The sequence below is a fragment of the Eubalaena glacialis genome, chromosome 19 (genome assembly GCF_028564815.1).
Source record: "Eubalaena glacialis isolate mEubGla1 chromosome 19, mEubGla1.1.hap2.+ XY, whole genome shotgun sequence".
Classification (NCBI taxonomy): Eukaryota; Metazoa; Chordata; class Mammalia; order Artiodactyla; family Balaenidae; genus Eubalaena; species Eubalaena glacialis.
In genome coordinates this window covers 1,178,397-1,241,351 of record NC_083734.1, presented here as the reverse complement: position 1 = coordinate 1,241,351, position 62,955 = coordinate 1,178,397, and the positions used below count along the sequence as shown (strand labels likewise).

General features: G+C 59.8%; 1 protein-coding gene across 1 annotated transcript; it reads left to right on the top strand.

Annotated features, from left to right (window-relative positions):
• The first annotated feature begins 52,049 nt into the window (after positions 1-52,049).
• KCNJ12 (potassium inwardly rectifying channel subfamily J member 12) lies at positions 52,050-53,404 on the top strand. The gene has a single exon (XM_061175498.1). It carries the CDS (start codon positions 52,050-52,052, stop codon positions 53,331-53,333), a length of 1,284 nt encoding a protein of 427 aa, XP_061031481.1. The 3' UTR covers positions 53,334-53,404.
• Positions 53,405-62,955: the final 9,551 nt, after the last annotated feature.

Below are 62,955 nucleotides of genomic sequence, written 5' to 3'. Positions count from 1 at the left end.
GCTCGCTCCTCCCATTTGACGGGGGAACTGGGGGACCTCAGGTGCTGTGCGACAGCCGCAGATCACACGGGGTGTCAAGAGCGAGAGACGAAGCTGGCGCTGTCCCCAGCCGTCACCGCTTTTCCCAGGCTCTGTGTGCCCAGCAAGCTCCCTCTGGGAGGGTCCCGCTCCAGGGCTGCTCCCTCATTCGTTCCATAAACGCCCCCAAAGTTCTCCTCTGTGCCAGCCCTGTGCCGGCTGGCCACTGAGGCCACGGAGAGGGGCAGCTCTGGGGCACTGCTGGGGGCCGCACAACGTCCCACCCCATCTGCTCGCCACAATTGGTGAAATCCCAGAACCTCAGGGATCCTGGCCGAGCTCCCTCTAAGGACCAACTAGCTCCAGGCTCAGAGAGGGAGGAAATCCACCCAAGGTCACACAGCATGGCGCTAGCAGGGAGGGGAGAGAGCACATGCAATCTGTTCTTACTCTGTGCCCATGGTGTTGAGGCCACACGGCTGCCTGAACCTTGGTCGATCCTCACAGCAACCCCGGAGATCTCAGGGGCGAGCCTGAGCCACCGCCAGAGCAGGGCACCCAGCCCTCCCAGCCTGGGGCTGAGGGGCCGGAAGAAGCAAAGAGACAAACGTACGTGCACTTGCTGCCACTTGGAGATGCCGTGAGCGGGCGGAACAGCGGGAGCCACAGAGCTGGCTGCATTGCTGGGGCCACAGGCTTCCCGCAGCGGGTCCCCCGGCTCCCAGGGCGGCCGGGGCAGTTACTGCACACCCGCCGTGGGCGCACCACATTCCCACATGGCTGAGGGAACATCGGGAGCGCTCCCCCAGTGAGGTCCAGGGCCGAGACAGCCCCTGAGGTCCCTCGGCTCAAGGGCTCTGTCTCATCTGGGCAACTCAGGAGGCCAGTAAGGCTGGAGCCAAGTGGATAGCAGATGAGGGGTGGCAGCGAGGTGGCCAGAGGGCTTGGGGCTGGCTCGTCAGGGTCTTGTCACCACACGTACGCCAGCTCCTGAGTGAGCCCAGGCAGAGGACAGGCAGGGTCCACCCCGCACCGACCCCGGTGTGCCTGGCCTGGGGCGTCAGCCAGCACCCTGTGTTCTGCTTCTTTCCTTCCCGGCCCTGAGCACGCCTAAGCCGTCCCATTTTTCATGGCCACACTGGCATGTTTATGTCTCGTCTTCCCTGGGGAGTGTTGCTTCCAGGACGACAGGGACGTTGTCTGATGTGCTCACCCCTCTGTGCCCAGAGCAGTGCCTGGCACATGGTAGGCGCTGGATAAACGCTGTCGAATGAAGGAATTGGATGAATGAATGATTGCCAGTTCTGTGCTCACTGACTTCTGCCCCCCAAACCCATTCCCTGTCAGTCTTCCCGAGTCTGTGACACTTACTGGGCACCTATGGTGTGCCAGTCCCTGTGCAAGGGGCTAGGCACCAAGTGGTGACAGAACAACAGCCCCGCCCTCGTGGAGTTGACATTCAAGTTGGGGATTAATAAATATCAGGAGGAGACAGTGCCTTGAAAAGAAAAAGGCAGGAGAGGGGGGCCCATACTGCTGGGGTGGAGGGACTGCAGGTTAAAATCAAGCAGTCTGGGAAGGCCTCCCTGAGCAGGTCACAGCTGAGCAAAGACTAACAGGCGAAGGACTGAAGGAGAATCCATCTGGGGAAGAGCATTCCTGGCAGCGGGAACAGCAGGTGCAAAGGCCCTGAGGTGGGATTTCACCGCTTGCTTCCGCTCGCCCCATGCCCCGCCCCTCAGGAAACCCCGCAGTTCCACCTGCTAAATTCCAATCCTCCTGCCACCGTCGCTTGACTGGATGTGGCCAGTGGCTGCCTCGTGGCCTCCCTGGGCCACACTTGTCCGCTAACCTCCTCTTTGCATGGCAACTGGGCACATGACCAGTGTCTGGGAAATGTTGGGGTAAACAGGGGCTATTTCCTGTCCTTAGGCCTCCGTCCCTGAGGAGAGATCACGGCGCCCAGGGCTCATGTCTGGGTGGAGACTGTTTCAAACACAAGACCAAGGGTCTGTGGGAGCCCAGATGAGGTGCTGAGCCAACCCTGAAGGACTTCCTGGAGGAGGAGAGGGTGAGTGGTGCAGGTTCTGGAAAGGGTGTCCCCTGAAGAAGAAACCACCGAGCATGGCCCTGGAGGTGGGGAAATGGAGACCTGAAGGCTGAGCCAGGCTGGAGGGAGGTGGGGAAGAAAACAGGGCCCCCAGTGAGTCATCAGGCCTTCCTCTGGGGCCCCATTATGACTTTTAAGCACCCCAGGCACTTTTGCCTTCATGAGCCCCTTCCTCCATGAAAAACAATGAAAATTATATTCTATGACTGAATGGGTATAAAGGTGAATATTAATCTGTTCATTGTCTACTCACCTATTCATCCCTCCTTCCCTCCCTCCCTCTCTCTTGACCCACCTGCTCACCCCATCCAGTTGTCCATCCTTCCCTTACATACACTCACCTATCTGTTCGCTCATCCGTCCACATGTCCATCTGTTTTATCTCTCCATCATTTACTGCGTCAGTCTCTACATTCCTCTCTCGTCTCTAGAGATTTTTCCAGCATCCGACCCCAACCTTCCCAGCACAAACCCCCTCTTCACCTCCTACTGCCGACAGATCCAACCCAGACTTCAAGCTTAGCTGGGCTTCAAGGCCCTGCCAAGTTACCTCTTCTCTTCTCTCACCGCTCCCACCGTTGGTCCTAGAAGCTTGTGGGCCCGAGGCACCGCAGCTACTGTGCCCAACGGGTAAGTTGTCCTCAGGTGTCCCCCTCTGGCCTGGGTTGGAAGCTGTTCCTGAGGGTCTGTGGCTGGGCTCCTGCAGCCCAGAGAGGAGGGGTGAGCCACGATCACAGGGGCTGGAGGGGAGGGGATGAATGGAAACAGGTTCGTGCACCGGGCCTCGGGTGTCTCACTTGTAATGAGGGGGAGGAGGGCAGTGTCATCCCCCCACATTCTAAGCTGGTTTCTAGACTCCCTAGGCTGCCTGAGTACCAGGGTGGTGGAGGAGGGGGGGCTTGCTCTTCCCTTTCCTTTCTGCCACTTATCCACTTAACAGCCCAGGAGGGGAAGGCCTGCTTCTGGAGGGGGCATCTCAGCCCCATTAACACTGTTAACAGCCCCTGGGGAAGCAGCGGCCACCAGGTCGCAGTTGCTTGGCCATTAGCCCCATCCCAACCCTCACTCCAGCCTTAGGACCTGCACTTCCTGGCAGAGCTTCTGGCCCCTCACACCAACCCCTGCAGGCCTCAGAGGCCCGCACCTCTGGTCAAGGACCGGTCGGCCTGTACAGGGCTGTGGAGGACAAAGGCAAGGGAGAGCCTGGCAGGTGTGAGCCGGTGGCTGGACCCACGGAGCAGGTGGTGATGGCAGGTAGAGAGGTGTGGGTCGCGGGGCCAGCAACTCAGCACGAAGTCCCCTCTGTCCCTTTGCCAAGTAGGAGTTGTACGCTGTTCTCTGCTTTCTCCCCTCCAGCATATGTGAAGTGCCTTTTATCCAGGAGTAGCTGTGCCAGGTCAGGCAGTCAGTCAACAAACGCCCATTGAGCTAACAGCCAACAAAGTTCTATCACGCCCTGCATGCGAGGACAAGACTTAGGCTCCCCTAATTACAGAATTCATTCATTCACCAACACATATTTATTGAGCACCCACTGTATGCCAGGCCCTGAGCACAGCAGTGAAAGAGACAAATATTCTGGGCCTGGGGGATGAAAAATGAACATGTGAAGGAACAAACGGGATAATTTTTGAAAGGAAAGTGCCATGCAGAATATAAAACGTGGTTTCACGTGAGACAAAGACGGGTGGCTTCTGTGGTCTGAGGACTCGCGGGGAGGCTCTTGAGGAGGACACCTTGGAGCTGAGGCCTGGATGGTGTGGAGCCTGGTGAGCGGAGAGCTAGGGGAAGAGTGCTACAGTCAGCAGCAACAGCAAGTGCAAAGGTCCTGAGGTGGGGACGGAAACGAGGAAGCCAGTGAGAGGGAGAGAGAGAGGTGGGAGAGGGCACGGGGAGGACTGAGGGGACCCAGGAGTCTGGCTTCCTGTCACGCACAGGACAGCTGCTGGCCAGCTCAGAGCACAGGGGACACGATCCAGCTCGGGTTTCCTGGGACCCGTCTGGCTGTACGTGGCTGGAAAGGGGCCAGCAGGGAGGCTGAGGGGTGGCTTCTGCCTGTGTCTTGGTGAGCCTCACGGGCTCCAGCCAGCAGGGAGAGCGGAGGGTGGGGATTGCTTGGACTTGCTTGGACTCCCAGTCATCAGGAATTAGAAGCCTCAGGAATCTTAGAATTAGACTCTCCCAGTTAGGGCTAGAACGGGAAGCCTCGCAGCATCTTGGCCTTAGACGCTGGCAGGAAGCTCAGGGAGACCTGGTCCCTTGCCTTGTGGCCTCAGCCCCCTGGGCCCACCCCGACCAGCATCCCTCATGGCGGGGGACGGGGGGGGCGGCCCGTGGACCCGTGTCCCTCACGGCGGGGGGGCGGCCCGTGACCAGCGTCCCTCGTGGGAGGGCGGCCAGTGGCCCAGGCTGCCCGCGCTGAGCGCTTCGTTAATATTCCTTTAGTGGCTCCTCGTGAGGTCCTGGCGAGGTGCGGGCCGCTCTCCTGCCGGCTTCGTGGAGGAAGGAGCCGAGGCTCAGCGAGGGTCCGGATCTGGCCTCCGCCTGCCCGGCCGACCTCAGGGGACAGGCGGCAGAGCAGCGTGAGTGGGCTCGGCGGGAGGGTGGCCGCGTGCCTGCCCTGCCTCCGGGGTTGCGGGGGGCGGCAAGACGGTCTTGAAGGGAGGAGGAACGTCAAGTGGTGTCTAATTGGGATGCTCGAGGAGAAAAACTGTGACAAGTGCTCAATTATTTCACACCGAGCCCGCCGGTGCGAGCAGAGAGCCCCGGACGTTGGCAAAGCTGATGTGTGTGTGTGTGTGTGTGTGTGGGGGGGGGGCACACTGGTGTTGGGGGCGGGAGGGATGGAGGTCCTTCCTTCTGGTTGCGAAGCCAGGAGGGTCTTCCTGCCCCACAGTTCACTCCCTCATGAGCCTCTGATGGAGGAATTTCAGGCGTCATGGGGGACACTTTGGTGAGGATTCCAGACCCCTCTCTCCTTGATGGCGCTGGGTGGAAAGGGGGGCACCCTGTGGAGGACAGACCCCCGTTTATCTCTGTCTGGGTCACTACCAGCTTAACACCTTCCATGGCCCCCCAGCGCCCTCCTGATAAGGTCGCAGCTCCACCGGCCTGGGTGGTCCTTGGCAGCCTGCCTCACAGCCTCCCTCAGGCCCTGCCCACTCCCTGCTCTGAGCCACTCTGATGCTTAACCAGGCCTGGGAGGTTCCTGCTGCCTGGACCTCCACCTTCCTTTTGTTCATAGCTGGAGAACTTGACGTCTTCTTTCCTGGCTTGGTTCAACTTTTCTCCTCAGTAAACCGTCTTGTGTATTTCACCTGCTGGCAGGAGTCCCTGGTATGTCCTTGGGTAAATCAGCCCCTGCCAGGGCCTCACTTACCTCATCTATTCAACTGGGGTGGGGGTTGGACTGAAAATTCGGAATACTGAAGTGCCTGTGCTGGGAAAGACGGGATCTCCAACCCACAGGCCCCGAGAAGGTTTCCACAGCGGTTGGCCAGAGATCAGGCACCCTCAGGGGCTCTGCCCCCAACAGAGCCTGGCCCTTGGCAGGTGGTCAGGATGAGTGAGGCAAAGCTGAACATTATGGTTTCCATTTTACAATTAAATTTTAAATTTCAAACTAAGTTTTTAAAACATGATTTTGCCTTCACAAATATGTCTGGGAATGGAACAGTGGCTGGGAAATGGGAACCTGATGGAGAATCATTGCTGGGGGCTCTCTGGAGCCAGCCCCAGGGACCTCCACTTCTCCATCTGTGAAATGGGAACACCGATTGTCTCCTTAGTCCTGGGGCCAAGATGAGGCCTCCAGGGACCGCCGAGCTCTATTAAAGAGGCTCAGTGCTTCTGACAGTAGCTGTAACGGTCCGGGGGCAGAATGCGTGAACAGCCCTGTGCCTCAGAGGCAGGGGTGGGGGCTCCTGGAGTCCTTCCTAATATCCCTCCCTGGTCCATGATCAGCAGCCTGGGTGCAGCTGCTGGAGCAGCAGGAAAGGGGCGGGAGCAGGGTGCTGCTGGAGGAAAGCACACGCCCCCAGGGGCCCATGCAAGCTAACGGCTGCAGTGTGAGGCTGCCAGGGGCCCCGAGACCTGCAGCCCTGGGTGGGGGCATTGTGCCATGTTACAGGTGAGCAGTGGGGACCTCCGCTCTCAGGGAAGAGGAGGAGGGCAAGGAGGAAGAGCAGAGACCTTTATGCTCTCCCTTCCCTCCTTCCCTCCTTCCCTCCCTCCCTCCCTCCCTCCCTCCTTCCTTCCTTCCTTCCCTCCTTCCCTCCTTCCTTCCCTCCTTCCCTCCCTCCCTCCCTCCTTCCTTCCTTCCCTCCCTCCCTCCCTCCCTCCTTCCTTCCTTCCCTCCTTCCTTCCCTCCTTCCCTCCTTCCTTCCCTCCTCCCTCCTTCCCTCCCTCCCTCCTTCCTTCCTTCCCTCCTTCCCTCCCTCCCTCCTTCCTTCCCTCCTTCCCTCCCTCCCTCCTTCCTTCCTTCCCTCCTTCCCTCCCTCCCTCCCTCCCTCCTTCCTTCCCTCCCTCCTTCCTTCCTTCCTTCCCTCCTTCCCTCCTTCCCTCCTTCCCTCCCTCCCTCCCTCCTTCCCTCCTTCCCTCCTTCCCTCCTTCCTTCCTTCCCTCCTTCCTTCCTTCCTTCCTTCCTTCCTTCCTTCCCGCCTTCCCTCCTTCCTTCCCTCCCTCGCTCCCTCCCTCCCTCCTTCCTTCCTTCCTTCCTTTCTTGTCTTGTTCACATCACCCCTTCTTCCCTCCCTTCTTTATTTCAGTAAATGTTCCCCAGCTCCTACTGTGTACCAGACAGCTTGCTGAGTGTTGGGGACAACTGGACAGACACAGGCTCTGCCCTTAGGGCCCTGCAGCTGGGTGGGGGGGGGGGGAATGGGGAGAGGCAGATTCTCAAGCGCCTTCCAGGAACTGTGGATGATAATCCACAGTTACAGCCACCAGCCCCCTTGAGCGTCCTGGGGGGAGGAGCCAAGGGGCCTTGTCTGTCAGGCTCACTTGTTTGCTCCAGAGGCTTCTCCTGACGCCCTTTTGGAACCTAAGTCAGCTCAGGTCACCCCTCAGCTCAAAACCTTCCCGTAGCTCCGCCTCCCTCGGAGACAAAGGCAAAGGTTTCTCGAGGCTCCAGAGGAGCCCCTCCCGAGCCTCCGCCCCTCTTGGCCCCTCTGCTCAGCCCCTGGGCTTCTGGAGCTCGCCTGGCGGGTCCCACCTCAGGGCCTTTGAACATGCTGCTCTCTCTCCAGTTATCCTCATGGCCCCTCCCTCGCCTCCTTCTCAGTGAAACTTTTGTGGCCCAACCTAAAATTGCACCCCCGGTCCCTGCTCTATTTTTCTCCATAACGCTTGACATTCCAAGTCCTCACTCAGCTTGTTTATTCCCTGTCTCCTGCACTAGAGCCCCAGCTGCTCAAGGACAGGGGTTCTGTTTGCTTTGTTATTGCTCTGTCCCCAGCAGGTGACACAGTGCCTGACACACCGTGGGTGCCCAACAACTGTGACTTGAATGAATGGATGGTTGATTGATTGATTGCCTCCAGGGCACCCTGCCTGCTCTAGTTGCCAGTCTGGGCTTAGCTGGAGAAGAGTGTGAAGGGCTGAGGGTGGGCAGTGGCCCTCCCTCCCCCTCTGCCCTCTTCCACCATGTCAGCCCCAAGGCCTCCACTGGGTCCAGAAGGTGGAGACTCAGGTAAGTTTGAAGTGTGGGTCTAACTATGTCAGCAGTGAGTGGCAGAGAAAGGGTTTGTACTGGGAAGGTTGAGGTCAGATGGAGGTGAGAGATGAGTGAAAAAACTGATGCTCTAAATGATGAAGAAAGGAAACCGATGGAAAGGTAGGTGAATGAGGGGGCAGATGGATGGGTAAATGGATAGATGAATGGATCAATAGGTGGCTAGATAGACGGATGGATGGATAGATGGACAAATGAGTTGATGGATGGACGGACAAATGAATGGATGGATGGGTCGATCGATGAGTGGTTGGGTGGGTGAACAGATGGCTCGGAGAAGGATGCGTATGATGAAGATGAGAAGCAGCTGTCATGTACTGAGTGATTCCTGTGTGCCCTGCCTGCATTTCACACAATCAATCTCATTTAATTCCCATTACAACCTTGTGAGGGAGGCATTTATGTCCCCATGTTACAGACGAAAATAACCGAGCCTCAGAGATGTGAAATGACTTACTAAGGCCTCACAGCTGAGGAGAGGTTGAGGCCAGATTGGTACCCAGGTTAGCTTAGCCTTAAGGGCCGCCTTGCTCTTGATGGGGTCACCACCACACAAGCGGGCACCCTCTGGGGACAGGCAGCCCCTCTGGGCATCTCTGAAGCTCCCTCCAGCTGGCCTCTGGGGGAGGAAGTCTCTGTGAAGACCTGTTGGCTCCAGTCTGATGTTTACAGCGTCGTTTGGCCCCATAGGAGTGAGGTAGTGAGAGCAGCCCACCCACAGCCAGGTTGTCACCCAGCGCCCTGCCTACAGGAAAGGGGGTGTGGGTGGGAGGGCGACAGGCGTGGTTCGCGGCAGGCAGAGGGAGCCTGTTCCATCTGGCCCCGCCACCCCAGGGCCTGTGCTTCAGCCAGCCCCACAGCCTCAGAGCCCCGAGCCTCAGTGCCCAGTGGGTACAACAGGGATCCTACTGCCCAGCTCGCCCCCTGGCACGTTGGGAACGTACCGTGAGCTGATGAATGTGAAGCGTGTGGCACGCAGTCGGTGCTCAGCTTCTACTGACGATGATTCCAACCAGTTCTGCCGTGTCCTTGCCGGGACCTCTGGCCAAGTCACTTCTCCCTGAGCCTGTTTCCTTCTCTTTAAAACAGGGGTGTGGATGCCTAGTGTGCAACTTTATTAAGAAGATTCTATTCGTTGAACAAAGCTTTATTTCCCCAGGTAACTCTAGGTGCTGGGAATGCAGCAGTGAATAGAACAGATAAACGTTCTTGCCTTTGGGGCGAGATAACATAACAAATAAGTAAATTACACACCATAGCATGTGGGGTTTAGTGGTATAGAGGAAAGTAAAAGGAAAAGGGGTGGATGGAGCTGGGAGGGGTACAGTTTTAAGTAAACATCCAGAAAGGCATATCCCTGAGAAGAGACACGTGAATAGAGACCTGAGGCTGGTGAAAAAGTGAGCCATGCGGAGATGTGGGGGAAGAGCATTCTGGTAAAGGAAGCAGCAAGTGCAAAGGCCTGGGGTGGGCAGGACCTGGTGTGTTCCAGCAATAGCAAGGAGGTGTGAGAGGAGGGGATAGGAAATAAGATCCGAGAGGTCGTGGAGGTCTTGAGGCTGCGGCTGAGTTGGGAGACGTGGGAGGGTTTTGAACAGAGGGTTTCACAGGCTGCCAAATCTGTGATGTGTGAGGAAAGGGCCATTTCTCCCCAGCAGAAAAGCCCCTCTCCTGGGCCTTTCAGAGGCTCAGCCCTGCCCTCCCGGCTCTCACCCCATCCTCTCACCCCCGGTGACCCCTGTGGAGGCTGCAGGAAGCTGGCGGCTGCCCCTGACCAGGGCTCAGGCAAGGGCTGGCATTAAGAGCCCACGAGCCCCAGGAGCCAGGTGGAGACAGCTCCTACATCAGCCCCTCACCTGAGACCCCAAACCTGCAAGGAGGAGACTGCAGATGGGCAGGAGGGCAGGTGCCTGGAAGTGGCTGCCCAGCTCCACGCCTAACCCACATAACCCAGTGTCACCTTCAGGAACTCTATCTTTTCCATTTGGAAATGGTTTGTGGTCCAGGTTTTTCCCGAGACAGAAACCCCTAAGGATGTGCATGTCACAGCCAGGCATAAACCGAAATGGTTTCTAAAGCAAAACGACAGAAATCCTTTCTCAGTCTCCCTCTGCCCTCCTCAGATGATGCTGGGGGTAGGGGTGTGCCCAACCTTCAGAGCCCCTGAGACTGGCAAGGCTGAAAGGGGCCCCAGCCAGGCTGGGGGGCCCGGGTGGGGGGCAGTGCCTGCTTCAGCCAGTGTGAGCTATGTGCTGACACAAAGCCCTGAATTCCACATCTTGCTTCCCTCAGTGCTCCCATTTTGTGCCTAAGCCCTGGCTCGACTGAAGGCCCAGGAGGGATCCCAGGACAATGGTGCCCCGGCTCTGGGCACTGACCTCGTGGCCATGCATGGGCAGGCTCAATCTCTGCACGCCCCACATCCCGCTGCACACACACACACACACACACACAGACACACACACACACACAGACACACACACACAGACACACACACACACACACACACACACACACATGAGACAAGTTGACCAGAGTCCCCGCCCAGACGTCTGAAACCTGCTGCTCAAGGACAGAAGGGTCCTGGCTACTTGCACACCTCTTGTAATAACGGCACTCACTGCCCCTCGCGGCAGCCGTGTCTGGCTTTGAGCTGCTGGGGTCGCAGGAAAGCGAGCAGCGCTTCTGCAGAAAGAACTCAGCAGAAAGAGGCTGAGCTTTGGCCTCCAAGAGACCCTGATCCCACACACACTGCCTGGTCCCACCACCAACCCTTTGTCCTTACTGTTCCCTCTGCCCCCAGTGCCCTCCCCGCTCCCATTCATACTGTAATGCTGGCCCTTTAGGCACCCGAGGACTGGGGGGAACTTGGACCCTGGAACTTCATTCCTCGGGGAAGGGAGCAGTGCGGCTGTTCTGAGCATCGAGTCTGGAGTCAGCTACTTCGTGGCTGTGTGACGTTGGACTTCACATCTCTGTGCCTCGGTTTCCCTCAACGTAAGATGGCCAAGATGCTCCAACTAGGAGAATGGAGATGTGGGTGGAGAGGCTGCCTGGAGAATTCAGTGTATGGGACCCAGGGATGAGCTGAAACACCCTGAGGTCTTGGGGCATCCCCAAGAGGCAGGGGTTTTGGGTGTCCATGTTCAGCTGAGCTGCCTGCGTTGGGAATCCGAGGAGAGGGCTGCTTTCTCCACACAACCCCCCTGCTCCCTTCCAGAGCCCCTTATTGTGGACGGCTCCTGCATCTTCCCAGCCTCCGGATTGGGAGGGGCTCCCCCACCCAGACCCTCTCGTCACTCTCCCTGCCTCGTCTTCTGAGAGCCAGTTTCAGGTGCTGGAGATGCTGGCTCTCCAGGGGCTTCTGGAGTAGCCAGAGGCATCAGGAGCCTCGGCCCAGATGCCGGGGAGGGACTGAGACCTGCAGCTGGGGAGGAGGGCTCCCCGGCAACCTCGGAAATGGCGAGGCCAGGAGTGAATGTGTGAGGCCTCTTAGGGCACCCCCAATGACAACACCCCCGCCCGGCCCCCAACCCCAGGGCTCAGACATCCCCTTCTTGGTCTGACCCCCTGAAGGGGCGTAGGGACACTGGAGCTTGTGCCGATAGATGTGCAAGGCCCAGATCAAGGAAGGGTGAGCTTGGGGCTCTGAGGCACGTGGCCACAGGCCTAGGAGTGGAGTTGTGGAGTCTCGGCAGGAGTGTGGTCGGTGGGTCCAGCACCATCGTGGTGCCGTCCCTCTGGGGGCTTCTGGCCCATTCCTGTGCCTTAGACCCCTCCTCAGAATCTTGGTCTTAAATGCATCAAATAACACCCAGGATTCCAAAGGAGCCAGTTATCACAGTGGCTAAAAAGCACATTTGTGATATGGTACGATGTGTGCTTTTTTGTGAACGCATCGATGATAATGTTGAGTGGCAGATTTAATCCCAACCATAATTTGGGGCCAGAGATGAATGTAAATGACATTTGCAGAGGTCTGTAACACCAAGAGTGGGATATGAACGCATCTGTGACTTTTCTTGGTGATGAAGTCCTAGGCGCTGCTGCTGATACCAGCGTTTGCTGCCTCAATTTACAGTTGAAGGAAACGGTAAATTTCAGCTGTGCCTGGTAAAAATAGTGATACTCTTCCCATTCAAACACACGGGCCCCGAGTTCCATCCCTGACGTTTCGCCTGCTCCCGCCCTCCCTGCCGGGAAGAGCAGCACCACCGGTAATGCCACAGTCAGTGATGGGCGGCGACAAGTGATGATCACTGGTCTTTATGGGGGCTTTGCACTGTGCCAGACACTGGGTGAGTGCTTTCCTGCATCTTATCCTCACCACAGCCCTGCAGGGCAGGCACTAGTATAGTCCCCATCGTGCAGAGGAAGAAACTGAGGCACAGAGAAGTTAAATGACTCGCCCAAGGTCACACAGCTTGTAAGTGATGGTGTCAGGATTTTAACCCAAGCCTGTCTGACCCCAGGACCTGTGGTCGTTACTGAATCCTCTGTGTTCAGGGGGACATTCCCTGGGGCTGGGCTGGGCTCCGTGGATGTGCAGCTGATTCTGTGTTTATCATCCCCATCCCTAGGCAGGCTAATGGACTTCAGACGGAGGCGATACGATTGCCCCCGTGCCGTGGATGGGCCGGCCTGGTGGGAGGGATTCCTCCAGCTCTGAACAGAGACCTGCACTGAACCTACTGCCAAGATGCCAGGAGGGGTGGCGCCCCGGGCCAAGGGAACAGGGGGGCAAAGGTGTGTCAGGACCCTATAGACCATCGGGGGACCGTGCACGTCCCTCAGACCAGCAGGTCCTCCTGGCCCCTGGCACTAGGCGAGGCTGTCCCCGAGGAGCTTCTGTGAGATTCAGGTCATCACAGAGTGTTTATTAATCCCACAGACAGGATGGGGTCGGGCAGCTCCTCAGGGAATCTGGAGTGGAAGAAGCCGGTCATGGGAAGGAGTGAGGGGGCGGGTTCAGGACGGCTTTCTGGACCAGCCTCCTGGGCAGCTGAGAGTCCCAGAGTGGGGAGTCTCCTTCTCCCCTCAGCTCTGGGCTATTTTTTAAATGAATTAATGTGGCGGGGAGGCGCACGGAACCCTTGAAGGTGGTGTAAAGGCACAACGAACTCACAGAGAGCAGCTCGCCTCCCTCCTGTCCCCTAACCTCCCAATTCTCTTCTTGGGAGCCAGTTTCTGGTGTCTTTCCAGAAGATTCTATCCAACACCCTAGGGTGTGTGTGTGTGTGTGTGTGTGTGTGTGTACATATCCTGCTTAAATAAAATCCCAATGATGGCATTCAATCCCCTTTCTTCTGCATTGTGCTTTTTCACTATATCTTAAAGAATTTGCCTCGTTAGATCCATTCAACAAATATTTATTGAGCAGCTACTAAGTGCTGTCTTGTGGCCGACAGACCAGACCTCTGTCCTCATGGAGCCCAGTCGTCACTCCCCACAGCTGTGTGCCCGCCGCACCTGTGCCATGGTGTCCTCACCTCTCCAGGGAGCAGTGCAGGGTGCTGCTACTACAGAGCGGGAACTTCTGAGGTACGTCTTGGTACCCGTGTGCAAGCACGTCGGTGGGATGAATTCCCAGCATCAAAGGATGTGTCTTCTTAACTTGGCCAGCTGTGGCCAGACCGTGGTTGAAATGTCAGGGCCTGGGCGGAGGCAGGGAGGTGACCCAGGCTGGAGGTGATGCCGATTCTGGCGGAGAGGGAGATACGGAAGCTGGAAGTGGGGCCTGTTGGGGGAGGCGAGAAGCCCCCTCTGGCCTCAAGGAGCCCCCGGTGTGAGGGGTAGGCAGGCTTGGAGGCTGTGGGTGCCCAGAGCAGGTGTGGGACCCGGCCTGGGAGGGCGGGGCGCCAGGGAGGCCGCAGGAGCCCCCACTGCGCCGGGCGCGTCCGGGCACTGTCCCCGGGAGAGCTGCGTCCTCTGTCCCCTCATCCAGTGAATCCCCCGAGGGCCTCCCAAGCGCCAGGCACCGTACTCGGGCAGCACTGTACCCATTCTACAGCAGAGGAAACGGAGGCTTGGACGGGGAAGGCAGGAGCCGAGGCCCCAGAAACCCAGTCTCCTCCTTCTCCCCACTCCGCCCCCTGTCCCTGAGAAGAGCCCAGGCTGTGGGTGCTCCTTAAATAGGAGCTTCCACCCAGACTGATCCCTGGAGCTGGACCTCAGGACACCAGGGAGCTTCGTCCACCCCGTCGCTTTATTACATTTACAGGATAACTTGAGTTAAAAAATGCTGAAGTGATCAATGCTTTCTGCACAAAGTTAAAAAACAAAACAAAACCAGCCCTGAAGCCCACCTGTCCTAAGTGTGCAAACTACTCTCGCTACTCAGAGTGGAGGTTGAGCTCCTGCTGAGGTGTCCAGCGGGGAGAGCACAGGGGCAGGGACCCACTAGGTGGGCCTGAACCCAGAGCACTCAGGAAGCAGGTGTAGACATTTGCTTCCACACAGAAGTGAATGAGGGGGAAAGTCTCCAAACCTCCAGGTTTTTTGCTTTGCTGATGCAAATATATCTGTAGTTTTTCTTAACATAAATAGGATCATGTAATAGGCCCTATTCTGCCTCTTGATTCTTTGCGAGGGGCCGCGAGGAAGGGGAGACAGGGTGTCTTGGCCAATTCACTCTCCGTTGTCAGGCCTTACAGATCTATTTCGGAGTCAGGCCCAATTCAGAGAAGAGACTGAGGCAGAGGGCTCCAGCCCTGCCCCCTTGTAGGATGGAGGGGTGAGGGGCTGGTCCTGGGGACAGAGGCCCCATCCGTGGCGATCTCAATGGGCAGGCCAGGGAAGAGGCGGGCAGTGCCCACCTGGGGTGGAGGGGCTGGTGATTGGCTGGATTATCCCAGCGGGGAGGCCTCCCTGGGGAAAGATATTTTTAACTCTGAGAGCTGAAGCGACTTCCCTCTTTCCCTCTATTGCCCTTTATTCCTGTCATCCTGGGGCCTGCAGGCCATCCCCGTCCCTCTGGAGGAAGGGAGAAGGTGAACGGGAAGGGCAGCAGGTGGCCTCACCTGCACCAAGTCCTTTACCCCCACGGTTCTGCCAAGGAAGAGGAAAGAGAGCTTGGGAAAGTTTGCGGGGCTTTGTGGAGGCCTTGCTGGTCTTCTTACATCCACCAGCAACCCCTCGAGGGCATGGAGAGGAGTCTTAGAACCTACCTCAAAAATCTCTCAAGTTACAAAAGGAATTATTGCTGTTGCAAAACTCGAAGTTCAGGGGTGGATCTAAAGGGCCCCATAGGCCATGTCTGGAGTCTGTTTCTTGCACCCTCACCTCTGCTTTCCTCTGGGTGGGGGTCCTCTCAGGTGGGCTCAGCCCACGTTGGGGCAAGGGTGTCCCCAGCAGCCCCTGGGCATAGAGTTCCTTTCCCAGCTGATCCAGCCAAAGTCTTAGGGCCGGTTCTCCTTGGCTGGCTTCGATCACATGTCCACACCCCCAACCAATTACAGTAAAGCTTACAGCCAGGCCTGGGTCACCTGCATTCTGGGCCGGCTGTGGTCCCAGCCATCCCTCCAGCAAGCAGATGGTAGAGGGCATGGGTAGGTGTGGGTAAGGTTCTCAGGAGAGGGGCTTAAACAGTGGGAGAATGTGGACCACTGATGCCTCCAAAGTGGCCCAGCCAGGACAGCACCCGCCCAATGCACAGAAGGTATTGGATCGAGCGGCCTTCACCCCGGTGCTGCCCCCTGGCCTCTAGACAGCTGCAGCTCCAGGGGCGCGGGGAGGAGGCCGCGTGCAGAGCCTGTGCAGGAGGGAAGCGTCAGCTGGCCAGCTCCAGGCTGAGATCGATGCCTGCTTCCTGACGGGGTGGGCGGGACTCAGTGTCCTGTTTCCAGGGCTGCCCTCCATTCCTGAAGTTCTGCTCTCCTCAGATCGATGCCGTAGGGTCAGCCCGGGGCCTGCAGGTGCCTGGGGACGGGGGAGCGCAGGGCCGGGAGCTCGCAGGCTGTCACTTTCTTGACCTCTCCCTGCCATCATGTCTCCACAGCACCCCTGACAAAGGGCCTCGGCCTCGGCCTGCACACCTGTCATGTCTTCCCCAGGCAATCCCTTCCCACTGTTTTGGGGGCCCTGGGCTGTGAGCATGCTGGGCGGACGTTGCCCCTGCCCTCATACAGCTGACAGACCTTGGAGGAGACAGACAGTAAACGAGGTGCCGCAGAAAGTGGCCAGCTGGGAAGAAAGTGAAACGGGGGACGGGAGACTGTGTGCAGGCCTCTCCAAGAGGGGCCCTGAGCTGCCCCCGAAGGAAGAACAGTCTGGGGAGAGATCCCAGCAGCAGAACCAAGCTGGTGGTGTCTGAGGCCTGGCTGGCTGGCCGGTGTGTTGGGAACAGGGGGGCTGAGGAGGGGGCACACTGGGACTTTGGTTCTCAGTCGTGCCCTGGGAGGCCATGAGCCCATTTTATGTTGCGAGGGTCTCCTGCTGAGGAAGGAGAAACCCGGGCAGGCTCCTGGGAGGAGGCAGCCCTCGGGGCTGTGGAGCTGGGAGGGGTCTTGGGGGCATCGAGGCAGCAGCCTGACGGGTGGGGTGCCCAGTTTTCACATCTCAGTCAATGGTTAATTTATGCTGGTGTCATCAAATTAAGATACAAGTATTAAAGGAGCCGACAGCTCCGAGCGTGTGGCCACTCAGACCAGTAAACCCCAGCCTGCGGGGGCCCCCTACCCACCCCACCCCTGCTCCTCATGGCTTTGTGGCCTCGGGAGCAGCCTCCCGTCTCTGGGCCTCACATTCCTCAAATGAAGGAGTGGTTCCAAATGGACCAGGGGCCCTTTGCCTCCTGGCCTGTGGCTCTGAGAATGCCCAGCTCAGAAAATGTTTTCTTGAACAGCTACTGTGTGCTCCGCCCAGGGCTGGGAGGGCCTGGGCCCCACCCTGGAGAGGAGGAGAGGATTTCAGGGTACGGGAAAGCTGGGCACATTCAGGGGGTGCTGGGAAGGGCCGTCTGTAGCCAGAACTCCTGCTGTGTGCAGGGCACCTACCTCCTCTGTCTCACTGGCTTCTCATGCAGTCCTGGGAGGGGGGTATTTTACAGAGAAGGAAGTGGGACCTCACAGGGAACATGTCCAAGGTCCCTCTACCGGCCCTGCTTGGCCTTTCTCCACACCGCAGGGAGGTGTGATGCCCCCCACTGCTCTGGGCAGTGCCCTGGGAGGGCCGAGAGCCCTCTGCCCACAGACCGGAAGCCCTGGGCCCCTCTGTGCTCCAGTTCCTGCACTGGGACGAGGGAGAGTCCCCCCCCCCCCCCAACCCCGGGAAGCTGGTTCCCCTTGTTGTCTAGCCAGGGACTGTGTGTCCAGGGAACATAGCGACTGCTGGTGCGGTGCGTTTAGGGTTAGGAATTGAGTTCCCGCCCAGCTGGTAGGTCGGGAGGGAGGGATGCAGAGCCTGAAGGGCAGCAGCCTAAGGAGTTAGGCTCACACCTCTGCGGGACCTTCTTGCTGGGTGACCTTGGGGAAGATACTCGCTGTCTCTGTGAAATGGGTCTGATAGTGGCTCTGGGGGAGGCTTGGGGCCCAGGGGGATGACCAGCTTGCCTCACGCTGGCCCTCTTGGTGAGCAGCTGGGTGAGGGCTCTGTGTGTGTGGGGTGTTCTGGGGCTGAGGATGCCCTGGGTACACCCCCTTGTCCCAAGAGCTGCCAGAATCCTAGACCCAGTGTTGCCCCAAGGTACTCCCGTCCATTCCCCAGCTGAGACCATTTGCTGGAACCGTCTCCCAGCTGAGGGGCATCCTGGCTCCCCTGGGGACCCTGGGTGGGGTCTCACAGGGTGGGTGTCTTGGGGCCCCTTCCTCCTACGGTGGAACCGTGTCCTCTGTCTTCTGGGGAACGGGGCAGGGGAGGGTGGGGAGCTGAGCCACTGCCCTCCTCGGTCACTGTGAGGGAGAGGGAGGAAAAGTTTCCTGAGAGCTTTTGGTCCCCCGGGAGCTGGTCTCTGAGGAGGAGAAAACCAGGACACCGTGTACCAGTCGGGCAGGACAGGTTGGGGGCATGGGGCTGGAATCTACTGGGATGCCCCTTCTCTCCGCCGCAGCCCCTCGCAGCCGTCAAGGCAAGGGGCAGGGGCTCTCATACTGGGGACAGATATGCTCCTGAACTTGTGAAATAGGGCCACTGTCGTGGTGACAATGAAGTGTCTTCGCGAGCGAGCGCTTGGCCAGCGTTCGGCATCTACCCAGCCGTGAGCCTGCCGAGGGCGTTAGGTGTGCTCTGTCCTCAGTTCTCACTGCAGCTGCAGGACGAAGGTGAGGAAAGTGAGGCACGGAGAGGCGAGGCGATCTGCCTCCACAGCTGGACGGAGGACCTGGTGTGGCTCCAGCCCTGGACAGCCTGGGGTGAGTTTTCCGGGTGGCCTCGGCCAGGCCAAACCCCCCAGCTGCCTGGGGCCGGGAGCCTGGGGCTGGTGGGGACTGCAGACCGCTCTGTCTGAGCCGTCAGCGATCTGGGCGGTGGCCAGAAAGCCATCCTCCTTGGTTAGAATCCTGCAGCCAGTCTCCCTGCTGTGCAGACACATAATTATATTTCACATTAAAGGGGAAGCTGGAGGCTGAGGGGGCCAGAGAGCCCTTTGAGGCTTGCGCTCTGAGCACAAACCTGCCTCCTTGGCCGAAATCCGTGGCCCCAGAGCCGAGCAAGGGGTCAGACTGGTGATAAAATGGGGTCTCCCTAGGCCAAGGCCCAGCTGGGCAGGTCTGTCTGCCGGGATGAAAGCCCTGGGCCCTGCCCAAGGCTGAGAGATCTGAGGCCCAGACAATAGGCCCCAGGAGGCTTGGAGGGCAGGGCTTGTGGGGACAGGCTGGGAAGAGGCAGAGGCAGGGGTGGCAAGAGAAGAGGGTCACATGGGGGTCAGGTCTGCAGAGAAAGAGGGCAGGGGGAGGAGCACAAAGAGAAAGCAAGAGAGGAAAAAGCCAAGCAGAGTACAAGATGAGGAGAGGATGCTATTAAAGAGGGGGAAACGCTTGTGTCCGAGTGTGCATGCCTGGGGCGCAACGGGAAAGGAGTCCATGGGAATGTACAAGCTGGGACCTGTGTGCACATGTGCCCTCCTGCAGCTATCCCCCTTGCACGTGCATGTATGAGTGTGTATTGCACCTGCAACCATCATGCATGTCACGGCATGCATTTTGCATGTGTGGATCCAGACGCCTGAGCTTGTGTACTCGGCTGTGTGCACACGTGTGTGTGCAAGATTTCCTTTCCTGTGTGTGCGCTCGCCATGCACCTGTGTGGGTCTCTGGGAGGACATGCCTCCGTGTGTGTGTGTGTGTGTGTGTATGTGTGTGTAGTGTGTGCACGCGCGCGCGCGCTCCAGTGCGCAAGTGGCTGGCCGTGTGTCTGTGTGTGGAGGGGGGCCGGGGCCGGGGACGCCGGGCCAGGCCTGGGCTGGGTGGGCGGGGGCAGCGGCGGCGCGGCGCGGGGCGGGCGTTCTCTCGGCGGAGAGTTAGAGTTGTTGCCGAGCTGGGTTCTGGTGACAGCCGGGCGCGGAGCTGGGTGCGCGCCGAGCCTCAGCTTCCCGCCGCCTCCTCGCCCTCCATTCCGCTCTCCCCGCCTTCTCCGGGCCTTGCCGCTGCCACCGCCTTCCCGGGAACGGCAGCCGAGGGCGAGGGCGACGGGCCGGAGGGGCCGGAGGGGCCGGAGCGGGCGTGGAGACGCGGGCCGCCTGGGCGTGGGGGAGCGCGCCCGGCCCAGCCCGGGATCAGATAACAGCCGGCGGGGGAGGGGGTGGGTCGGCCGCACGCGCCGCGGGACGGAGGGACGGACGCCAGCCGCGCCGACCGGAGCGTGCGCCCCGCGACCGGGGGCGCCGTCCAGGCGCGCGCCCCCGACCCGCGACCGGACCGGGGCGATTGGCGCCCCGCACCGACGCGCCCCTCAGCATGGAGCGCCCCCGGGGGCTGCCCTGAGGCGGCGGCGGCGATGCAGGCAGCGCGGCGGCTGCCGGGGCCAGGAACGGCCGCCCGGAGCTCGGAGGACGCGGAGCGCGCCGCGCCCGGGGCACTGACCGAGGTAAGCGCCGGGGGGCCCGGCTCCAGCTCCTCGCGGGCCCCCTTCCCGGCCGAGCGAGCACGAGGAGGTGCAGCAATTGGGAAGGTGGGGCGGCGGGGTCTGTTCGTCCTCTCGTTTTCTGCTTCCCCCCCCCCACCCTCCCTGGTGAGCGTTAGGAGGAAATGCTGACTGCGAGCTTTTCTCCTCTGCCATGTCTCCAAACCACCGCCGCCAGGGAACTTTGCTCCTTGCTAACCTTCGTCCTGGGGGCGCTCCGGGAAACTTTGAGGCGCCCTCGGCCCCCCTCTGGACGCCTCGCACGAGGGGGCTCGGGAGGGAGCGTGGGGAGGCGCTTCCGCAGGCGGCGTCAGTCTTACGAGTGACCTTCCCCGGAGACCCCCCGACCGGGGCGGGGGTGCCGAGCGGGGCGCGGACTACGGGCGGCCCGGAGAATGCCCCCAGGCCCAAGGGCTGCGGGTCCTTGGAGTCGTCGGTCTTTCCCACCTCCTGCGCTCTATTGGAGTAAAGATATTCTGGAAACGGTGTGGTCCTCTGGCGAGTGAGCCAGCCGAGGAGTCCAGCCGCACCTTTTTTCGCTTGTAGAAGTCGGCCTTGATCGCTCAGGGGTGGTCGCTTGGCTGAGAGGCCCCGCGGGTTTCAGGGCCGGGGGTCCCCTCACAGTGCTGACGTCTGCTCTGGATGTCCTGGGGCGCGGGGAGGGGCGCGGGGCGGGGGAACCAGCGGCAACTGGGTGGGGAGTTCCTGCGGGGCTTCAGATGGGATTTGAGGCCCCAGTGGGTGTCTGTGCTGCCTGTTCCGATGGAGTGTGCACATGTCACGTGAACATTTTAAAACCTGTGTTCAGAACTGGAGGTCACAGGCAAGTGTCTCTTTGGAGGTGGTCTTTGGTTCTGGGAGGTTCTCCTGCCTCCGCGCGGCCTGGATCTGCTGGGACCGGGGCCACCCTGCTCCCCGTTTCCCCAGCAGCTCTTCATCCGGGAGCCCTGCACTGCCTGGGACCTTTGCTCCTTTCTCCTGTGCTCCCCGTGCCCAGGACGGACCCTGGAATAAAGTGTTGGGGACCTCCAGCCCCCCATATCCGCGTCGCGGAGCCCGGGTCCGCAGGCTCCGTCTCCGGGGAGCGCAGAGGCGCCCACACGCCGCTGAAATCAGCAGCCGCCTCCTCGAAGGTGCGAACCCAGAAGGCGGTAGCCTCCAGCCTCCCCCTCGCCCGCTCCCAAGGTGCAGAGGACAGCCAGGCCCCGGCTGCCGCCCCATTCGGACCTCAGCCTCGGCTTGTGCTTCTCTGCAGCCCCTCATCGCAGGTCTCCGCCCTGGACCGCCACCACGTGGCTGGAGAGCGCCAGGGAGGGGAGAAGCCGAGGAGCGGTGGGGGCGTGTGGTCTTTTTGCGGCCAGCCCCTCCCCTCGTTGTGAGAAGAGCACCCTCCCCGCGCGCTGGGACCCCCAAAGAAACGCCTCGGCATGATCCGCCCCTCAGCCTTCTGGCGGCCCCTCCCCTCCAGCTAGGGGGCGGCAGCTCCAGGAGGGGGCCTCGGAAGGGCTCCAGTCATGTGGGCCCCAGACCCCTGAGGGAGAGCAGGGTGCAAGGGGGCAGGGGCTTGCTTGGGCACCCTTGGGGACAAGAAGGGGGCTCCAGTGTGCTGGACAACAGGGGAGGTCCCTCCTCTCTACGGGTGTACCGCTGAGCGCATATATTGGGCAGTCTATAGATGTTGGGTGTTGGCACACACCTGGCAGACCTGAATTTCCAGTCGCGGACTCTCTCCTTGTGCCCCCCTCTCCAGGTGAGGGCACAGCAGAGCCCCCTCCCAGCCCTGAAGGGGATGGACCTTCCCTCGGGCAAAGGGGCAGAGCCTAAGTTTGTTGGTCTATCCCTGGACCCCCTCCCATGCCCAACTGCCATGTCAGACCCCTATCAGGCTTCAGGTTGCTTAGGAGGAGACCCCTCCTCGAGGTATGTGCCTGGTGGACGGATGTTCAGTGAACTGTGCTGTGCTGTGAGGAAAAGGTGCCCAGAGAGGGGCAAGATCTTGCCCAAAGCCACACAGCAAGTCAGGGGTTTGAGCAGAAACCTCCACCTAGCTCTCGCCAGGCCAGAGGGCTGCCCTGCCAGGTTTCCTGCCCCAGGGCCATGGTGTCCCTCCTCTCAAGTCTGCCCAGAGCAGGACAGGGTAACCCTGGTGGCCCTGAGGCAGTGCAATAATAGTGACAGCAGTGGTAACAGTAACAACACTAACAGTGACAGCAGCGCCCTGCAGTTATGCCGCACTGGGACCAGCTCTGCCTGTGGGCAGTTTCCTCTGGCCTGGTGAGGCCTCTGGTGCCCTGGGCCACGGCTGGCAGCACCAAGCCCGGCACCAGGAGGCCTTGGCACAGCGTCTAGGGTGGAAGCAACTGCATTGTCACTCCCAGCAACCTCAGTGGCCCTTGTCTGGCTCCAGGCCGGAGGCTGCTGGAGCCCCCTCGGGGCCCACCTGATGTCCACTCTCAGGCTTGCTGCTCCCAGCTCGGGCCGGGCCGTCCCTCCGACAGGTGCAACTGGCGCCTGTTGCTGGGTCCCTGCCGGGGCTTTTGCTGTGAGTGATGCCTGGGCACACCTGCCCCTGCCCTGGGGCTGCAGCTGGAGCCCTGTCTCGGGCTGGCATGGAGGAGAGGCTGGGAGAGAGGCAGCTCGTGGGCAGCAAGAGGGGTAGAGGCTGGCTGGCCACTGGGAAGGTGTGTGGGGTGTGGGCTCGGTCCACGGGATGGCTGCTCCAGGGGAGTTGGCAGTGTGGCAGGGAGACAGCCAGGGGAAGGCCAGAGATGAAAGAAAGCCAGCCTGAAACTGGGCCGCAGGCAGGGCAGGAGGCCCGGAGGCTTCAGAGGAGCCGTGGGGCTGGGGCTGGGGGTGGGGCTGGGCAGGCAGGAGGGTTTCCAGAGGATCTGGGGCCGAGGGCAGAACTGGAGCCCTCGCTGGGCACTGGCTGAGGGCCCAGCACTCTGCCAGCTGACTTAATTTCCTAATGGTCTGCTAGCGCAGAGGATGGCAGTAGCTCTGCGAGGCCCAGGGAGGCTCTGGGAGAGACTGGAGCGTGGCTCGGACCCAGAGCCCACCTTCCTGCATCCCACAGACCGCCTGTGCAGAATGCATCCGCCTGCCAGGCTGTCTGTGGGGGCTGCCCCCCCCCCTGCAGGGCTGGTCCCCTACAGGCCCTGGTGCCTGCCTGCCGTCCCAGCTCCCAGGTTGCTGTGTCCTCGGGACCTGGTTAAGGCCTGGCATGTAGTAGGTGCTCAGTAAATAATTGGTGGGTCTGTGTCTGGGCTGTTTTCTCTGCTGCTGAGGCCTCACTGGGGGCTGTGGTGGGCTGTGAGCTCCTGGGGTGGAGGCCCTGGTGCCCCGCTGCTCAGCTGTGGCCCCAGTGCAGTGTCTGGCATACAGAAGGTGCTTAATAAATGGATGTTGAGTAAATGGAGACCACGCCCTTGACCTAGCCCCTTCTCTCATTCTTTCGGGGGAGACTTTAGGGCAGACAGCTAGGGTGAGCAAGGCCGGGGGTCTGACTGTGGCCCAGTCACTTCTTCTCTTGGGTCTCAGTTTATCATCTGTGAAGTGGGATCAGAGCGCCAGGTGGGGAGGCTTCTGAGAGCACCCAGGATGGGAGAGTGGAAATGTGAGCCTCTGTGTGTGCCTTTGGGGGAGTCTCAACAGAAATGGGGTGCGGAAAGGAGGGGCTCCATGAAGGAGGGCGTGTGAGCCTCTGCGATGCCAGAGCCTTGATATCTGCCATTCAGTCCGGCCTTCCCTTGGACAGGGGGGAAACTGAGGCCCAGAGAGGGTAGGCGAGGGTTCTATGGGAGAAGAGGGCCTCCCCCTCCTAGTGTGTCAGCTCTACCCCCTCCCCAACCCACTTCCTCCTCTCACCCCACCGATGTTCTGCATCTCGAGGCTTCCTGCCCAGCTGCTGAAGTGGCAGCTGCAAAGGCCGCGTGAGGCTGTGGGCGCCCTGGGGACCCTGGTGCAGCCCCTGCTTAGCCTTCAGCCCTGCAGCGCCAGCCATGTTTCCCTTGGCATGGCGTCTAGGGTCTTGGGGTCTGGACCCTCCTCACCCTGGTCCGCCGAGCCCGCAGTTTGGCCCTGTTGCCGCCTTCACTCCCCACTTCCGCCCAGGCCACCTGTCTCCCTCCCGCGGTGCCTCCGATGCGCCAGGCCTCCTCTGCCTGGGGCTTTGCCCCGTCTGCCCCCAGCTGCCCTCTCCAGAGCTCCACAGGGCCCTCCCCCATTGCTCTCAGCTCTTGCCCAAACGCCGCCTACTCCCCACGCCTCTCCTGGCTCCCTGGGCAACACAGCAGCCTCCCTTTCCCCACTTCCTTCTCCTGCTTTTCTCTCCGTAGAACTTAACGCCGTCTGCCACGTTATGTTTTATCTCGTTTGTTGTCCGTCTCCCTTGGGTGCAGGGCAGGCTGTCTCCTGAGCGCCCCTCTGGGGCGGAGCCGGGCCCCCTCCTGCTCGCCTGGGGCTGTGGCCCCCACGTTGTGAGGGACGTCCCCGCTGTGGGAGTGTGCAGCCTGCGGCCCAAGAGGGACAGCCCCGGCCAGAGGTGGCAGCAAGGTGGGGGACAGCGGTTGGGACCCTCTGCCCCCGAAGCCTCCTCACAGCTGCTTGGTGGCTTCCCCAGGAGAGCTGGGCCGGTGCGGGGGGGGTGGTGGCATGCGGAGATAGCGAGGTACCGAGCTCTGTGTGTGTGTGCACGCACGCGTGTGTGTGTGTGTGCGCGCGTGTGCGTGAACGGCCGAGGTCACGGAGGGGCTGTGTGCCCCCCACCCTGCCCACCTCCCTCTCCTTCCAGCTGTAGCCCAAGCCCCCTGAGCTGGCGGCTCCAGCCCTGCAATTCTCCGGCACTTAAGGCAAAAATAAATCGCTGCCAGCAGCTGGCGTTCTGGGAGGTAGCAGCCGCGCCACCCCCCTGCCCCCGACCCTGTGCCTGTGGGCTCTTGGTTCCAGGCCAAGCCGGGCCAGGGGGGGCCGAGGAGGACTGGGGGCCCCGCGGGGAGCTGGCTCCATCCGGCCCCTTCGCAGGGCGAGAGGTTGGCCAGGCCCAGAGAGCGCGGGGCCTGGCTGGGTCGCGCGGAGAGCAGAGGTGGATAGGCGCCGGCGACTCCCGAGGGGGCCGGGATCCGGGGCAGGTGAGGGGGCTCAAAGGTGGGGCTTCTCAGGGGCCTGACCCGTGGCCTTGTGGAAGCAGGGTGTGGGCAGGGCCCTGGACCCCCTTGCACAGCGCCCTCGGGACCAGCCCCTGGACATGTCTTTTCTTGCTGGCCTCTCCCTTCCCTTCTCAGAGAGCCCTAGATGTCTCTGCCTGGTGAATCTTAGTGACACTGGCCCTGAGGAGGTCAGAATTCAGCATTATTCATGCTTTTGACTATTGAGTCTGGAGCAGGTACCTTTGCTTTACCCTGTGCCTGGGGCTGGGGGCTGGGAACTGATGTCTGGACTGGGGGAGGGTAAAGAAACCAGTGAACAGACACTTAAGGAAGCATAGACTTTGTCATATTCTCTTGCTAATTATCACAGTTTTTAATGACAAGAGTGTTACAGGCTCACGGTAAAGCATCACACGATTGTAAGGACAGAAAATGAATTTCTTTTTCTCAAACCTTGTCTCCCCCTCACCCCCACCCCAAAGCTTTATGCTTTTGAGGGGACTGTCATTAGAGAACCTTTTAGATTGTCTGAGTGCTTAACAAACATGTGGATGTAGTTGTGCACACCTGCTAGCAGCTGCAGTGCCCTCTCTCTGTCTCTCTCCCCCTCCCTGTTTCCGTGTTTTCTCATCTTCCCATCCCTGCTGTCCCTGCTGGTGCCCCAGGCCCCATACTCAGGGGCTTCATCCTCTCTCCTTTGATTGACTTGAGGGCTGAGTCAGAGTCTTGGGACCATAGAAGCTTAGCTGTGGAGTCTAGGAAAGCACTCAGCCACCCAAGTTCCTGGGCGATGGGGCTCTGAGTCATGGAGTTGTGGCCTCTTTGGGACAGAGAACCTGGAATTGCAGAATTGGCATGTCTTAGTCCCGGGAGAGGTGCTGGATCTTTGCTGGGGTACCTCCTTCCTCAGACCCCTCGGGAAGCAGTTGGAGAATCCAGATCTCCTGGCTCTGTCCCCAGAAATTCTGGTTCCGAGGGCCTGGGGTGGGGCCTGGGGTGGAGCCTGGGAACCTGCACTTTTCAGCCTCCCCAGCAGTGCAGCCACCACGGGGAGCTCACCCTGCTGCAGCCCAGTCCTTGACCCTGGGCTGGCCCCGTCCCCTCTGGCCTCAGGGACCGCCCGGCCCAGCGTGGACACATATGAGGCTGAGGCCAGCGCTGTGCTTGAGCCCCGCAGGGAAGGCACTGGCCAGGCTGCTCGTCCGAGGTCCTCGGCAGGGGCAGGCCTCTGCTGGGGACTCGGTCCCCCCCGACCCACCTCTGAGCTTCCTGTCGGGTGCCAGCACCGCCACTCCTGTCACCTGGTTTGAGAGGAATCGAAAGGACCGTCCCCGCCTGGCTCCACTGAGGGCCCCTGTGGAAAGGGTCTGAGAGGCTAAGTTTGGGAGGGTGTTAGTCACCCCTGTGCTGGTCCCGAGCCTCAGTCTCCCCATGTGTGAAGTGGACGTGAACATCATGCCCCGCCTGGGCATCTGCTTTCTCATCCCTTTTCCACTTCAGCTCTGCGGTCAGGGCAGCCAGGGCAGCCTCCACTCTCCCTGCCCCCGGCCCCTCTGCCACACAGGCCGGAGGCTCACCCGCGCCCATCACCTCGGCCTGCTGTGCCTCAAGCTGTCGGGAGCACCTGCACGGCTGGGGCAGCCAAGTTCCCCCCACCCCCACCCCGGGCCTCAGGAGCCTTCAGGACCACTGGAGGGGGTGCCTCCAAAAGTCCCCGGACAGCCACGGAACGGCCCAGCCCCTCCCTCGGGGCTTCACAGCAGAGGAGACCCGAGCCACCCTCTTCCTTTCCTCTGCCGGCCCTGCCAGCTAGAGCCTTGCGGCACCTGTGGGGTCTGGCCCCAATCCTACAGCAGATGCCCCAGCCCTGAGGCTCCAGAGCCAGGTGACCAGGCTCTGGGTCCTGTCCTGACCCAGCTGCCCTCCTGGTGGGCCTCAGGGGTCCCCCACTCACCCTGCCACGGATCAAGCACTGGTGGGTGGGGAGTGGAGGGGGAGCAGCCCCCCTGGGAGCTGTGACCCGAGCCTTTGGTCTCAGTCTCCTCCTCTGGGAACTGGGAACCCGAGGGGAGGTGGTTGAACAAACCCACACCCCCGACGCGTCTGCACTGCCCTGCCAGGGGCAGCCGTCCTATGGGATGGTCCATCAGCCAGGTACAGAGGAGAAAACAGAAGCGGGATGACGGGGAGCCGGTGGGGTCTGTACTACTTTCTTTCATACCAAGTCACCACAAACTGGGGGGCTTAAAACAAAACAGATTATTGTCTCTCAGTTCTGGGGGCCAGAGTCCGAAATCAAGGTGCCGGCAGGGTTGCTTCCTCCGAGAATCCACCCCGGGCCTCTCTCCCGGCTCCCGTGGCTGCTGTGGCCCTTGGGGTTCCTTGGCATCCGTCCAGTCTGCACCTCTGTCTTCACGTGGTCTTCTGCTCCCTGTGTCTTCTCTCCTCTCATGAGGACACTTGGCATTGGATTCAGGGCATCCTTATCCAGGATGGTCTCATCTCCACATCCGTAGTTATACCTGCAAAGACCCTTTATCTACATAAACTCACATTCAGAGGTACTGGGTGGACATATATTTTGGGGGAGCCATCACTCAACCCATTACACATGGTCAACCTGGATATGCTGCCCTGTGTCTTGACTTTTTTAAGAAAAAAAAATTTTGTAGCAACATATCTTGGAGACACAAGCATATACGGTATGCTTGGTCTGTGTTACTTACCAGCTGTGTGTCCTTGGGCAGATTGCTTGACTGTTCTGTGTCTCAGTTTGCTCATCTGCAAAATGGAGGCATTAACGGTTCTTCCCCCCATCAGGCTGCTGGGAGCGATCAAAGGAAATGCACAGGAGAGGTGTAGTAGATGACCCCTTTGATTAGTACATCAATCAGCAGAACGGTTTTAAGGTCTGCCCAGTATTCCCTTCACTGGGCTGGATTTCTGTTTCGTGAGCCTGCTTCGTTCCGGGGCACCTCCAGCCCTTGGTTGTTATCGCATGTAACGCTGCTATGATCGCCTGGGTACTGAGGTCCTCGTGCCAGCTCTGTCCAAGCAAAAAGTCCAGAAGCGGCCCTGCTGGGTCGGAGGGCTTGTGCCTTTGTAGCTTTTAGAGCTACCACCGCTGTGCCCTCCGGGGGTGGTCCCCGCCCCTTGGAGAGTTGAGCGTGCCTGGGTCCCACCGTGGCCTCCACTGCCTCTGTTTTAGAGCCAGTGGAGTGTTTCTTCCTGTTGAAACACCTTTCTGTCATTCCCTTCCTGGCAGCTACCAGCTCCTGCAGAGCGGTTATTTCCCTGACCTTTGCCCTCCCCCAGGTTGAGGTCTTTGGGAGTTGAGTGGGTGCTCCTGCCATATGCGGGGCCCTTTCTCATCCTGTTGGGTCCTCATGGCTAGCCCCAGGGATGGGGAGCAGCTGCCCTATTTCCAGATGCCAACACTGAGCCTCAGAGAGATCGCATAGCAGCCCAGCCCATCGCTAGCAGTCCGTCTGTGCCTGGAGCCCGAGGGGCCTCCTCAGGTGTTTTGGCTTCCCTGCAAGCTTCCCTAGTGGCACAGTGGTTAAGAATCTTCCTGTCAAGGTAGGGGACACTGGTTCGACCCCTGGTCCGGGAAGATCCCACATGCTGTGGAGCAACTAAGCCCGTGTGCCACAACTACTGAGCCTGCGCTCTAGAGGCTGTGAGCCACAGCTACTGAGCCCACGTGCCACAACTACTGAAGCCCGTGCGCCTAGAGCCGGTGCTCTGCAACAGGAGAAGCCACCGCAATGAGAAGCCCACGCACCGCAACGAAGAGTAGCCCCTGCTCACCGCAACTAGAGAAAACCTGTGCGCAGGAACGAAGACCCAGTGCAGCCCAAAATAAATAAATAAATAAATTTATTAAAAAAACAAAAAGAAACCCAGCCTTCTCCTCACTGGAGGGAGAGGGCTGGGTTTCACTCCTGCTGGCCCCCCTGCCCTGGCCCCATCCCTGGGCCGCCAGGCAGAGTCCCTCTGGAGATGGCTGGTGTGCTGACAAACCACTGTGATACCCTGGCCTGAGGCCACGTGCCCCGGGGGCCTGTGTGTCCTCGGCCCCCTCCCTTGGCTCCTGGCAACCGTCAGGATATTTTGGGGGCTTCAGCAAAATGCCCGCCTTGGTGGTGAATTCAGCAGCCCGTGGTGTCACTGGGTGCCTTTATTTCTCAGGAAGTGCCACGATGTTTCACTGAGACTTGGCATCCAAAACAATAATGAAAATGACTGTTTACTCGGTGTCTTCTGGTGCCAGGCGCTGCGCTCAGTGCTTTCCCGAACATCATCTCATTTAATTCTCAAAACGTACTGGCCGGGAGCGGAGCAGGGATTGAGAGATGGGGTCCTGAGGGAGGCAGGCGGCCAGACCGAGGAGCCCCACGGCTGGGCCCCCGGTGGCTCCAAAGGCACGGAGGCCTTTAAGAAGGGCTCTCCCTTGAGGGCCGGCCGAGACCTGGGCTGAGGATCTGGGAGGTGCAGTGTCGGGCATGAGCCAGGTTAGCCTGCATTTAAATGGGGCAGCCCCCCGTGCCCCCCTGCTGTGTGACTCCAGGCAAGCAGCTTCACCTCTCTGAGCCTCACTTCCCTACTCTGAGAAATGGGGCCAAGTCTGTCCCGTTCAAACTGTGATTGTGTGTGCCCGGTGTTAGAACTGTTTCAGAAGTCTAGATGATGGAGGAGGGTTCTCAGAGTCCCGTCCACTTTACAGGTGGAGAGACTGAGGCCCCAAGGGGGGAGGGACTGAATGACCTGTTGCCCTCCATCCCCTGTGACCTCAGCCACAGGACGTGGGGCTGGTCCAGTCTCCCTCGTTTTTACCCTCACAGGACTAGGATAGAAAGACCATTATTTGAGTGCCCACTCTGTACTGGGAGGCTCATGCAAGGGAAAGATTTAGGTCAAGGCCCTGCTAAAGTTCTCAGCGTGTGGGTCATGCCCCCTCTGTCCATTTCTTAGGCAGTGGTGGGGCTCACATCTGTCCGGGAGCCACCCCCACCCCCCCGTAGCTGCGTTGTGGGCACGCTGGGCTTTCCACAGACCTGCACGCGAACCTTTGCTGCTTGGGGAGACAGCAGGGCGGCCGATTCACTCACCACTCGACTTTGGACCCGGGGGAAGTGCATCCACGTGGCCTGAGCGAAGTCTCTGCAGAAGTGGGGATGCTGGGGCTTGTGGAGCAGAGAAGGTGCCCCAGGGGAGGGGCTCTGGCCTGGCCCCGCAGGAGGCCTCCCAGGGTGAGTGTCCAGCCAGTGGACCTTAGAGAGCCCTCAGAACCACCCCTGGTGCCCTGGTCCCCCCCCACCTGCCTCCTGAGCCCACCGTATCCCTCCTGGACATGCAGGAAACCAGACTTAAAGGACGTGAGCTCCTGAGTCCAGTTGCAGCCTGCACTGCCCTGGGGCCTCATGGACCCCTCTCTTGCTTCCAAGCTTGAGGCTCTGGCCCCAGACCTCCCCCGTTTCCACCCAGAACCTGCCCTCTTGGTCCCGGGGCCCTGCCTTCTGAGACTCTCCAGGGTCCTGGAGTCTCAGCCGACAGTGTGGCCTCCTCATTACTGAGAAAGTCAAAGGAGAACCTTGCAGCTCCCACCTCCCGCCACCTGCATCCCCTCACCATGCCTCCATCCCTTTCCTGTGGATGGATTGTTGTCCCCCACGGCCACTTGGCCCCTCTGCCTTCACCTACCCAAGGCCATTGCTGTGGTTTCTCCCTCTCCCTGCTAGCCCCTTCCCTGCACCCTGCACCTGTTCCTTCCAAAGGAGATCACGGAGGGCCTGCCATGGGCTGGCACTTCCTCCAAGCACCAGGACACACCAGGGGACAAAACAAAGCCCTGCCGGCATCCATTTGCAGTAAAAACTCTCAGTAAACTAGGAATAGAGGGAAACTTTCTCAACTTGATAAAGCCACCTACAAAAATCCTGGAGCTGACATCATACTTAATGATGAGAAACTTGGCTTTCCCACTAGGATCAGGAACAAGGCAAAGAAGTCCTCTCTCACCAGTGCTTTTCAACATCATACTGGAAATCCTGGCTAATGAGATAAGACAAGAAAAGGAAATAAAAGGTATACATATTGGGGAGGAAGACACAAAACTGTCTCTATTCACGAATGACATGATCATCTATGTAGAAAATATGAAAAAATCGACAAGAAAACTCCAGGAACTAATAAGCAGTTATAGCAAGGTTGCAGGATACACGGTTAATGTACAAAAGTCAATCACTTTCCTATATACCAGCAGTAAACAAGTGAAAAGTGAAATCTAAAATTAAAATCACAATACCATTTCTATTAGCACCCCCCCCCAAATAAACCGCCGACGTATAAATCCAACAAAACCCTGATGAATGAAATCAAAGAAAAACTAAATAAATGGAGAGATAGTCCATGTACATGGATCGGAAGACTCAATATTGTTAGACATCAGTTATTCCCAACTTGATCTATAGATTCAATGCATTCCCAATCAAAATCCCAGAAAGTTATTTTATGGATATTGACAAACTAATTCTAAAGTTTATATGGAGAGGCAAAGGACCCGAAACAGCCAACACAGTACTGAAGGAGAAGAACAAAGACACTAACTGACTTAAAGACTTACTATAGGGACTTCCCCGGTGGTGCAGTGGTTAAGAATCCGCCTGCCAATACAAGGGACACGGGTTTGAGCCCTGGTCCAGGAAGATCCCACATGCCGCGGAGCAAATAAGCCCATGTGCCACAACTACTGAGCCTGCGAGCCTTAACTGCTGAGCCTGCATGCCACAACTACTGAGCCCGCATGCCACAACTGCTGAAGCCCATGCGCCTAGAGCCCGTGCTCCGCAACAAGAGAAGCCACCGCAATGAGAAGCCCGCGCACCGCAACGAAGAGTAGCCCCCGCTTGCCGCAACTAGAGAAAGCCCACGCACAGCAACGAAGACCCAACACAGCCAAAAATAAATAAATTTTAAAAATAATAAATAAATTTATTTTTAAAAAAAGACTTACGATAAAGCTACAGTAATCAAGACGGTGTGGGGTTGGCAACAGAACAGACAGATCAATGGAGCAAAGTAGAGAGCCCAGAAATAGACACGCACAAATATAGTCAACAGATTGCTGACAAAGGAGCAAAGGCAACACAGTGGAGCAAGGATAGTCTTTCAACAAATGGTGCTGGAAGAACTGGACGTCCACACGCAAAGAAGTTAATCTAGACACAGACCACACACCCTTCACACGAATTAACTCAAAATGGATCATAAATGTAAATGTAAAACACAAAGCTATGAAATTCCTAAAAGATAGAGTAGGAGAAAACCTCGATGACCTTGGGTATGGTTATGCCTTTTTAGATACAATATCAAAGGCATGATCCATGAGAGAAATAAGTGACAAGCTGGACTTCATTAAAATTAAAAACTTCTGTTCTGGGAAAGACAATGTTGAGAGAATTAGAAGACAAGCTACAGACAGGGAGAAAATATTTGCAAAAGACACATCTGATCAAGGACTGTTATCCAAAATAAAGAACTCTTGAAACTCAACAATAGAGAACAAATGACAAACAGACAATAGGAAAAAACGGGCCAAAGATGTGAACAGACACCTCAGCAAAGAAGATATACAGATGGCAAGTAAACATATGAAAAGATGCTCTAGGGACTTCCCTGGTGGGCTGGTGGTAAAGAATCCGCCTTCCAGTGCAGGGAACGTGGGTTTGATCCCTGGTCAGGGAACTAAGATCCCACATGCCACAACTACTGAGCTGCTTGTGCACATCAACGAGAGAGCCCGCGTGCCGCAAACTACAGAGCCTACGTGCTCTGGAGCCCGCGTGCCACAACTAGAGAGAGAAAAACCTGCACGCCACAACTAGAGAGAAGCCCACGTGCCACAAAGAGAGATCCCGCGTGCTCCAACGATGATCCCGTGTGCCGCAACTAAGACCCAGTGTGGCAAAATAAATAAATATTAAAAAAAAAAAGAAAAGATGCTCCACATCATTTGTCAGCAGGGAAATGTAAGTTAAAACAACAGTAAGATACCACTACATTCCTTTAGAATGGCTGGTGAGGACGTGGAGCCGCAGGAACTCTCATCACAGCTGATGGGAATGCAAAATGGTGCAGTCGCTTTGGAAGACAGTTTGGCAGTTTCTTACAAGACTAAACATACTTTACCGTATGACCCAGCAACCCTAACTCTAACCCTTGGTATTTACCCAAGGAAGCTGAAAACTTATATCCACACTAAACGCTGCACGCAGATGTTTATAGCAACTTTATTAGTTATTGCCAAAACTTGGAAGCAACCAAGATGTCCTTCAGTAGGTGATGGATAAATAAACCGTGGTCCGTCCTGACAATGCAGTGTCTTTCAGCACTAAAAAGAAATGAGCTGTCAAGCCATGGAAACACATGGAAGAACCCTAAATGCATATGACGAAGTGAAAGAAGCCAGTCCTAGAGGGCTACCTGCTGTGTGATTCCAGCTATATGATATTCTGGAAAAGGCAGAACTATGGAAACAGCAGGCAGATCAGTGGTTGCCAGGGGTGGAGAACGGGAGATGGACAGGCGGAGCCCGGGATATTTAGGGCAGTGAGCTGTTCTGTGTGGCACCGTCGTGGTGGATACAAGTCTTTGTACATTTGTCCAAACCCACAGAAAGTACAGCACCACGAGTGAGCCCTGAGATAAACTGTGGACTTTGGGTGATGCTGACCTGTCAACGCAGGTTCACTGATGGCAGCGAAGGTCCCGCTGTATTGATGGATGTTGCCAATGGGGAGGCTGTGCACGTGCGGGGTCGGGGTACGTGGGAACTCTGTGCCCTCCCCTCAGTTTTGTTGTAAACCTAAAACTGCTCTAAAAACCACTCTTGAGAAAAAAAGAGAATCCCTGCCCTCACATGTCCATGGGCAACTGAGCATAGACTCCTGAATTAGTGAGCAGGGAACATGTGAGAGGGTAGGGCCGTCTGAGCAGAGACCCTCACGGGATTGGGGAGGAGCTGGGAGGGGGCCTGGGGGAGAGGCCGGGGTGGACGCGGCTCACCGGGCTCGAGGAACAGCAGCACGAGGGCACCAGCGTGAGCCCGGAGGAGCTGGCCGGGGTCTGGCAGGCTGCACTTGGGCTCATGTCTCTTTCACGTGTCTCCTCATAAAAGTGGATCGCAGTGAACCAAGGTGATCTGTGTCGAGGGGCTGAGCCCCCCGAGCCCCGGGTCCCTGGGCGTGCCGTGGGAGTCACGCCACCCACTCGGGGTCCCGCAGGCCTGGCACACAGCAGGTGCTCAGTGTGTGCTCAGTGGAGGGGCACAGATGTGGACGTGTGTGTGCCCAGCAGGCATGGGCTCCCCGGGGAAGGGTGGGTCTGCCTGCTGCTGGGAGGACAGAAAGGCCGGCAGGGGACAGGAGCCCCTCCCTCTGCACCCCACAAGGGCTCCAGCTGCTCCGGGTGGGAGGCGGGGGCCCAGCTGATCCCCCACCCCCTAATCAGCCTGTCAGCGCCGAGGAGCCTGCAGGAGCTCCCATCAGGGCTGTGCCGGTGGCTGGATTCGGAGGGAGTCCCAGCCACCTGGCTCCCCTTGGTCTGGGGGCTGGTGCTGCAGGAGTGGAGGGTCTCGTGGACCCCCACCCTCCTTTCTGTGCCCCTCCTTACAGCACAGCATCCTCAGGGGGTGGAGCCCAAGCACGTGGGTTCAGAGGGTGGGCCTGGGACCAGCCGTGTAGGCGGGGTCAGGCCGTCTGAATGGCAGACTGTGTAGAGGGGTGTGGACGGTGCGGGGTGCTTGGCTGTGTGTGCTGCGGCCGTGCAGGACCCTGACTGTGTGGCGGGCGCGTGTCTGAGTGTGTAAGCGGGCATGAGGAGTGCGTGTGCTGTGACCAGTGAGGCGGGTATGACCGATGGCACAGGTGGGGAGGGCCGTGGCGCCGTGTGTGGGCAGCGCAGGTGGGTTTGGCCCCCACCGCCCCGTGCCCTGTGTTTTGACCCTCGGTAACTTTTAGGTCCCCGTGTCTTTCGTTGTCTCCTGTCCCATCACTCTGCTCCCAGCGTCTCCCCGGCTCGTGGGTTCTATGGCTCCCCTGTCGCACCCCCCTGGCTGGAGGGAGAGTGTGGGCTCCGGGGTCTCAGGAAAGGACGTTCCTGGAAGCTCGTGCTGCTTCGGACTTTGGTGGGTGTTGACACATTGCTTTCCTGTGGTGACCCCGGAAGGCGCCAGTACTCTCTTTACCCCCGTTTACAGAGGAAGGCATGAGGCTCAGAAAGGTTAAGGGATTTTCTGGGGCCCAAGGTGCTCCTCTGAGCCTCAGTCTAGGAGTCTGGCTGTGGCTGATGGGGCAGCCGTCAGAAGCCCAGCTTCAGGGCCCCATGGGGTCTGCCCCCGCGTCGCTGGCTACTCTCAGGGCTGGCCCTGCTCACCCCCGCCCCTGTGCTGCCCTTCCTTGTGGGCACAGAGTCTCTGCAACTCCCTGCCTTTGTGCAAGGCCTGGGGTGCCTTTTCTTCCTTGCTTATGGGGCCATCACTGTCTGATGGCCATCAATCTGGTGCTGGGACATTTAATGCCCCTCTGGGGGCCTCAGACCCCTGTCTGGGTTGACCTGCCAGTAGGAGGTGGAGGCCTGAGTGGCGGGAGACTGGTGGACCCTGGGCCGTTAGGGCTCCTTCAGCCCTCCCTTCCATAGCTGATGGCTGAGTGCCCACTTGGCCAGGTGCCAGGCTTGTCCCTACCACCCATTATACAGATGAGGCTGCAGAGGCCGGGAGTGCAGCCCCCATGCACCTACTACTCCACCTTCCAGCTGCCACGCCGAGCACTGAGGGCCCTGCGTTTGGGCCAGGACGTGGCTTCCCAAAGCTCGGGGCCGGGGGTGCCACCGAGGGTCAAGGGGACCATCCCCACCGAGAGTCAAGGGAGCCGTCCCCACTGCAGGGCATTGCCGGTCACTAGTGCTGGCCTCTCCTGCCACCCCACAGGCGGAACAGAGAAGGGGGTGGGGTCTGGGCTGCAGCCCACATGGTCTCCAATGTTCAGAGGCCATCTTCCTGTGCCTCGGTTTCCTCCGATGTCAAAGCAGGACTCTCATGAGGCTTAAATGAGAGCATCCAGGTAAAGTCCTCGGGTTCCAGGTAGGCGTGTGGTAGGTGCCCAGAGAGCATGTGCACTCCTTGCCGACATCTGCCCTTGTTCGTGCCTGGCCCTGTGCTGGGTGACAGTCAGATCTAGAAGCTCAGGACTCCAGGCTGGGGGTGAGGGGATACGTCGTGTGGTCGCTCTTTGGGCCCCCGCGGCCAGGCCCCGGCCGAGGTGTCGCTCAGAGGTGCCAGCTGCCCTGGCCTTGGAGTCGGGTGGGGTGAGGGGCTATTTGGCTCTCAAGTGCTCGCTGAGGCCGGAGCACACCTGGACAGGCCCGTGGGGAAGGCAGGGACACCAGGGCTCAGAGGGGGGCTGCCAGGTGCGTGAGACTCACAACCAAGGAGTCAGAGTTGGAATTTGAACTCAGAACTGGCACCCCGCAAAGCCCGTGCAGCTCTGTGGTTCAGCGGGTGGGCTGCTTCGTGCTTTGCCAACGACGTGAAAGCCAACGGCATGACCACTTGCTGAGGGGTTCTTGTGTGAAGGCCTTGTGCTGGGTACCACGTCTCGAATGCCGCCCCCCCCCAGAGGGCCTGTTAGTGCCTGTCTCACAGATGAGGGCGCTGGGGAGCCGAGAGGTGGCCGCACTGCCCTCCGGAGCTCTAGCTGGCTCGGTTCCCAGGGTCTCAGGAGGAGCCAGGGTCGCGGGATGCCCAGGGGGTGGAGGTTGGCAGCGGGTTTCCAGAGTCCCCTGCTCTAATGCTGATGTGGCCAGGCGAGGGGCCCCTGCTCTGTGAGGGTGATGACCAGAGGTCAGCACTAGGATTCGAGGGCCCTTCACACTCGTCCCTGTGCTGGTAGCTGGGTCCTTGGAGGTACCGGGACCAGGCAAGCTGCCCTCCACTGGTGTCTGGAAGGTGGGCTGGGCGTTGAGGCAGGGCCGCCTCACACCGTGAAGGGGCCCCACATGGCTTCTGCTTCAGGTAGCAGTGGGGACTGACTGCCCTGAGCCATTCTCATCCCCCTGGGGCTGTTCCCTGCACGCGTCTGGGGGGTCACGCAGGGCATGGATTGGGGCACATTATCAGTCAGGGTCATACATCGCTTCCGTTCCTGGCTGTGTGACCCTGGGCAAGTCACTTCACCTCTCTGAGCCTCAGTTTCCTCTTCTGTAAAACAGGAATCATAATGATGCCCACCTCATAGGGCTGCTCTGGGACTCAGTTAGGGAGGTCAAATGCTGTGCAGTACAGGCCCAGGCTTTGGGGCGGCTTGGCTGGGTTTAGTCCCCAGCTCTGCATCCTACAGGCTGTGTGGCCTTGGGTAAGTCACTTCAGCTCTCCAAACCTCAGTTTCCTCATCTGTCAGATGGGGACAACAGCAGACTCTTCCTTACAGGGCCTTCTCAGGACACAGGGAGGCAGGTAGGGCAAAGCCCCTGTAGGTGTGAGCGCAGGTCCGGCCCAGGCTCTTGAGCAAGGGTGTGAGCACCTCGCACTTCTGCCTGATGCAGCCCGTGTCGGGGTTTCAGCTCCTGGCTGCTCACGGGGCGCGGAGCACCGGCGGTTTCATCCCCGTGCACGCTGTCTGATGAGATATAAATAGCGTGCAATGTTTGCGAGCGAGATAGGGAAGCGTCTGGCCGGGCCCTCCCTCCCCACCCAGCAGAGGCGGCGAGGCTGGCGAGCTGGCCTCGGGGGTGGGAAGGGGGTAGGAGCTCGTGAATAAATCATCACATGATCTGGGCTAATGCACTGGCCAGGAGGCAGCGCATGCAGTTACTGCGTTCCTCGTCCAGAGAGGGTGGCTGTGTGCGGCTCGGCCCAGCGTCCCCTGGTTTGCAAAGCGCCTGGTGTCTAGGGTGCCCTCTTCCGGGGCTTGGTGAGTCTGCAGAGTGGGGCCCGCCCAGTCCCTGTCTGCTGCCATGCCGGTGGGCTCCCCGGGACTCTGAAGGGACCCCCCACACCAGGGACTGTCCGCCCGCTGCTTCCTGGGACCTGTGTCCTGGCTGTGGCAGCCCTCGCTGGGTCGTGACAGGTGGGCTGGGTTGCGGTGGGAGCCGTGAGCGGAGCCTGGGGCTGAGCCTCACCCTCACAACCCTCCAGCTCCTTCTCCTCTTTGTGTTCAGTGGTTTGATTTTTTTTTTTTTCTTTTGAAGCAAGGCTGCCCCAGCTTAGCCAGTTACCAAGGTGACCAGACCATCTCCACCACCCCACGGCCACGGCCAGGGTTGGGTGAGGGACTTCGGTGCGTGCACACGCACGTAGCCTGAACATGTGTGCATGCCTGTGCCATACCTTGTGCACACGTGTGCGCACACACAGCTCGCACAGACGCATACACATGTGCAAGAGCAGGCGCACGGAGACTCACCCCATGTGTCCAGCCTCGGCATGACGTAGGCACAGATGCATTCTCGTGAGGACACAGCCCACGTGCCTTTGCGTGTGTTCCCGCGGGGGAGCAGGGACGCACAGACATGCGCTGCCCGGTGTGAGCAGCGGGCTGCCAGCTTCGTACCTTGTGCCCTGGTCTCTGTGTGAGTGCCGCCTGCGGCTGCACAGCTGTGGGATGAAACACAGCATCCAGACTCCAGGCCACTGCAGCCCCGCCTCCCATGGCACTCCCTTCCCGCTGCTGCCCTTCCCTGGTCACCTCTCTGGGTTCACCTCCCAAGTAAACTACCTGCCCCCAAATCCTTGACTCAGAACCTGTTTCTGGGGAAACAAAGTGAGGCCAGGTGTGTACGTACCACGACGCTCCTGGGATAACACGTACCCACACCCCAGGCCGTGTGTCCATGCAGAATGTGTGCACCCACGAGCATGTCTGTGTGCTGGACCCGACCCTGCGCCCTGTGCGTAGACTAACAGCTGTACTAGGCAGGCAGTAGAATTGGGCCCCTTTTACAGATGTGGAAACTGAGGCAGGCATTAGTCATGTAAACATGTGCCTTAGAGGTAGAGGAGGGCAAGCTGGAGCTGGCGGAGGTCGGGACCAGGTGTGGGGGGGTCCCACGGGCCCCCAGCCGCTGGTGGTGCTGGCGTGAAGGTGAAGGCGGGAGCAGCCTCACCATTCCCCCCCGGCTTCTGGCCACGCACCCCGGCCACTGGGTGCACACAACCTCTCCAGGACTCCCTGCCTGAGGACGGCGCAGCCCCAGGCACTGACTGGCCTGTGGCCTTGGGGCACTGCGTTCTCTCTCTGACCCTGTTGCTTCCTCTTCGGACAGTGTCTCATAGGATTGTTGAGAGGCGCACACAGTTGTTGCTAAATAAAAGCTCCAGGTGTGAGAAAGCTTTTCCTGGGGCTCTCAGTGGCCACCCTTCCTGCTCTTGGGGCAGAGACCTGCTGCTCACACCCCCTGCACCAGGAACCACCCCCCCCCCACCCCGCCCGCAAATCTACCTCCTCTTCCTGGGCGCAGGCTCAGAGAGGGCTGGTGGCTCAAGCCAAGGTCACACAGCACAGCAGGGCCTAATAGGATCCAGACACCAGGCCCCTGCCTCACCAGTCTTGGGCTCTCAGCAGCCCCTGCCTTCCCATAGCACCAGTTAGCCATGAAGGAGAGGCAGCCAGGCAGAAAGCTTCCTGTAGGAGGTGGTCCTGAACCCCTTGGAGAGACTGTGGTTTCTCCTGGAGACATCAGGGCCAGACATGTGTGGTCAGTTCCCGGGTCTCTGTTCCCATGGCCCTGAATCTGGGTTCAGATGATTCCCACCCAGCTCTGGGTGGACCAGCTGTGTGGCCCTGGGCATGTCGCTCACCCTCTCTGAGCCCCAGTCTGTTGCGACTGTCCGAAGGAACCATAGTGTGAGCTGAGGTAGCACGTGTCACAGTGTTCACGTGTACAGTTCAAGTTGTGGGGTTGGAAAAGCGTGTGTGGCATTGAGGCCAGAAGCGTGGGAGGCTGCGGTGGGTCAGATGGTCGGGCGCCCTCCAGCTTGGTGCTTTCCCACGCTGAGCCTCCGTCTCGTGCAAGGCAGGAGGCGGAAGCGTTTCCTCTGAAAGCCATTTCTGGGATGTGGATTGTTATTGCCGCTGGCAGATGAGAAAGAGGCGGCTCGGGTGCCCCTGACGGCCGTGTGTCCCAGGCAGGACGGCGCTGCCTCTGAGCGCTCCCTCCCCCGTCACCTTCTCTCCCTTCTGGCACCCTCGGCTCCAGCCCCACTGCCCTCCCTTGAGTCCCTTGAACACATGGAGCAGCGTTCCAGCCTCAGGGCCTTTGTCCTTGCTGTTCCCACTTCTGGGAACACTGTTCCCACATTCTCTCCTCCTGAGGCCTCGAGTCAAATGTCACCTCCTCGGAGAGGTCTTCCTATGCCCACCCTGCCTCTGGAGTGACGCGGGTTCTTTTCTCCCCGGCGTGTTTTTTGTCTGCCTCGTCCCACTTGGATCTCGGCCCTGAGCACCGTGTCTGCGCATAGTGGAGGCCCAGCAGGTGTCTGCTGAGTGAGTGAGCGCCGAGTGCGGGTCTGGGGAGCAGGTAGAGGCCCAGGCCTTGGCAGTGCCCCCAGGGCCGAGCTGTCAAGGGGACCCTGGGTGGAGTGGTGGGTCGTCCGGAAGCCCACCCTGTTTTCCCGGACTCCTGATCTCCGAGCACAACCTCCAGCCCATGCCAGGGTGAACCCCAGCGCTCAGAGGTCTGTCAGGCCCTCCCAGCGAATCTTCTGTTCCCAAAATAAAGCCAGACTTACACAGTGAGGAGGGGAAGAGGAGGGAAGCTGAGAAAACAGCTGTCCCTGTGCTCCCCCAGCAAGCGGCCGGGGGTCAGGCCATGTTCTGCCTGACTTTGCCTGGAAGGCCTCATGCTGGGCCCAGCCTGCTGTGAAGCTAGGCAGCCCCTGGCTGGGAGGGCTCCTTAGGAAGGAGGTGGCTGGACGCAGAGGGACAGAGGCAGGACCCCTGGATGCTGGGTTTGGAGCCGTGGCTCATAGCCTGGTGACTGTGGACACAGTGCTCTTTTCCGTGACTTACTTCCTCCTTGGTCAGAGACGCTTGGGCCATCTCACCTGGAACATTCTCAGATGCAATGCCAGGCACTCAGCAGAAGCTAGGCATTTGGTTCCAGGGGTCCAAGAAAGATGTTGTGGGGACCTGGCAAGGAGCGGGAGGAGCTCCAGGGAAATCTTGGAAGGCTTCGTAGAGGAGGCATCCTTTGAGCTTGAAAGATGAAAGGCAGAGCGGGGCCTTCCATGGTGAGGGGCCAGCTCATGCTGAGGCTCTAGGCATGGACATTCCTGAGACGTCACCCACTGAGGATCGCAGGATCACACGATCATTCCTACTGTGTCCTTTTCTCTTGTTGATTTATAAGAACCCTTTATATATTAAGTACATCAATCCTTTTTATAACAAACATGTATCATTTACCTTTTATTTTGCTTATAATGGGTTTTGATAAGCAATGTCATAAATATTTTTATGTTGGCAAATTTTCCAGCCTTTTCTTTCATGGTCTTTCTTGTCCCAGGCTGTTTCTTGTCACTATCTCAGGTCCATGCTCTCCTCTGCACACTTAGAAAATGTCTGAGGCTTGAATTAAGTTGAAGCTTGAAAAATTACAGCTGTAAGAAAAATAGACACCCTGGTGCCTTTGCTCACTGGGTCCCTCCCATCCTCTCCATCTGGTCTCTCCTTCCTGCTTGGAGGTAAGGTCCAGTCCAGGCCCTCCAGCGACCTGTGGCCCCTCTTCAGAGTGAGTCAGGGGCTCAGAGATGTGATGAGGGGAGGGCGTGGGGGGCCAGGACATTTCCAGCTCCTTGTACTAACTTGGTGAAACCCCATCATGAACCCATAGACAGATAACATCATTAATCCCGTCTCACAGGTGAGAAAACTGGGCTCAGAGGGGTTATATGACTTGCCCAGGGTCACCCAGGAAGGGACAGAGACAAGATTTGAACACAAGCCGTATTGCCTCAGAATTTATACTTTCTCTGGCACCCCAGTGCCCTTGGGGTCAAGTCCAAGGTCATTAAAATGACTCACAGGGCCTCTCCGAGCCTCCGTTTCTGCGGGCATCAGTGCAATGCCTGTGCCCACAGGCACTCAGCACACCTCCGCCCTCACTGGTATTAGGGTGACAAGGGGTGCCCCTGCCTGTCTCTCTATACCCGCCGCAGCCCCAAATCCTTAGGATCCTGAGTGCTGGGACCGGAAGGGCCAGCCCCCTCGTTTGCAGATAGGAACAGGGAGGCTCAGAGTTGGGCGGGGCTTCCCCGAGGCCCAGTGTGGGAAGAGCAGAGCCGATGTGCACCCTGACCCGTGGGACCCTGAGTGCCCTGCGCTGTGCTGTGGTCGGTCTCAGCTGGGCCCTTTCCAGGGAGGCCCTGCCCCCGACTGGGTCACACACCTCCCCTGGGCTCCAAGGGCTCTGACCGTGGTCCTGATCCTGCCTGTTGTGTCTGCTGCGTAACTCGCTGTCTTCCTGCTCGGTGGGGACGCCCCTTGCAGGCGGGCACTACTGGTCCATCGCCAAGTCCCTGGTGCCCTCAGGAAAGTTTGCCTGCCAGAGGGAGGCCCAGAGAGGGACAGGGGCCTACCCTAGGTCACACAGTGAGTTTGGGCAGAGCTGGGAGCCCCAAGAAAACCCCAAGACCCTCCAGGTCCCACTTGCTCCTGGGACCCAAGGAAGCCCAGGGATGGGGCAGTGTCTGTAATGGCCACTCTAGCAAAGGGCACCAGGGGTCTATGTCCTCTGCTGCTTCCAGGGGCCTGGGGCCAAGGACACCCTGTCTCTCTCCTGCCCCTACCCCCCGGGGAAGGATGTTCTCAAGATAAAAATACCCTCGGAAACATTCCCTGGTGCCTGGCATGACCTGTCATCCGCCGTGGGGGCCAGAACTTCCTGCCCTGGCTTCACCTCGGGGCTCAGAGAGTGGACACCTGTCCCTCCCGGCCGCTTGGTGCAGCCTATTCTTGTGGTCAGGGCGTGCAGCCTGTCTCCAGGCCATGGAATCTGAGGGGCCTGAGGGGCCGTGGTCACTGTGGTTGCTGTGGCCAGCGTTTACTGGGCACCCCTGCCAGCGATGACACCCCTGGCACAGAGGAGCGGGGCAGCCAGGCCCCTGCACCGCAGAGCTCAGGCTCTCCTGCTTCGTTGCCTGTTGGGTGCGTCCTGAGAGCATGACACCAGGCTGCACGGGAGGGTCCGGGATGCCCCAGCTTCCCGTCGTGTCGAGCATCCGGATGGTTGTCAGAGCAGGAAGACCCCTCAGAGAACACTGGGAGGGCTGGTGCTTAGCGTGTGTCTGCTGCGCACCGGACGCTGGGGCAGGGCCTCGGTCTACCTTCTTCACAGCCTCCCCAGGCATGTGGGATCTACCCATTTTGCAGATGAGAAGCCTGAGGCCCAGGGAAGTTCCCACTGGGAGCTGGGGAGCGATCAGGCCTCGAATGCAGGGCTGGGAGCTCACTGGACCCTGGGCCCCGCCACTCCAGGGGAGGCTGTGATGGTGGTGACGGAGCCACGTGGTGCCGGGCCTGTGCTCAGCGCACACCTCCCCCTCCAGTTGAATTTCACAGGCACATCCGTGGGGAGGCCAGGCAGGAAAGGGAAGTGCCTCGCCCCTGGCTGACAGGACGGCCCTGGGGGAGGAGCAGGGGGCCCCCCTCCCTTGCTGGGAGGCTGAGGGACAGTCTCACTGTCACATCCGGTCACCCCTGTCACCTGCAGACCTTGCCCCTGCTCCGGCCTCCCCTGTCCAGGACTGTGACCGCCACCCAGGAAAGTGTTTGGTGAACTTCAGAGGGTTGGGGGTCACGTCTCGTGGGCCATGGCCACTGCAGGGGCAGGGGGAGCGCTGGACGGGGTGTCGGATCCTGGGCTCTTGTCTCCAAGCTGCCACTCACTCCGTGGCTTTGTGACCTTGGGCAAGGCCCTTCTCTGATCTGAGCCTCCATTTCCTCCTGTGTAGGATGGAGCTGGTTTTGCTTCCCTCATAGGAGAAAGCCCCTTCCCGGAAGCAGGGAGTCAGAGGCTGAGAGGGCTTGGGGCAGGCGGGCTGAGTGACCACGGGAAGTGGGGAGGGCAGGTGCTCTACCTGCTTACCGCCCCCTTCCCTCCCCACGGCCCTGTGACACCTCCTCTGCTCAGAGTTCCAGCTCTCGGTGACCCGGCGCGAGTCACCTCACCTCCCTCAGCCTCAGTTTCCCCGTCTGTCCCTCAGGGTGGGCTGCGAAGGTTGGAATGACTGAAGCCGAGAGCCCAGCACACAGGGAAAGGACAAGAATCAGTGACCCGGGAACAGGTCCTCGCCGTGGGGAGTCCAGCTGCGTGATGGGGGTCTGGGATGGAGCCTCCATTGGCTTTAGAAGGAAACGGCTGAGAGGGGCCAACGGCAGGGCCGCTGGCTGCTGCTCTAGGAACAATGAGAGTGGGGAAGCAGGGGCTGAGCACTGGGCGTCTTGAGGTGGGAGCCTGGAGTGAAGAGGGACCAGCCAGGCCACCGCTACCAGAGCCAGCAGAAGCCCTGAGCCGGGAAGTGACGCACCCAAGGTCACACAGCTCGTGAGGGGCGGAGCTGCGCCTGGAACCCAGGTCTGTGCGCTTCTAAACCCACTGCTGGCGCTGCCCCAGGAGGCTTGTGCGGTGGGCTGACTCACAGCAGTTCCCTTAGTCCCAGCCGGAAAATCCAGTGCCACTGTGGACCCCCGCCGGCGTCGGCTGCGAGAGGGCGGCCTGCATGGAGGCCGTGGCCGGGAGGGCAGGGGTGACGGGGCATCTCGGGCTGGCTCACCTCCAAGGCTCCTGAGCCCCTTGCCGCTGCTGTCTGCCCTGACCTCGCGGCGCACTGCCGTGGAAGGCGGGGGCCGTCCACCCACAGCAGGGCCCGTGGGGGTCGTGGGGAAGGCTCTGCAGGCGGCCAGGCGTGCAGGCTGGGCCCCGAGGTCCTCTGTGACCTGAGGAGAGTTCCCGCAGTGCCCACGCCTCTGCAACGGGAACAGCAGGGGGTCCAACTTCTTGGGGCTGTCATGAGGCTTACCTGAGTTGACGTCCGTGAAGCAACTACCAAGTGTCTGGCATGCAGTGGGCACTCAGTAGCTACCAGCGGTCGTTTTCTCTGGGAGCCCGCCTTGTTCTGCCCTTCTCTGGTCCCAAAGGGTTGTTATGGACAGGCTCACGGGCTGTGAAGCTTTGGGGCATTGGGATGGGCTGGAGGCCCCCTCTCCCTCCCCTGGGGTCCTGGGCAAAGCAAGCAGAAATGGGGGTTTGTGTGGAGGTTTGTGACCGATGAGCTCCCCCCAGGAGAATGGTAACCGTGCTCTGTTAACTTCAGGGTCTTCCAGCCGCTGAGTCCTCTCCAGCTGGTGCCTGGGAAATGGCAGCCGCTGCTAGTGCAGCCTTGAAGACAGTCACTTGCCTGGTGAGCACCGTCACTTAGAAGACAGGATTCCAGAGGTAAGATTAAGGTCGCGGATATGCACCTGTCCACGCAGTCATCCGTCCAGCCAGATGCTCATCTGTGCCCCCTCCCACCCACTCATCTCTGTGTCCACCTACCCACTCACCCATCCACCCTCCTGTTTGACCTCTCACTCACCCATTATCCATCCATTAGTTCCACACATCCCCCCATCCATCTAACTATCCACCCACCCACCCACCCACCCAACCCAGCCAGCCATCTTTCCATCCATTCATCCCCCCAGCCATGCAGCCACCCACCTACCCATCCATCTATTCATCTGTCCATCCACCCACCCATCCATCCGTCCACTCAATCTATCCATCCATCCATCCATCCACTCATCCGTCCATTCACTCACCCGTCCGTCCGTCCGTCCGTCCATCCATCCATCCATCCATCCACTCAATCCATCCATCCATCCATCCACTCATCCATCAATCCATCCCTCCATCCACTCAATCCATCCATCCATCCATCCACTCATCCATCCACCCATCCATCCACTCAATCCATCCATCCACTCATCCACTCATCCATCCATCCACTCATCCATCCATCTATTCATCCATTCACTAATCCATTCGCCCAACTCATCTAACCATTTTTCACCCACCTAAACGAACCATCCCTCTAGTCACCCTCTATCCATCCATCCCCGTCCGTCAGCCCTGTTTATCCATCCACACACTTGACCACCCACCTGTACATGTAACTGTCTCCCCATTCATTGATTCATCCATCTCCTCATCCATCCCTCTGTTCAGCAGCTTAATCCCTCGTCTTTGTCTGAACAGTGAGCATTTCCTGGGTGCCCCCACTGTGCCAGGCCTGCACCAGCCTCTCTGGACCTCTGAGGTTGGCCAGAGCTGGGGCCCAGGCAAGGCCAACTCTCACACAAGGTGGAAAGTAGCTTCTGGTCCAAACAGGAGAAGCCCAGGGCCAGAGAATGTAAAAGGGCTTCATGAAAGCGGTGGGCTTCTGCTGATTCCTGACTGATAGAGGAGGATTTCCAGCATTCCCATTAGCTGTGACTTGGAGTTTGGCCCGCATGGGGCAAGGCTCACCACGGGAAGACCCTCGGGAGCCTGTTGCTGTGTAGATAGGAGTGGCCTGCACAGGACGTGTCTGTGGGCGAGGAGTGGGCGGGCAGCTTTGATCGTTCTGGAGATAAAATACACAGGACCTGGGAAGGGAGTGGACTTGGGGGCTAAAGGAGAGGGAGCAGGCCAGGCTTGTGGCTGGGGTAACTGGGGAAGTGGTTGGACTGCCCAGTGACCCCCTAGGGGTGGAGGAGGAGGGGGAGGGGGAGAAGGGGGAGGGAGAAAGAAGGAGACTCGGTGGGGAGGAGTGGAGGGAAGGGGGAGGAAGCTTTGGAGAAGAGGAGAAGCATGCTGGCCACGTGGTGCTGTGGGACACGGCCGGGGAGCTCGGGTTCAGGAGTCTCCGCTGTGGAGGCACCCCCGAGGCCTGCGAGGAGGGCCCAGGAGCTGAGGGGCCTTGGGAGGCCGAGTAGAGCAGGTGCCCCGAATATGCCCGTTGTGGTAGGGAGCTGCTCCTGGGGCATTAACTCCCTGGCATGCCGGTGCATGGGCAGAGCAAGCTTTCGGGTGTTGGTGGTTGGAAACTGGGCAGGTGGGCCTCGAAGTGGTGAGGGCCCGGGGCCAGCCAAGCACCAGCCATTCCCATCCCCAGCACAACGCGACACGTCTCTCCTCAGGCCTCACAGGGGCCTCGCAGGGGCCTGGCCCAGAAGGCCTGCACAGTGTTGACCCCAAACGTTTGCAGGCCATGGGTGACTGAGGCCGGCTGAATGTTTTGGGGAGGGGGAGGGAATGTGTCTGGGAAAGGTGGGCGGGCACAGGAGATGACCGTTGTCTCTCCGGAGTGTGAGAACAGAAGTGTCGGCCCCCTAACCCTCCACCTCGTGTCCAGGCCAGCTCTTGGCTCTCCCCAGCCGGCCTCAGCCTCCTCACTGGACCCTGAGGTGCCAGCCTGTTCTCCCCTCCCCACCGGGAGTGCCCCCCCACCTCTGCGCCCCAGTCCTTGGAGCCTGCCGCCCCTGAGCTGCCCTGTCTCACTGCAGTGCACCCTCCAGGCCTGGCCCATGCCTCTCACTTCCTGTGTGACTGAGCAAGGGCGCCCTTCTTGGAGCTTCCGTCTTCCCGCCTGCAGATGAAGGATTGGATTTTGCAAGCTCTTGTGCTAAGTCTGCTGGGTAGTGGCTGGATAAGATGCTGAGGCCACCACAGGGTGCAGTGAGGAAACGCTCTGTGAGGGCTCAGTATGTCTGCCTTGGGCACGGGCTGGGGAGGAGGTGTAGGTGGCTGCACGCTGGCTTTCCCTGAAACAAGTGATTTTTAAGGATTCTTCCGCGAGACCATGGACTTGGAAGGACTTGACCATGAGGTAGTGAGTGCCCTGTCCCTGGATGTTCCAAGCAGGGCCTGAATGGCCACAGATCAGGGGTGCTGGTGAGGGTCTTACCTCTGCTTTCATGTGCTCAGATTGGGGTTATTTGTGTCTTATCACCACGTGGCATTGCAGGGACCCTGAGGACTGAGGCTTGGAATACAGTGTCATGTCCACAGTCTGGCCTTGGGGCCTAGGGGAATGGGGGGTTGAGTTCTCTCCTACCCCCCCAGACTAGGAGCTCACTCCTGAAAGGCTGTGTGACCCTGGGTAAGTGACTCAAGCTTTCTGAGCTTCAGTTTCCTCATCCAGAAAGTCATAATAAGGGATTGCGTGAGCTACTTGAGCTCTCAGTGCCTGGCAGGTGGTAAGCACTTGATAAATACTGGTTACTCTGCTCATTCATCCCTATGAAGGGGTCCTGCCACCTGGGAGGCCCCCCGAGGGAGGGGGACATTGAGCTCCTCCTTGATGCCCCCTCCATTGATCCGACTAGCCAGTGCTTTCTTGGCCTTGCCCTGGTCTCCTCCGGACGTTGCTGAAGCCTGAGGCCCAGAGCCTCGGGGGACCTGGCATGGGGTGTCCTGCTCCATCCGGGGGCACTTCGCGATGACTCTTGGCCCGCAGGTCATGTGTTAGCTGCCTCCCTAAAAGCTCCCAGCCCAGGCCCTGCTGGTGCGCCAAGCCTGCCGGGTGCCAGGAGGCTGTGTGCACAAGCGCTGTGGTCGGCGGGGCAGGGACGCGGGCCCTGGAGACGCTGGGCTCGGGACAGCTCCCCCTCCCCTCGGAGTCTCTGGGTCCAGCCTGCTGGGCCTGCCTCACTCCCAGTCTCCAGTCTGAAGTCGCCTAGGCTGGCTCAGGTAGGGGACCCTAGTGCCTCTCTCCCCTTTCCCTCCCAGCAACGCCTGGGACCCCCACTGGCCAACCTGGGCTTCTGACCAACGTAGTCTTAATTATTGTCTTTACCATCTATCTCATCCTGGCCCACAAGGTGTTTTGTGACCTGGGACAAGTCTCAGCCTCAGTTTTCCCATCTATAAAATGGGGAGCTGGCCTCCTTGCTTGCTAAAGCCTCTTCCAGCAAAGCAAATCTAGTTTCCTTTCTATCTGATCTAACTGTATGCACCCATTGAGCAGGAGCCACACGGGACCGCACATCGCTGGTTGAGAATCTTGTCCGTCATTTCTTTTTCTTTCTTTCTTTCTTCTTTTTTTTTTTTTGGTCATGCTACACGGCTTGCGGGATCTTAGTCCCCCGACCAGGGATCACACCCGGGCCCCCTGCAGTGGAAGTGCAGAGCCCTAACCACTGGACCGCCAGGGAAGTCCCCCACATTTCTTAAACCGAGTCCTTAAAGACCACAGAGCCCTGTAACCTTCTTGCCTTGGGTGTGTGGAGGGTCCCTGGACGTTTGGCAGGTTTGTGGTGCCGGGGCTGCTACGGTGGATCCTCTTCGCGGCCTTTCTCTATGGTGGTGTGCTCGCTAAGCGCCCGCGAGGTACTCCCCCCACCCTTGGCGTCTCATGCACGCATACGTATGCACACACGCGTGCACACAGAGCCGCCCGCTGTGTCTCTGCTCCTCGGCTTCAGGGGACTTCGCCCAGGTGACTTTGCTCCGAGTACCAGTTTCCAGCTCTGAGAAGTGGGGGAGTGGCTGCGAATGTGACCTGTTGATTTCCGCTGTGGCTTTAGGAGGAAGACCAGGAGAAGAGGGGTTCCCAGGACTGTGCAGCACAGGCTGGGTGCGGCCCCGGCGCCCAGCCCAGGCAGAGGTGCCGGTGGCCACTGTGACACGCCCACCTGTCTGTGAGCTGGCCAGGTGGGAGGCTGCCCAGCTGCTGGGAGCAGTGTGCCAGGCTGGGCTCCTCTGGCCTTTGAGTCTTGCGATTCTGTCCCCCACAGGCCTCGAGCTGCTCAGAGCCCCACCTGGAACAGCCATGACCCGCTGGACGTCCCTCAAGGCCTCCCGGCCACACAGACCTGCCCCCGGTGATCCGGTGGCCTGCTGCTGGCATCTGCGTGCCCCAGGCCTGGCCACCTCCCCCTGGAAGGCCCAGGAGTCTAGGGCTGAGCTGTCCTCCTGGCACAGTCCACGGGGTTCCCACCCCCACCGGCTCCTGGACCGGGCAGGGGCCGTGTCCACCACTACGGCCTGAGGCCTCAGCTCCTCAGACCCAGGGAGAGGCTGTCGGCTGGAGCAGCCGTGGGGGAAGGATGGCAGCCTGAGCGGAGGCCGCCGCAGAGCCTGGGGTCCCCGTGGTGGGAGACCTTGTGTTAGACAGCAGTGGCTCTGAGCCCAGCTGTCCTGCCTAGTGGTTGTGTGGCTTTGCGGAAGCCACTTGACCTCTCCGAGCCGCCATCCAGAGGGTAGAAGTAGCCACGGTAGCTGCCTCGTGGGCTTCTGACAGGGTGACACAGGAGCGTTTGCTGACACGTCTGGCCTGCCGTCCCTGTGGGTGGGTAAGCTGTTTCAGGCAGCAGGGAGCGCCCTGTGCCTGCCAGACCCGGGGACCCAGTGACACACCCTGGGAGGGGTCTGCAGCCTGGCTGGCCGTGAGTGTTTGGAACGGAGGTCAGAGGTCACCCCGTCCCACAGACCAGGGCGGGTGCCAGTGCCGCTGCCTCCTCTCTCCTGGCCGGGCCACCCTGGACCTTCTCTGGGGCCTCGGCGTCCCATCACACGTGAGCACTCCGAGGCTCAACTAGCTCTGACCCCGTCGTGAGACTGGTGGGGGTCGGGGGGCGTGGGGTCCATCCGTAGGGGGTGCAGGCCCACCTCTTCAGCACCCTGCCATGCCATTCCCGCGGGGCACCGGACGCGGACGGCCAGACGGCCTCAGTGCCCGCGGGGCCAAGTGGTGTCGGGGTCTCCGGTCTGCAGATGCCTCAGCCGGGCACTGACAGGCCAGCCCAGAGCCAGCGGGGCACCGGGGGAGGGGTGGCCACCGGCCTGCGCGTCTGGGGCCTGGGTGCCTGCCCCCAGGCGTGAGTCCGGGGAGCGGTGCCGTGGAGCGTGCCCTGGGACCGCCCCGTGTGTGAGTATGTGTGCCAGCCCGGTGCTCTGCCGAGTGGGCTGAGGACAGGGGTCTTCTGAGTGCTCCCCACCTGCTCTTGTTTAGCGCTGAGGAAGGCGGGGTGGCGGAGGCCCCCGGGCTGAGGTCCGTAGTCAGTGAGCCCCCTGGGTGCTGACTCGTGGGCCACCTCCTAGCCACCTCTGGTGATGGGGTGGCCACGAGCATAGCATATGGGCAGCGAGAGTGGGCACCTGCGGGGATAGCGTGAGCCTCAGGAGGATGGGTGGGGCCCGGCTTGAGGTGTCTGTCATGCCCAGGTCTAGGCCCTGGGGGTGAGACAGCAGCGAACAAACAGCAAACCCCCTGCGCTCAGGGACTCACGGTCTCGTGGTGGGACGGTGGGTGCAGCCCCAGCGAGCCATTGCTGTTGTTATTACTACCGTTACGAGGTCAGAGGTCGGTGCAATGGGATTACCATGAGGTCCTGGGTGGGGTGCACAGTTTTTCCAGGTGCAGGGAGGCCCTGAGACACCCTTGTGGCATAAAAGCCAGGGCCTGGGAGGAGGGTGTCCAGGTGGGCCTGGGGGCGAGCAAGGGCGAGACTGGAGGTGAGATCTGAGGGGTCCCAGCGGAGGATGGACTGACTCCTGGTGGCTGCCGTGGGCACTGGCACCAGGGTGGGAGTGGGGAGGCTGGCGAGGTGGCCATCACGCTGCTCTCGGCGGGTGATGCCAGGGGCTCAGGCCGGGAGGTAGGAGAAGGGGCTGGATCCTGAATATCTTTGCAAGCAGAGCCCTTGGTGGGAGAAAGGGAAACTGAGGAAGAACCCAGGCTTCTCGTCTGGAGCAGCCGGGAGAGTGGAGGTGGCCGAGGAGCTGGCTGGGGTGGAAGGGAGGGCCAGGAGCTGGTTGTGGGTGAGGCCGGGTCGGGGCGGAGGCGCAGGCGGGGTGGCTGCTCTGCCGGCCTCACTGCCAGCCCGCTGTCCCCTCTGTTGCAGGAGCTGCCCTGCCTGGAGCCGGCCCGGGGGCGAGCTGGGGTCCCACCGCCCCCGCCCCCGGGATGACCGCATCTGGCCGTGCCAACCCCTACAGCATCGTGTCGTCCGAGGAGGACGGGCTGCACCTGGTCACCATGTCGGGCGCCAATGGCTTCGGCAATGGCAAGGTGCACACTCGGCGCAGATGCCGGAACCGCTTCGTCAAGAAGAACGGCCAGTGCAACATCGAGTTCGCCAACATGGACGAGAAGTCGCAGCGCTACCTGGCCGACATGTTCACCACCTGCGTGGACATCCGCTGGCGGTACATGCTGCTCATCTTCTCGCTGGCCTTCCTTGCCTCCTGGCTGCTGTTCGGCATCATCTTCTGGGTCATCGCCGTGGCCCACGGGGACCTGGAGCCGGCCGAGGGCCGCGGCCGCACGCCCTGCGTGCTGCAGGTGCACGGCTTCATGGCGGCCTTCCTCTTCTCCATTGAGACGCAGACCACCATTGGCTACGGGCTGCGCTGCGTGACCGAGGAGTGCCCGGTGGCCGTGTTCATGGTGGTGGCACAGTCCATCGTGGGCTGCATCATCGACTCCTTCATGATCGGCGCCATCATGGCCAAGATGGCACGGCCCAAGAAGCGCGCCCAGACGCTGCTGTTCAGCCACAACGCGGTAGTGGCGCTGCGCGACGGCAAGCTCTGCCTCATGTGGCGCGTGGGCAACCTGCGCAAGAGCCACATCGTGGAGGCCCACGTGCGGGCCCAGCTCATCAAGCCCCGGGTCACGGAGGAGGGCGAGTACATCCCGCTGGACCAGATCGACATCGACGTCGGCTTCGACAAGGGCCTGGACCGCATCTTCCTCGTGTCGCCCATCACCATCCTGCACGAGATCGACGAGACCAGCCCGCTGTTTGGCATCAGCCGGCAGGACCTGGAGACGGACGACTTTGAGATTGTGGTCATCCTGGAGGGCATGGTGGAGGCTACGGCCATGACCACACAGGCCCGCAGCTCCTACCTGGCCAACGAGATCCTGTGGGGCCACCGCTTCGAGCCTGTCCTCTTCGAGGAGAAGAACCAGTACAAGATCGACTACTCGCACTTCCACAAGACATATGAGGTGCCGTCCACGCCCCGCTGCAGCGCCAAGGACCTGGTGGAGAACAAGTTCCTGCTGCCCAGCGCCAACTCCTTCTGCTACGAGAACGAGCTGGCCTTCCTGAGCCGCGACGAGGAGGACGAGGCGGATGGAGAGCAGGACGGCCACGGCCCCCAGGCCAGGCGCGACTTTGACAGACCCCAGGCCGGCACCGCCCTCGATCAGCGGCCCTACAGACGGGAGTCCGAGATCTGAGCCGCCAGCGGCCAAGGTGCAGCATCCGCCCCGCTGGGGAAAGGCCCCGAGTCCCGCGAGGGCCCCGGGCCAGAGCGGAATGGGCTTGGGCCCTGATTGCAGACTCAGTAGCGTTTTAGATGTTTTACATTTCTTCACAGCGGCCTGGGAATGTTGGTGGGAGAGCGGGTGGCCTGAGTGGCCTCTGAGGCCAGAGCAGGCCTGGGGGCGGGGAGGTGGCCTCCCCGGGGGCGGGGGGGGGGCGGGCCACAGGAGCTGGGGGCTTCTGCCTCAGGGGGGAGCCACAGCCTCTCCAGAAACGGCTCACCAGCTGCCCGGCCTCTGTGGGCGAAGGCCGGCAGGCTGCAGTGCACCTCGCTGGTTTTTAACTTGGGGAGAAACACCGGGTTTTGGCTTTCTCAACCTTAGTTTAAGACTGTTTACAAAAAAAATTAACATGTGATTGAAAAACAGTTTTATAATTTGAGGGGGGTGGGAAAGGACAATTAGAATTCCATTAGTCTGCCAGGATGCAAGTAGCTGGGTGGGGTTTCCAGAAGGTTCCCGAGGCTGGGCTAGCCTCTCTTCCATGAAGGCCGGGCACGTGGCCTGAGGGCAAGCACGGAGGTCAACCCCGCCTCCCCACCCCGTTGTGCTCTATGCTCACGGGGTGAACTGGATTTCCTTTGTGATGGCAAAACCAAGACCTTGTTAATGATCATAACAAAAGCTTTTCAGTGTCACTGGGGTGGGAGTCAGGGCCGGGAAGAATCCAGTCTGAGATTTTTAAGTTTGACTCTGTACCTCCTTTGAGGTGCATCTCAGGGCCGGGATGGGACCTGCCTGCAGTGGAAGGTCTGCTCCCCCCCCACCCAGCCCCACCCACCCTCCACGACCCCAGCCCGCCGGATTCTCCCTCCTTTTCTGCCCCGTGGCCTCCACCCCCTTCCCCAGAGAGGGGCAGCTGGGGAACGTAGGGGTGGATGGCTCCATGGGAAGGGGGGCCAGCTTCCCCGACTCCAAGGAAGTGTTTCAGCCCGTCCCCGCGGGGCCCCAGCATGAGTTGTGCCTTAGAGACCCTGGGGGGTCTGGCTCCAGTTGTCACTGTTTTTATTGGACTCACCCATCCTCCCTGCTGCCCCCGGCTCCACCATGGCCCTCTGTCTGCGGAGGCCAGGCCGAGCCGGCACCCATCCCCCCAAGGTGGGCAGCAGAGGTGAGCCTGGGTGGGGCTCAGCCAGGCTGTGCCCTGGTGCCGAACGCACAGGAACGTCCTAGGAGAGCCGTGGGCTGGTCAGCACCCACATCTGGGCACCTCGGTCAGGTAGCGGCTCGGGCCCCCTGATTTGTCACTGGCTCTTGCCTCTGCCAGCCCAAGAGCTGCCCAACGCAGGCTCGTTCCTGGCGAAGGAAACAGCTGTCAGGGCGGAGCCTGGGCCCCTCCCAGGACTGCTGAGAGCGCTGTCCTCACAAATGACCAAGCCGGTCAGTCATTAGAGAGCCCCAGCCTGCCTATCCAGGCTGCCGCGGGCCAGCTCACCACCAGGAGATGCCAGGGCTCCGGCCCAAGTTAGGAGACAGAGGCCGAGTGCAGATGGGCGAGGGGCAAGGAGGGGCCAGGGGCTGCAGTGGGGGCTTCTGCCTCTCCCCTCCTCCAGCCCCTGCAACAGCGGGAGGCCTGGCCCTGAAGTCAGGGGCCGTGCAGGGTCCGGGCACCGGCTGTGTATTCCCACCCAGAAAGCCCTGCCCGGGCCTCAGACGCCACCCTAACTTCCGGTCAGGAAGAGTCAGAAGGGTCCGCCCGAGGCAGGCAGAGGCCTCGTTCCTCTCAGGATCTGCTGGACAGGCCTCTGCCCCTTCCTGGCCTGAGCCCCTGCTTCCTCAGCCTTAGTCCTGGGCGGTGATGTGGAGTCCCTGTGGTTGCCAGGTGGGTGGCAGGTGGCCCTGGTCGCTCGGGGCTGGCACATGGTCCTGTTGGGCCAGCCCTCCACTCACCCCACCAGGGCAGAGCCCCGGGGGCCCTGGGTCCCCCAAGGCCCTAGCTGTCTCGGGTGGCCTAGGGCGCCTCCTCTCGGGCCTATCCCCCTCCCAGGCCCACGCTGGACGGCTCAGGCCGCAGACCCTGCAGGAGGGCCTCCCCGAGCTGCCTTTCATCTCTCACCAAAGGCAGATGCTGCGTTTTCAAACTCCGCTGCCCTCTTTTTGCCTCCTCTGTGTTTATTTATTTATTTATTTATTTATTTATTTATTTATTTATTGCTTGTGCTGAAGACCAAAATAGCCTCCCTCTTTAGTGCCCTTGAAGCGGGAGGGCGGATGGGAGGAGCCGTGTGTGCGGAGGCAGGATCACGTGGTCCCTGGGGTGCGTGTGCCCGTGTGTGGGGCGTGGAACGTGTGAACCCAGTGAGTGTGCGCTGTGCCGTGTGTTGTGTGTGCGCCGAGCACGTGTGTATGTTACGTGTGGCCTGTGTGCTGAGCGGGTGGGTGTACAAACCTGCTCCTGACCCCGCCGCCCCCGGCAGTGGTATTTCCGGGAAGTTTCTCGACAGCCTGGACCCAGTGGTGCAGAGGCTGGAGCTGGCTGAGGCGCCCTCTGCCCCGAGACGCTGAGCTGCTTACGTGGGGAGGGGCCTGGGGACAAAATACGTGTGTGAGCACCGAGGCGTGAATTCCTGTGTGGAATCATCTCATCCGTGTGCCAGTAAAACGTGTCCAATTATGGCTTTTCCTGTAAGTGCACGAGTGTACATGGGAGTGCTGTGCAGATGTGTGCCCACGACGAGCTCCGTACATGTGTGAACCTGGGCTGATGGTGTCTATACATGATGTATACATGTGTGTAAATGCACACAGACTCACATAGTTATGTGTGTATCTACCCATAGGTCTGTTTGTGTGCTCGTTGTATATGCAGGCGTTGGTTTAAATGTCTACCAGGCTGTGGGGCTGGGCACACAGTACTCAGGACGGACACCGGCCGTGGTCCCACCAGCCCTCTGCCCCGATTCTGTCCACGTGGGCAGGCGTGGAGCACGTGTGACAGGGTGAGGCTTCTGTGTACCTGGGCACAAGGTGACAGCTACACGTGTATGTGAGGACTTGGCCTCCAAAGGTGAGCGTTTGCACGCAGTTGCATGTAGGAGGCCTGTGTGCATTTGTCCACGAACGCACGTCCGTGTGTGTGCCGGGCTCCGTCAGCAGGGCTGTGCCTGCCTGCTGGGGGTGGCGTGTGTGCGTTCGCGGACCCGCCCGGGTCCCGGAGGTCGTGTGTCGAGACGGGCGAGTGTCTCAGAGCACGGCGCCCCCTGCCCCCCCCGTACCTGCTGGTGCTGTGCCACCTGAGGGTCCTGGCGGGGGCAGGGGGCCTGGTGGGAAGGAGGCCCCTGCACAGGTCAAATCGATGTCAAATCTATTTTAAATGGTGAAACTGGAGAATTTTCATGTTATTTTCAATACACAGCAGTATCTAAAGACGTAGGCCACAAGACTAGACCGCATTAAACCATTTTGATCTCTCGGAGTGCCACCGCGTGCAGACGTGTGTTTGAAAGGCCCCGCCTGGTGCGGCGGGTGCTGGTGTTCGTGCTGCCTCCACCCCCCCCGGCCGTGTCCTGGGCTGGGGGGCTCCCCAGAGGCCGGCGGGGGAGTGGGGAGAGGACAGAACTGGCCTCCTCGAGGACCCCCGCGTGCTTTTCAGGCCGTCGCACACGCCTTCACCCTCCCGCCCCCCGCCACCACCGTCCTCTCCACGCGGCCCGAGTGTGCCAGACCGCCCGCCTTGCCTGGACTTGCGCCCCTGTCTTGCCCTCCCCGGGCCCGTGCTCCCCTTTCCTTTCTTCTGCAAGGGTTTGATGAGGGCAGGGCAGGCGCGGTCTGGGCCCCCAGCTCGAGGCAGCCCTGCTTCTCACCGGCGGACAGGAAGCCGGGGGGCGTGTGGGCGCTGGGGTGGTTGAGGCTGGGGCGATGGGGCCGGAGGGCAGGCAGGTGCCGCCGTCACGGAGAGCAGCGTGCACGTGCACAGCCCGTTCCGGGCAAAGGAGAACATCGTCGCCCCGAGGGCTCCGGTGGCTTCTGGAAGTAGCCCCCAGGGAGAGAGTCCTTCCCTTTGCCCAAACATTCCCTGAGTGGAGACCTCCTCTGTGGCAGTGAAGGACCGGGGCCCTCATGCCATGGGGTCCAGATGACATTCCAGACCACAGGATAAGAAGCCGGGTGATGGGAGGGGCTGGGGTGGTTGCGAGGACTTCTTGGCGGATGTCCCGTGAGTCGGACCTGGAGATGGTTGGCTTTATGTGGGGTGGGGGCTTTCCTCCCCTGGCCCTGAAGCTTTCCCTGCGACCCCAATACCGGAGTCTAAGCCAGTTGTGGCCTCCCCCGCTCCCCTGAGAGCTATTTCCACAGCACTGACAGGTCGGGCCTCTGGCAGGAGGACCTGGCCCCAGCCGGAGCTCAGGAGTCCCTCAGGGCCCGTCCTGGCTGGGACCCCGGGTCAGACGCCAGGCCACGCACTTGCTCAGTGATCTTGAGTAGTGGCTTCCTTTCCCCTCCGGTCTCAGTCTCTCCATCGGTGGAAAAGGGTGTTCCTAACAACGGCCAGCTCGCAGACTTGTTGAAAAGAATGGAGGAGAGAAGCCCTTCGTGCAGCGAGTGCTTTGGACCCGTGCTCTCCTGTTTGAACACAGGTCTTCGGGTAGGGGCGACGCAGCCAGGTCCCCCTCTGTGTGTGGCCGTCACCACTGGCTGCCTCTGCTCTTTCCTGCCTCCCTGAGGATGAGAGAATCCGCATGAAAACCGGTACACGTGGGGTGGGCGGGGAATCGGGATCAGGGCCCGGGCTTCCTGTTCCGGAGGAAGTCAGTTCAGGGTCAGTGAGGGACTCGCTCAAGGGCAATGGGAGGGTAGTTATCTGAGCTGGGGTCAGAGCTAGGCCTCAAGCCCCCAGCCCCCGCTGCGGACTTCACGGACTTCACGGACTTCACGTCTGCTCCTTTGACCCAGATGCCTCCGCCCTCCCGGGCCGGAGGGATAGCCTGGCCAGAGGGTCTGCCCCGGTTTCTCCTCCCCAGGTCCACCTCCTGCGACTTGGGAGGACGTCGGAAGTGGGCTTCTCTTCAGTGTCAAGGGACCAAGGTCAGAGCAGTGGGGCCTCGAAGGACACCCCCATCCCCCCACAGCCCACCCTCCACCCAGGACCAGAGGGGTCTCAAAACCAGAATTAGGCCTTTTGACCCCGCTGCCTGAAACCCTCCCTGTCTTCCTTCCACACTGGAACTAGAGTCCCCACTGTTTCTCCAGCCCTGGAATCTGCCCATCCTGCCCCCTCCCCTGCTCCAGGCACCCTGCCTCGCTTTAGCTCCTTGAGAGCACGTTTTGCCCCTACTCTAGGACCTTTGCAAGGGCTGGTCCCTCTGCCTGGATCCCTCTTCCCCCAGATCTGCCTCCCACCCTTCCCGGCCCCCGTGCAGAGGCTCCCCAAGGGCAGGGATGGCCGTGTCTCTCGTCCACTCCTTGGTGCCCAGTGCCAAGAGCAGGGCTAGGATGTGCTCCCTGTGTATTCGTCTAACGGATGGTAGGTGGATGGAGGGCAGGCCCTGTGGGCTTCATCACCCAGAGAAGTGTCTTCAGGCCTCACCAACCTGCAGCCCCCCTTCACCTTCCCACTGACCCAGCTGGGTCAGAGCCCGGCCACCAGCCACGCTGAGGAGAGAGCAGCTCGGCCTGGGGCAGGAAGGGTGGAGAGCTTGGTGCTACAGGGGATTTGAGCCCACCGAGGGCTCTGGGCCCTACTTTCTTCCCTCTCAGTGCTGCCGAGAAAGCAAAGAAGCGGGCCGTCCTTACCCAAGCCTGGACTGGGGTCTCGAAGGCCTTCTGCCTCCTAAATGCTTATGACCGGCCATCTCTGGGCCTCAGTTTCCCTACGTGAGAAACGGGAGCTCCACCCATTCCTTCAACAAGTGTTTACGAATTGCCACTGTGTGCCAGGCAGGCATTGGCACTCTGGGAGGAAGGAGGACAGGCCCAGCCCCTGACGTCAGTCTAGGGGCTCAGGGGACAGGCGTTCAACAGTGTGAGTCCCCAGAAGTAGAGGCTGCAACAGGGATTCGTGTCCGTGTGATTCACTGGGGGGTTGGGGGCAGGGAAGCATCGGAAGCAGGAGAGGAGCTGAAGGGCCTAGGTGGGTCCAGCTGACGGCCAGCTGGCCTGACCCTGGGCTCGGGAATGTGAGCTGTCCCACTTGCCGGCGGGGGCTGGGCTTTTGTACCCTCAGCAGCCAGCCTGTGGCTACTGCCACCCTGCCGAGCGGGGAGGTCCAGCCTCTCAGCCATTTCGGGCCAAGGTGGCTCCTGTTGGCCCAGAATGGTTCTCCAGGGAGGGGGCAGCTGAGAGCCATTAGCAAATGACACAGCACCTGGGCGCCCGGCTCATCCCGGTAAAGGGGTCCAGGTGGCGCACAAGCCACGCCTGCTGCAGCAGTAGCGATGCAGCGTGGTCCCTGAGTGAGGGACACGAAAGGGTGCCATGGGTAAAGCAAGGGGAGGCCTTGTTGCAGGGACCAAGGCGGCGGGTCCTCCAAGGAAGCGACATTTCCTCTGAGATCTGAAGGGTGGGTAGAGGTTTGCCAGGTATGTGGGGAGGAGCTTCCCAGAGAGAGAGAGAGACCAGCACTAGCAAAGGCCCTGGAGTAGGAGAGCTCAGGAAGAAGCAAAAGGAGCCGCTTGGCTGGGGCAGGGAAGACCACCCAGGGCCCGTGGACCCCACGCAGGGCCCGGCCTCCTTCCCCAGCACCCAGCTTCCCTCAGGCCTCCCTGGCAGCCTTGCTGCCTCGCCCTCCTCCTCCTGGAAAGTCAGCCTCTCCGGAGCGGGAGCTTTGGTTCTATCTTGTTCACGACGGAGCCCCAGCACCCAGAACAGCCGGTGCCTGGCACCCTGTAGGGGCTCAGCTTTGGCTGCTCCCGCAAGATGTGAAAGAACCGCGGGAAGTAAGATGTCAGTATTTGTTCTTGGCCTGTCCTGCGAGGGGCCTGGGGCCTTGCCGCAGGGCTGGCCGGGGTGGGAGGGTCCAGGAGGCCTCCTCCGTGTCAGCCCAGGCTGTGAGGTGCCAGGGAGCCACTGCCTGCAGACTTTTAAATTTTTCTATGTTGTGGTCTTCTTCTCAGAATAACATTTTGAAATGCACAAAATGAAATACCTATGGTTGCAGAGGAAACCCATCCTCGTGCAGAGCAGTTACCAAAATACGAGCGAAAAAATTTGTGGGATATTAATAACCACATTTCCTCACTAACCGCTGATGCCAGCTTCCTGGTGGTGAGCGCAGCCTCACTGTCGGGGGTCCCAGAAAGTCACTGACGAAGAAACCCCCCCATTCTGCAGGCAGCAGAATCGCCTCCATCCATAAACGAAGAGGACGGCAAATTTCCATTTGAGGTGAGCGACACGGAGATGGACATATTTCTCGTCCCAGTACATATGCCCCCGGGTTTTCCCCTGAGCCCTGGTGGGCGTGCGGGCCCGGGTTCAGGCCCTGCAGGCCCAGTGGTTTGGAGACAGGCTTGCTGCTGTCAGGCAGGACAGGGGAACTTTGCCGGCAGAGGCCCGAGAATAAATACCGTAGGCTTTGTGGCCGTGAGGTCTCTGGAAGCGGCATGGCTCTGTTGTAGCATGAAAGCAAACCCGTTAGTTATTAGTTACTGTGTTCAAATAAAACCTCATTTATGGACACTGACATCCGAATTTCATATATTTTTCACATGGCTCAAACTATGACTCTTCCTTTGACTCTGCCCCCACCCCACAATCATTAAAAAAATGCAAAAACCATTCTTAGCTAAAGGGCCATACAGAAACAGGCTGTGGGCTACATCAGAACCTCCCAGAGGGCTTCTTTAAACTCACAACACCATGAGTTCTGATTCATCTGGCTGGTGGCAGTCCCCAAATGTGCATTTCTAACAAGTTCCCAGGTGATGTTAAGCAGTTATGGGGGCCTCACCTTGAGAACTGCTGTTTTTCTGCCTGGGGGAAGGAGCCCCAGAGGTTTGTGTGTTGACCCCCTGCCCTGGCTCTCTCACACGGTTATAACCCATTCCGGGCGTGAGTTTAGGTGGCCGGCGTTCCCTACAGAGGTGTCGAGCCGAGGTAGCCCCTCTCTGATGTAGGAGAGGAAAAAGATTGTTTTCCCGTCTATCCTCCTAGGTCCTTCAGCTGGTACCCTGCAAAGTGGACTGACAAAAGACAGATGAACAAGGGAAAAACAAGCAGAAGTTTATCAACATATCCATAGCACATACACATGGGAGAACTCAGTGATGAGTGGCTGACAAGGATGGTTAGAACTTAGAATGTCAACAACGCTTTACAGATGAGGAAACTGAGGCTCACGGAGAAGGAGTGGGCCGGCCTCTCAGTGCTCGAGCCAGACCTCTGCACCTCGTTTCTGATGCACCCTTTCTCTCCCTCACCTCCCACTCTAGTGCAATACCCTGACCTTTAAATTCTTAAAATTTGTTTTCAGCCCCAATACGTTTCTCCATCCCGCTGCCACCACCCGGTCCAGGCCACTATCCTCACTGACTTGGATGATTGCAGTTATCTCCTCTCTGGTCCCCTGGGCCCCCTCGCCCTTCTCTACCTGCACAAAACTTTAGAGTCCCCTGGGCTTTGGGTCTGGGTGACCTGGGCTCCCTGACCCTGATGGGTCCACTGGGGTGCTGCATGAAGGCTCTTCCAACAGGCAGAGTTTGGCTGCACCAAAAGGAGCACACCAGTTGCCTGGATCCTGGCACCATCCTCTCTTGAGTGACCTGCCAGCCCCAGACCCTCCTTGAAACCTCAGTTTCTGACGCATGAGGAATGATGCTCTCTGAGGCCCTGAGTCAGGCCCGCATGCTGAAGGGCTCTTCCTTTCCCTTCCTGGATCGATGCTGCTTCAGTGCTGAGGCCTGGGGCTGTTCTTATTCCCTAGTGAGGCCCAGTGCAGAAAGTGAGCTGGAGCTTGGAGACCATAGCTCTGGGCCAGGGCAGGGCCCGAGGTTGTGTACTATACAACCCCAGGGTGCCATTCACAACCTACTCAGCCGTGCACAGCAATGGCAACCGCTGAGGCCTCTTGCCTCTCCTTGCTGCCTGCGGGCTCCGTGGGGAGGGATCCACAGCATGTATGGAAAGTATGGTTTGGGATGCCCGGGGCCCAGATGGGAGCTGCTCCTGCAGACACCAACAACGTTTTTTTGTGAACCTGCTGGCTAGCTGGAAAGTGTTTGAAAGGGTGGTGCGGCCTCATTCCATCACACACACATAACCACATACAGACCCACACATACACATGCACACACACCTAAAATGTACACAAACACATACACGCACTAAACGCACACACAACAGTGTATGTCGTATTACACCGTAGTGCAGAAGAGCAGCCCCTGATGCGTGCACCAACGTGAAGGGGCCTCACAGTCACAAATGGAGACGTGCTCGAGTTCTAGGATAGACATGACTCTGTGGGGATAGAAGTCAGGCTAGGGGTTGCCTGTGGGAGCAGGTGGGCCAGTAACTGAGTGTTGGGGGTAGAACGTGGCGGATTTGGGCTCAGAGAACAGGCAGCACCTGGATCTGGAGGGACGGCCCGACGAGGAGAGGTTTT

What these genes read in the sequence shown, in the direction of transcription:
- KCNJ12 (XM_061175498.1), top strand. Translation starts at nt 52,050, where the DNA reads ATGACCGCATCTGGCCGTGCCAACCCCTACAGCATCGTGTCGTCCGAG.